This window comes from Pithys albifrons, chromosome 6 (genome assembly GCF_047495875.1).
Source record: "Pithys albifrons albifrons isolate INPA30051 chromosome 6, PitAlb_v1, whole genome shotgun sequence".
NCBI lineage: Eukaryota > Metazoa > Chordata > Aves > Passeriformes > Thamnophilidae > Pithys > Pithys albifrons.
In genome coordinates, this window is record NC_092463.1 from 43,128,846 (window position 1) to 43,200,934 (window position 72,089).

Consider the following 72,089-nt stretch of genomic DNA (forward strand, 5'->3'; position numbering starts at 1 on the left):
ATGTGCCACTGACTTTAGGACTCTTCCACACTGCTGTAATCTGTTCAGGTGCTCTAGGCAAGTCTCTGATATCTGGTTTTCAAACTCCCATTACCTGGGGCTGGTGGCAGCTGTATTCTGCTCTGCATCTTTCCATCAAAGGGTCTTGGACCAAACTTCAGTGTTTATCTCCTTTTTGAGACATTCATAGGAAGCCAGAAGGAATGAAGGAGCTGGAGATAAAGACTAGCACAGAGTGTGAAGTGAGGACTACAGAAGAATAGACTGGATATGCATCTCTGTGTCTCATCACTGCTGAGATGGAAGATCAGCAACAGAATAAAACTTACCATTTCAAACTCATCTGGGCAAGCAGAGAAGATCCAGGTCCTCAGAGTCACACTAGTGGTGTTTTCACTGTCATAGCTCAGGTTTCAGGGTTACATGGAGAGTGAAGCCACAAGAGTCTATCCATCATGAATGGTAATTGCTGTATTGTTTGTCCATGGCTTTCCACTAAGTGCCACTGTGGTGATGAGTTTATCTGAGAGAAGCAGGAGTGAAGGCTGCTTCAGAAGCCTGAGTTCTTACCCCAGACTCTGCTTTCCTGCTGCAGTTGAGTAGAAGGCATTCATTTACCATAAAGTGAGACAATTGTCATCTGGCCATCCCAAGACTCTCTAAGTGCACCAGTGCTACTAATTGTAGTGTGTTATTTAATGGTCCCATGGCTAAGACTACAGTGACTGCCTAAACTTCACACGCCATTTTCCTTTATGTCATTTCACACGTGCTAGAAAAATTCTTTGTCTCCCTTCAACGCTGGATTTATACAGCTGATTGGTGGAGGAAGTCTGCTACTGACCCTGCTCTGTTCCTCTGTTCCTTCCAGAGTCAATTGCAAAATTTTGTATGATTTTAGAGAAACCAAAAATCTCAGCCTGATGTTATCTCATGACAAGAAGAAATTTCCTTCAGTCCTGAAGTGAAGGATGGATACACATGACTTTTTTTTTTTTTTTTTTTTTTTTTTTTTTGGTTTAAGACAAATATAAATGCCAGGTTATGAACATGCAGCCCATTCAAAATAGTTTGCTTCTTCATAGGTTGCTTGGCAAGAAGACATAAGCTCAGCTGTTTAGAATTTTTTTATATGTAATTAGAATACTTTTTTTATTAAGATGAAATTTGAGTCAGATTCCCAACAATAAATCTGATGGCACATGAAGTCCTGAGAATTGCAATGCAAGCAGAAGCAAGATGTGAATTGTAGGTAGGAATGTCCCACTTTTCTGGCCCCTAACAAATCTCACTACTAACCTTTGCTGCCCATAAAAACCACACCAACTCAGGCAGCTTATCTGGACAGTAGGAAAAAAGAAAAATAGCAGTAATGATTCACAATGGATAGTTATCATGTGCTCTCAAGAAAATAAGAATGCACCATATAAGTTAGCAAAAGCTGCTTTCCCAAGCTAGATTCATTTTTACTATTGCCAAGATTTGAGAGCAGTAATAAATTCCATGAGGTTCAGATCATCTCTTTGTTCTGTGCTTACAAAGTCCAGCACAATGAGATCCTGAGCCACATCAGAAAGTCCTTGATTCTATTAAACAATAAATAAAACAATTATAAGCCTTTCCTTCTCCAGTTTCTTTGATATAAGCATAATGAACGTGCTGTTCTGAATTCACTCACAAAGTACCTGCATGAGAGCTACTGGAAGAAAATATATTGGTTTTTTACTGAAATTATTGTTGGAATTTACATTTCTGGATTTCTTTTTTATTACTTTTAAATGAAAATGTATTCCCTCTACCTTTTCTTTCTGCTTCTAAGAAGAATCTGAAACAGATTTCCAGATCTAGGAATGTGTTCTGGCCACATTCAGACTCCATATGACACTTGAGATGCACTTTATTCTTTTCTGTTGCTTTCTTACCCAGGGAAGGAAGCAGAGCCATAGAACTCTCTTAGTTTCTCTCCCTGAACTGTATGATGAAGCATTTTTGTAAATATATCTACATATGTACATGGATGCTTCTGTTTTTTTCTTATTCTAAAGAAAACTCATAACTAGAACATAAAACACAGGTAATGTTTAGATCAAATGTGAAACAATTCCACATAAAATTAGAAGCAAATCACTTTTTCCAGCAGTTCAGCTTAAAAGGAAATTAACTTAATTGAATATGGACAGCTCTATTTTGCAAAAATATTACAGCTAAAGGCAATTTGTTTTCAGAAAATATTTTAGTAGGCTATTTCAATTTCAATGAGATTACTTACTAGAAAATTAAATACACTTTTGGTTAAATTTAATAATGAATTCCATTGTCTGCATTGCTCGGGGAGAACTACAGTATAATTGTGTTTAATACGATTAAACACACTCTTTATTAAAAGTAATAATGCAGTCTATTGTCTACATTACTCAGGCAGAACTACAATACAATGATGTCTTGTATCTAAATCACTCAGAAAACACATGTGCATTATTATACCCTCCTTTAGAACATTGCTTTCCACACTTGTGTGTCTTGTTTTTACACATTCTAGTGGACCCCTGTTGTTACCAGCTGGTAACAGGCTTGCACAAAGTAGATTTAGTGCTTTTATCCCAGTTATTAGTGTACTCAAACCATCAAGCTTTTCAATGCTCCCAAAGCATTCCTCTGAAGTTTTTACCATTTCTCATGCCATTTAGTTAGGGATTTTATTGCTTAAGTATTTTTTAAAGTGCTCCAAGAAACCTGAAAAGCTCCAAAGATCCCCCAGTGAAAACTGCTATATACTCTGGTTAAAAAAGTAATTTTGTTTTAGAATTGCCTGCTAACAGAACCTGGGTGTTATACTGATTAAGCTAAAAATTGTTGCAGAGTGACTGGTTTTTACGACACAAAACCAGAACCATGAGGAAGAATAGGAATGGAAACAAAAAATCATGAAACAAATGTGATTTTGGTAACAGATTCTGTCTGAGCAAATATTCATTATGCCTTATTGAAAAAAACATATTTAATAAGCTTTATTTGTCCTCAAAAGGTCAGGTGAGAAAGGTAAGATGGGAACAGGAATCTACAAAAGTGACCAAAGATGGTAGACAGAGTAAAGAGATGAGACAAAAACAGATAGGGGAAATAAAAGTGAGAAATATTTCTGGAAAATTTATTGATATGTCTGAGAAACTTTCTGTGAGCATTTGTTACATCCCATCCCAGAAAGCGAGGGTAACCCAGGTTCCTGTTAATACATTCTTTGGAGTGGATTAGAGTGAAATGACACCAAATGATCAGTGTTTGTAAATATATATATAGGGTTTATTTTAGAATAATTTGGTTGCAACAGAAAGTAGGTATGTAACCAATTTGGTTATTACTATCTATGGTGTTATAGCAATATAAAAGCATAAAAATATCACTTAAGAAAATACGTAAAGAAAAGAAAGAAAGAGAAAGAAAGTATAAGAGTAGAAAATTATCACCACCTCTGGATACAGCGTGAAGACTTGAGTGTTGCAGTTTCAATGTCCATTGATTGAAGTGATGAGAGTAGTCTTGATCCCTTGAGGGTGCAGGAGGCCCTCAAAATAGAGTTCAATGGATTAATGTACATTCAGGTTTATGTGGGAACACCAAGCACCTCCCCTAAGGAGAGAGTTTTACATTGTCTTTTGCAATGCTGTGGATCAGTTGCAATACTGTGGATCATGCACAGTCCTCTGGTGGAAAGACTAAGAAATGAGACTAGGGGTGCTTTGAGGGTCTTTGGTGGTTTATTACAGCTTCCAAGATGGGACAGCTCCCTCTCAGGTCACTGTGTTTGAGTCAGCTATTCCCCATCAGAAGGGCTGAATAGCCTCAGGCCTGCATTTGAATGTGAATGTCCCGTGCTGTCTTTCTCTTCTTTTGAGTCTGTGGGTTACGGCCTCTCTCTGCCAGACCCAGCCAGAGCCAACCTTCAGCCAGGTTGCTGAGCTGGCCTTCCCTGTGGATTCTTCACAGTATACATTCTTCTACAGCCTTGTTTACCTTTCCTTAGGCCTGAGATAATTTGGACAACAGTACCACCTTTATCTTATCTCAAGTTCCTGTCAGGCAGCTTAACTTACTATCCAAATTTCCAGGAATTCATGCACTGTACTCGGGGCAAGGATGGGTATATGGTGGTCACAGAGGAGCATTTGCTTCTTTAGATAGTTTGCCATAGTGGGCAAAGTCCTCCGGTGATCTTGACAATGTTTGAGCCGTTAACCATTAACATCTCAGTCTCTTATAACATCAGATCAATCTGGTGACCTGCTTGGCATCATTCTTTCGAGAAGCAGAAATAACCCTGTGCAAAAAGGCAGATCTACTAAAATTGTGCCCCTATTTCACTTTCACTGATCATCTAAACTGCATTTTTTTTGTTCTTTCTGTTCATTAACATGAATCTTTTCCACAAATGACTCAAGGAGAGAATTCCTGTTCCCTTTCCCCCTCTCTACTTTATTCTCAGTATTCTTTCACCTCCAGAAGGCACTGAGGATCTCGCTGGTATGGAGTCAACATGATGCTTAAGGATTTCAGTGTATCTTTTGTAGATTTTTAGAATTATATAGATTACATGGATTTTCCTGGATTGCTCACATATTACATATCATTAGGTACTTTCTCACAGATTCTTAAGCTATGCCAAGGACATGCTGTTTTTGAAGTAGTCACCTGCAAGATATTTTGAAGACAAAACAGAAGAGGGTCCAGGGCCCTTGGAGATACTCCAAAGGGGCAATTCTAAGGACTTCTGTGGGTGGGATATTAGAGAAATCAGTACCCCAGGTTGGCTACAGGCAACACATATGCTAATGGCTGGAGAGGTTATAAAAACTGTAACATCCCTGGTCACATGCGTGCATGTGGGTGCATGTGTGTGCATGTTCCATGGTGTGCACCTACAAGCTTCTAATAAATGATACCTTTTTTCTTTCTCCACCAATATTGTCATGCGTGTCTGTTTTGTGGGGAATTTTAGTCAACAAACATACAGCTGCATTGCTATGTGTTAGTTACCAGCACAACTTTGACTAACTATGCAAAATTAAATTTTTTAATATTTTGAGCAAAGTTTTATCAATAAATAGAATTATTGCTAATAATTCTTAGGCCTAGGTGGTGAAAAGAATCTAAATGGAAGGGAAAATTTTTGGTTCCAAGCATTTACTGCCTTAGTTTTGATTCCATGTCACAACTCTTCTCTTTTCTTCATGTCTTTAGAGAATAAGCTTTTTTGGAGGGTGGACGAGGGGCTTGTACATTGGGAATATAGAAACTCATCAGAAGAAAGTACTTGTGGATTTTCGTGGACTTTGGCTAGTTCAGTTTAGAAATTACTTAAACTTTCTGCAAGGATGTATTATAATAATGCCTGGAGATTTCAATCAAAATTAGAAAGATTTTTCCAGGTAGTATAAAAACATATGACAAGCCATAATTCCGACCCTGAGAAGTTTACAATTTAAATAGACAGAAAATACAGTGGGAGACTATTTGCATCTGCAGGCATCCAACCATCAAATCTTGAACACCAGACTGTAAGTGGCTTACCCAAATGTAACTGGGATTTGATAATACTTTTTTGAGATAAAAATCTTATGCCATAACTGTAGTGTGAACAATTATTTGCATGTTTCTGAAACTAAGTTTTGATCTCCAGACATTATTTCTCATGTGTTGTGTCCCAGCTCACTGCTGTATGCACTTTGAGAAGCCAACAATGCTGCTGTTATATTCACTTTGATAATACACCTCACTCCAGTCCTGTGACTTTCACTGCTAGCTAAATACTCCTCATATGCTTAAGTCTTCCAAAGTGTTATCAGTGTTACTGAAAAATTCTTAGTTTCTCATCTTCTAGGACTCCAAGGGATAGAAGGATGATATTAGGATTGTGCAACTAATTCTCAGCATGAATCAATAATGTAAATGTCACTTAACCCTTAATTTCAGTGATCAGTCTCAAGGCAAAACCAGCTACCCAAAGCAATGACATTCAGTGCCTTTTGCACAGCTCAATTTTAGCAGCTCCCTGCACTAAAGTGTTTTACTGGAATTTAAGGACTGAAAAAGGCATAACAGAAAATATTTAAAGCCATACACCATTTCCAATTGGTTAAATCAGTCAAAGCAGAAATTTCATAGCCAATAGGAAAAAAAATTAAAGGAATTCAAAGCCTTTTGCATTAGACCTTAGTGTGTCCTTCTGTGCATCATAAAAGCATAACAATTTTATTACTGATTACTTACAAAGAGACTGAGACCAAAGCATTGAAAAACTCCTTTTTTTGTTTTGCTTTTTTGTTTTTTGTTAATTTGAACCAGTCATTTACCTTTGAAAGGGACAAAAGCAACAGCTGATTTCCTTACAGAATATTTATGTTTTTGGGATGTCTACAGACTTTGTCTGTAGCTGCAAGTCAATCTCTCCAAAATCTGAAATAAATCTCAGAATCTTTGAAAGGACAAAGTTACAAAAATCAGGGTAGTAAATAAAGAAGAGCCCCCCCTGACTTTATCTCTTATAGACAATGTATCCTAAATCATCACAGTGTCTTTGCAGCTACATGGAAGGAATAATTGTGGTGAGGCAAAAGTGGAAAAGGCTTTGCCTCTTTATAATAGGTGTTTATCTATCTCGTTACTACACTATCTGAGCACACAGCAGTTGAAATATATTTGTTCACCCAGTGGTACTAAAAATAGGAACTTGATCAGTCAGGAAGCGCCTTGAATTCATGTGGACACAGTGAAAGTGCAGATCCTTGAAGACTCAGACCAGGGCAGTAACTTTGAATAATCCTTTCTTTCTCATGAATGATCACAATTACCTCAGATCATGCCATTGTCCCTCTTGTGGTGGAGAGGAGCACAATAAAGAAGTAGTACTGTGGTTAATTTTACAATCTGCCCCATTTCCTCAGTAACCTTCCAATAACCAGGCTGAGTCCTGGTAAGGATGATTTATTTGACTTCATCAGATTTTTGACACTCACATCTCAGAAGTTAACTGAAACAAAGGATAATAATTGAACAAAGTTATGTGAGCTTAGCTTCTTAACATCAGCTATCCAGTTGCTCCGAAATTCTATCCAGCCATCTATTCCTATGATCTCCTCTCAAACCCTGATACTGGAGTAGTAAAATAGCTTCTGGTTTAACATAACGCTGTCACACAAATATTTTACTAAAAAATTACCTCTGAAGCTGAAATTCTTCATGTATATGAATCAGCCCAGGACTCTTTACAAGAATATTTTAGGATATGCTTCCTCGTATGCAGACTGAACTGGTAGATGAGAGAGGATGAATGTAGGCAAGTAAGAATACCTGATGAGTGTTTTCATTACTTTATATTTGTTAGATTGTTAAAATCCACTGCAAACACTGGGCAGTGAACTCTAGCAGGGTGTAGCTCTTGGGCTGTAGTCTGCATTAGGGACACTTTGCTGAATGGTCACTGTAAGCAGAGACATTCACAGTTATCATGTGCTTGCTTTGAAACAGCTCTGAACGAGCATGGGAAGAACACATAGAATTACTTGCTATGAGCACATTCCCAAATCAGATTTGCTGGGGAAGCATGTTGCAGTTTTAGAGTGTGTTTTTTAGTGAGAATCTAATGAATCCACATTCCTCTACACAGATTCAGTTACCCGCTCCAGTTGAGTGAGGGCCAAACTCACAATCTCCTGGGACACTTTCCCTTAAAGATAAATATTTCTGCATTGAGAAGAAGAGTGAATTAAGTTAGGTTTTGTTTGGTCGTTGTTGACTTTTTTAACTATTATTTATTTTCTTTTATTTTTTCCCCTCAGTTACTACATTACAAAGTATTTAATTAAGGATTCTTCTATCCCAACTTATAGGTTCATATGGTTCTCCAGGATTTTCTCACATCAAAAGGCACTTATTGAAAAAAAAATCTTTCAATAAACAGGAAATAATATGTGGTCTTAATGAAATAGGTCTAGTGACTGATGGAAAGCAAGCTCTGAATTAGATGCAGAGCCCAGATTCTGTGCTATAAGCTCCTTTCAGCTTGGTTCAGGTGTAAAGGGTAGCAGGAATGAAGCAGAGCACGTGGAAATCTCCTATTTGGAACAGTTAGATATCAGTTCAAAGGCAGAAGATTTGTGCAACATCAGTGTTCATTTCAACATGAAGCCTTGCTTGTTTCACCTCAAGGGGCTTAAAACTTCCAGAAATAAACCAAATACAGAATGTTCCCAAGAGTTAGCTTAGGTTTTGAGACATATCTGAGCTCTTCTAGCTGAGGCCTGATTGTTTCTAGTTCAATTAGTAACCAGAAAGATGAATTTCTGGCAAGTTTATTTTACCAGGTTTTAACTGCTAGCAAAAGAAGAAGCTAAGTTTGGTCTTACAAGTCTTGAAGCAGACCTCACCTTGAGTTTTGGCTAACCTGTCTCATTCCTGATATGTGTATATTGGTGGATTTTTGAAATGCAGTGTTGTGACTGACAGAGAAACAACTGGTGAAGAAAATGAAATAGAAAGCAATAAACTCATAGAAGAAAAATCCATCAAGGACCATTCAAAACAAGGAAGCTATCCCTAATTTTACAAGTTTCTAAGCTGCAAAGCCAAGGATACCGCTTCCCTATCTTTGGTATACATTACCTTGCACTTGCCCTGCTCTTATGTTCTGTCCTAGGCATCCAGCTAGGACACCACTGGAGATACTGGTCTTGCTGGACTGTTGCTCTGACTCTCTATGGACATAGCTATTTCTGCTTGAAAAAAATCTGAAATTTCAGTAGCATTACTGTGGATATCATTGCTATGGAAACCAACTCTACTGCAGTTTACTGACTAAACTTTTAAAATACATTATTGATGATGTATTTGCATCAAAATTCTTGGAAATTTACCAACACCTTTTGTATTTTTTTACACTTCTGTGTAATGATCCAGCAATGAGAATCTGTCAGGCTTGACTAGTGACAGGCATAACATGCAGAAACATTATACAACCTCCATATTAATGAAGCTGTGATATCTGCATAGGGCCATCAGAAGAAACAATTTGGTTTTGTAGTGCAAGACAGAAGAAGTGAAAGCTCAGGGGCTGTTCAGCCTAGAGCCTGTTTCCTCTCCCCAGGAGCCATCTGAAACAGACAGAACATGAGTTCTGCAGAAGTAGCTGTTGTTACAATCACAGCAACTATTATATTGTTGTTAAATGTGTTTTTGTGATGGGAATTTCACTACTTGGAAGAAGTTCACATCTAACAATATCAGCTGCCTCTACAGTCCTTTGGTCCTACTGTTTCTAATGGGATTACAGCAGAGTTTATGCTGTAGGTACCATTAACTAAAAAATTTATTTCAGACACTCCTTCAAAATCTTCTATACCTGCTGACAGCTGTACGAGTGCTCAGGGTGAGTGCCTCTGTGCCTTGTAGGTCCTGAAGGAGATGCTTTAAGGCACTGAACCTTTTCCAGAAAGATTGCTGTGGTGCACCTACATCCTCCTATGCAGAAGAAAAAAACAGGCATCACCTCCTCTCTCCCTCACTGATTAATAGTGAGGATACATTATCAAAGCTAATAGGAGTCAAATGAAGAAAACTAGTCAAGTGAAACCCTGTAAATTGGTTCCTGTGCTTTCTCCATCTCTTCTAATACCTAATGCTGGGGATTTTCATTCGTGTCCAGCCAGAGCCAAAAGGGAAAGGATTAGAAAGTAAATAACTCCCACACCTGCAATAGGGGAGCACTCAGCTGTTTCATTGGCCCATTTATTAGCAGGACAGAAATGTAAATCTACATCACAGAATTTTTTTTTCTCCTGTACAACCTGTCGTTCTTCTTGGAAAAGTAGATGTGTATACTAGCTTTCCACTTATATGTCCAAGTCAATATGTCTCTGCATCTTTATTATGCTCTTCCTTGAGTTATTTGACCTTTATCTAGCTGAAATTATCAGTAGGAGTTTTGTTACCAAAAAGCAGGCAAAACTTGACCCATTCCTCTTAGATGTCCTATTTTAACATTTTGGTTTTAGTTTAAAATTCCTACTAGTGCTCTCTCTACTGTACTACCAGGTGGCAAAAGAATGCTGTTAGCATAGACTAGGTGATGGTATTCTGAAGACCTACTTTTAAGACCTACTGAGAAAATGCTGGGAGGCATCATTGTCTCTAGCTTTCCACTGGACATCGTCAAGGACCAGTTGTGGTGAGAATCCCTACAGGGGAATGCTATGCAGATAGGAGCAGTGTTCTGCTATTACCTGTTTTCCCTTTTTTATCTCATTCTCTGTGTACCTACCACACAAAGGAATTTGAAAAATCTGTAACTGCTATTAAATTTCTGCCACAACAGTGCAGTGGAGACCAAGTGGAAACTATTGGTGTCCTGTAACAGAGCAGATAATGATACTGGTCTTTGCAGATGTACTGCTTCCACAAATAATGATGAAAAATTTGGGAGAACTGCTGTACCTGTGAGCATTTGCAGCGACCTCATATATGTGTGACTCTGAGACTCTTTCCACACATTGGGCTGTTCCTATACTGTGTTATCACAGCACTTTCTCTAAGACATACTGCACACAACTAGGAATGCAGGATTGCTCTGCTGGACAAGAAAAATGTGTTGAGAGCTAAAGTGTACACTCATTTTCTATGCATAGAAAGATGAAATTTCTCTATATGTGCATAGCTTATTGTCCTTGCAGTTGCTCTCTTTCTCTTTTGCTTCTGTAACCCTGGTGATGGTTATCTCCCAACACTGGTAGTCAAGGTAATTTCTTCACCTTGACATAGACTTAAATTCTATAAGCCTGTCTGTATAACAGCCAATGTGACAGAACACGCAGAACCTTAGGCTTTTCTTACTGGATATTTCACTTGAAAACAAAATTGTTTTCTTTATATTCTTTTCTCTTTATGTTTTAGAAGAACTACATTAACAAAAAAAAATGTAAAAAGTCTGGACTGTCTTCACTTTTTTCTCCCCTCTCCTCTCAGTAGTGATTATTTGAAAGTAACACAAAGCCAGTTTTCATGAACAATATTGTCAATGAATTCTCTCTTTTTCCCTAGTTAAAGAATATTGAACTAAATGTGTCAAGTTGTAGGACATTATAGCAAAATATTGTAAGCACAATTGGTTTTCTCTTCTTGTAAGAGAAACATTTTCCTTTTTATGGTTTTAATTTGGATCCCTGGAAAATGTAAAATTAATTTCATTCTTTGTGTTCTTTTTTTAAAGCTTTACTTATTATCCTTCTACATGAAAAAGCTAGTGACCACATTTGAGCCATCAACAGTATGCTTTTCAACTAGCAAATAATTAATGTGAAGCTCTGAATTAATAGACAATATGAACACATTAATTCACTAGATGTATCTAATTCTGAATCTGACAAGCAAATATACCTCTTCTTGAACTCTAAACCTGACTAAGTCTGAATAGCAACAAGCACATGGAACCTGACTCAGATTTATACCTCCTGTTATTATAGCAGGAGTAATATGGTAATAATAATATTATCAGTGCACTCCCTTTCTCAACAGTTCTGAGAATCCTAGATGCACACTTGCATACAAATGCCTAAAAGCAGCAGCCCAATAATAAATTCCTGTATGTTCCACAGCATTCCTAATTATCTTGACTGTGATTTTATCTATATGCTTGCTATTTGTATATTAAGAGCCACTCACAAACTTCTTTATTTTCTACTGAGAAATAAAGGCACATTATTGCCACCTAAACATTTTTCATCTTGGCTGTGGTCCATGATTGCAAGAATAACATACATCAGATTAAAAGCAATGGCCAGTGATTATGATGTTTGATGTCAATATTATACAGAACAACAACTTTCCAAATTTTTGTCAAGATAAGAATTTTTCTGCATAAGATTTTGTGGCAATCACAAATATAATTCAGTTTAACAAACTGACTATTCTTAGAAAACAAAATACTATCTCAGTATGGGGCAGCTGGAATTGCTCCATGTCTGCTTCTGGAGCTAGAGTGGCAATGTTGTCCATTTACTGCTAATGACAACCTGAGTGACCCACTATATACAGAAAATTAAATAGCCTGTATTTCCATGCCAGTATAATCCCATTCTACCCTATTCTATAATTCTGTACTTCTTAGAATATTTCTTTGTCTCCTCCAATAAAAGGCATGAAACAAGGAAGCAATAAACAAAAATTTCTAAAAATAATTTTGAAAGCAACAGCTGGAGAGTTAAAAAGACAACTGATCTCTCACAGGATGCTGCCATTGCCTCTTTGTTTAGGTCAGCACTAGACTGTCCTGACTGTTAAACACTAGTTCATTCATCCTTCACAGAACTAAAATAATTTTTCACACCATACTTACAAATTTTTATAAAAAACTGCTAGTCCTTCATGATCTACTATGAAGCTGCAATGTTGATATAAACAACAAAAAGTAATGCTAATGTGAACAGCATTGTCTTTTCAGAAATTAAGTAATACTGGTCTAGTTACCCATCAGTCATGTAATTTTCATTTCATTGCTGAGGAAAGTGCACTGTGACAAATACTGGTGAGCACACCAAAACCACAAAAGGGAATAAAATGTTCAAGCTGAAGCTAGACTGGAAGAAATCCATCCTTACACACTTGTGCTTATTTTTAAATGTTGCCTCAGGCCTGCAACATGTATAGGAATACACAGATCTCTGTGACTGAAGGCTGCAATGTCACGAGCATTACATGCAGAGTAATATCTTCATTTCTGTGTCAAAGGGGAAGTCAAGCTTTAAAATGTTTAACAAAAATACATCTCTGGACCCAGTAAGAAATATTCCTCTAGCAGTGGTTTCATTTTAGTCAAATGCTCCTTTTATTTCCAAAATTACTTAGGTATGAAAGCCCTTCTTTGTCCTTTTCAGGGTAATGTCTTAATGGCAATTCATCATAGCAGCCATGAAATCTTGATGACAAACCCATAAAACATGAAAAAGATTGTAGGGGAAATAATCCCCTAATTCAAGCATGAGCTAGTCTTCCTTTTAATATAATAAAAAAGCAAGAAACCATTTGCTGACTAATGTGCACAGAGATTTAGTGTGGCTTGGAGTGTACACATCTAAAACAGACTCCAAACCCTCAGCAGTTTCTTTCCCCTGTGAAGCTGGCCCAGTCCTATCTCTCTGCTCCTCCTGTGCCAGCTCACCCACTGGCCTGTGTAGTCCTGTACATGCCATCAAGCTTAGAAGTAGTAACATTTCACAGACTATTCTGAGTTGAAAGGGATCCACAAGGATTATCAAGTCCAACTCCTAAGTGAATGGCCTATCAAACCTGTGACCTTGGTGTTACTGACATGATGCTCCTGAACTTGTTGCAACTGTATAAAATAAAGGGGTTACCTTGCAAGAAAAAACATGCTTCTTGCAATTATTTTCTCATAGTCCTACTACCTGTTGTTCTAGCATATCTGGCTTTTTTATTTTACTTTTTAACAGTAACAGAATCAGTATATTTTAATTTGCCCCTGAAAATATTTTTTTCAGTTGCAATTTCTGTTTCTAGAAATTACAGTTGCAGATGTCCTGATTTCAAGCAGTCACATAACATTCCATTATGGTGACTGTTTTTATAATTTCTTTTTGTAGGGAGAAACAGGGCACAAATGCTTTAAATTAGTTCTTCAGTATAGGAAGTTACACTGTAAGTAAACCAAGGCTAGAGGTCAAATTTCTTATAGAGTTATTTCAACAAGTGATCTGGCAAAATACATGAAGAAAAACCTTACAAATAGTTTTCAGAGTGCCCCTCTACCTCCATCTAAATCAGATTTTCTGAATTTCTGTAAAAAGACATCTCTATGCTCTAACAAAATGTTAGGGCTTAGAAACTTCAGTTATGAAAACCAGACTTTGGTGCAATCTCCAATACGGTTACCTAGGTGATGTTCAATCATTGCACAGTTGAATTAAAATGTATATGTTATTTCTGTGAAATCTAATGAATGTCACCAATATTTAAAAATTAGAGTTATTTTTTTAAGATGAATCCATTCAGTCTGTTAGTGGATATTTCAATAGCCCCAACACACCAAGAAGAAGACAGCAGTCATAAATTTGGAACTGGTATAGAAATCTTCACCTTTTGGTAAAGCCTGATTATGTTGTTGTTTTTTTTTTTTTTTTTAAGAAAATCCTACTACATATCTAGCATAAAATTCATTCACAGGAAGCTCAGTCCCCATGTTTTTCATACTGTCATAATTCCCATTCTTCAGTGGTTGTGTGTCCTAGTTCAGCAGGTGGGACCAGTTATCACTGTGTGGGGGTGATCAAAGCTGTGTATTCTACCCCCTCTATTCATTCCCCAAGGACAATGGACCATTAGCAGCAGCTGTCCAGGGAGTCATTAGCACCTTCACACCCAGCCTGAGGGGGGCGTGGCTGCAAATGGGCCATCAACAGTTCAGGGATACCCCATGACTCCCAGAGTTAATCACCACTTGTGTAAATCCCCGACCAGGGGGAGGGACTGGGTGCTCCTTGAGGGTACATAAGTGGTGGGCAAGACTTTGGGAACCTCTTATCAGATCCAGAGGAGCAGCAGGACCTTGACAGGAGGAGACCACTGGTCTTGACTAGACTACAACTGCCACTCTCGACCAGACTACAGCCATCACCTGCACCAACAGGTTTCTCACTTCTTTTTGCTTTGGACTTGGGGGGAACCACACGGGTCTCAGCACAAGGGTTAACCCCTTTGGGTTTGTGCCCCAGGACACTGGGTTATACTGCTGGGTTTTGTGAGTTGAAAGCAATTTCTCTTTGTGTCAGTGTATTTATGGTAATATCTTTCATTAAATTGTAACTCTGATTTATAATCTCTCTTGTGGTGGGTCCATTTCTCCTGTCGGTTTATCTTTAAACCAGCACATAGTGCTAGTTTATTACACTGGTGAGGTTATGGTTCTGGCTGTCCTGCAACTCCTGCAGCAGACAAACTGGGCTCCCACAGCCCATCTGCTGGGCAGCCAGGATGAGCAACAGTCTTGTCAGCAGGAGAAACAAAAGTTTGCAGACCAAAACTATCCCCAAATGATAGAGCAGAATTATCAGATGTCTTTCTAATGCCTTAGCCACCTTAAGCAGAGAAAAATTTCTTTTTCTACTAAATCAACCACTATCACAACCATCTTGTGTTCACTTTTATGTCCTTGCTGAGTAACACCCTCATGACTAATAGGAGGTTGCTGCAACATATAAATCAGGATATGTGAAGTACTTTTCTGCAGTATCCTTTCATTTCCCTCTTATTTATCAATGTAACTTCTATATATCTATGCACATGAAAACAAGCAAGAACATGACTGATATGTACAACATTTGAGGTAGCCGTGAAAAATCTGAGTTTTCTGAGACTGAAACATTCAAGAGAGATGATTTGGTTTTTGCAGAGTTGTGATGTGACTAGGATAATGCCAGATCTTCAGTCTGTGGCCCAGGGACTTGAGCACCTCAGCATCTAGTCTGGTGGGCTGGTCAGAGTTCTGAGTATGAACAGCCTGACATTCAAGCACCCTCAGCTACTTAATCAGTCTGGGCTCCTAGGGCTTCCATCTGCTGAACAGCCAAATCAACATTGTACTTCCATGAGCTGCAGGCCCCAGTGCTGTGAAGACTGTGGGGGTCATGTGTCTAGACTCTTTGCCAGAGAATTTAAATACCCCTGAGTTTTGCCCTGAATCAACCCTAAATCCAAAGCATTGTCTGCAAAATAGAATTCTGTATCTCTGTGAATCTGATTTTATTAACAAAGAGAAACAGTATATGCAATTTTTAGTTGAACATCACCAACTCCCCCCTAAAATTCCAGACATTGGAAAGCTTCTATTTCATGTTATATAAATATATACATATATAAAATGTTCCTGTAACATAAAAAGAAAATCAATACTTTATAAATGAAAAAAACCCCTTCCATCCTACATTTATAGGCACTCTTGTATTTAGCCTACATACTGTAATGTTCTTGACAAATTTAACTTGGCTGTAGCAATGAGCGATACAGAAGTAAAAATGATTTATCCAGTATGACACATGAAGTCTTGAGAGAGAGCCAGGGTAAGAATCCAGATCTTCAGAATTCCAGTCCTATGACTTATCCATGCATTTGCTGTCACTCTGTATTTCTTTACATAGGCTGTAAGGCTTGGTATTTATGCAAACTGAGTGGAGATATGCTAGATTGCGTTTCCTTTACTGTCAGAAAACCGTGTTGAAAATACTGTGGTCAGTTAGAACCCGAGTAATGGATTGCTCTTTGCTAATCAAGATTGATTAGCTCAGTTGGTTAGAACACAGTGCTAATAATGCCAAGGTTGTGGGTTTGATCCCTGTAAGAGCCATTCACTTATGAGTTGAACTCGATGATCCTCGTGGGTCCCTTTCAACTCAGAATATTTCTTTGAATATGGTAGTTGACAGGGAACCTTTTCATCCACTGCAGTTACAATATTAATTTGCAAAGCAATAGTTTATATTAGGAGTTGCCAAAATCATTAAGAGGATTTTCATTGCCTGACACTAGTAGCAAATGGATGAAAGCGAAGAGTACATAAGAGGATATTTTCAAAGTTCTTTGGTGCCACAGAGTTTCAGCAATATGTGAGATTGCTAAGGATGTATAGAAACAAAAAAGGGAAAATTGTTCAGAAACTGTAAGGAGAGATGTTAGCGTTAAGTTAGAGTATCTACTTCTATCTTTTCTCAAAGACCATAGTGCTTTCCCCAAGGAACCATTATGTCTAGTCTAAGTACTCCAGAATTCTGTTGCTATAAGAAAGAGGATATCAGGATCAGGTTCTTTATAAAATGATAATTTATAAGGGACTCTGCAGCTTGATTCAATAAAGCATATTTTTATTGCTCAATCCGAAAAAAATTCTTGAGTTGCGGTCATAGAAAACTTGCTAAAGCCTTAAAGATGGGAAAGACGGATTTTTAAACCACTAAAATGTCTAAGAGTGATGGAAAGGAAATAGCAATTGTAAAGTTATCTGAGAAATGTCTTGGAAATTTTAAAGTATGAGAAGTTAGAAAAGTAGAAGCAGCTGCAGCACTGGGAAGTATGGGAAGAACAAAGAGTGAGGTGTTTTTTTTAAAGAATAGCTACTGGGTTTACTCTGTGTCTGATCTGGAGATGAGAAAAATGATTACCTCTTAGGGATCTGTGCATCTAATAAAGGAGCTAGGAGGCTGGCTGACAACACTGATGAAATCTTGCTCTACTTTGAGAAAATTTTAAATCACAGAATCACAGAATATGCTGAGTTAGAAGGGACCCATGAGGATCATCAAGTTCAGCCCTTAGCCCTGCACAAAACCATGCCCAAGAGTCACATCATGATTCTTGTATCATGATCATCCAAATAGTTTTTGAACTCTGCCAGGGTTGGTGCTGTGACCAGTCCCCCAGGGAGCCTGTTTCAGTGCCTGACAACCCTCTGAGTAAAGAATCTTTTCCTAATATCCAACCCAAACCTCCCCTGACAGAGGTTCAGGACATTACCTCGGGGGCCCCTCCTCTTCCTATCATGAGGAAGTTGTAGACTGCAATGAGGTTTCTCCTCAGTCTCCTCTTCTCCAGGCAGAACAGACCAAGTGACCTCAGCTGCTTTGCAAACAGCTTCCCCTCAAGGCCCTCCACCATCTTCATTGCCCTCCTTTGGAGGCTTTCTAATAGTTTAATATCTTCCTTATACTGTGGAGCTCAAAACTGCAAACAACTGTAGGGGTGTATGGGTGAGTGTAAGTGCATCCCTTAAGGAAAGCTGTTGGAGTTCTACCTTAAAGAGAACAGAGCTACCTGGAGTATGTGTGGTGGCTTGTGACCAATGAGAGGCTGTGTTGTATGCAAGGTGAATTGGTTAACCAATTATGTGATAGCATGTTGGATGTGAGAGTGCATAAAAGGTGTGGATATTACTACGTGAGAGGGAGATGGACTAGGATGTGAGATGATGTAATAGGAACTTCTAGGAACTAACTACTTCTACTATGAGCTATGAGAACTGTCTGTTAATCTATCTTGAATAAACTCTGAAGATGTGAGCCTTCTGATCAAGCCTTCTGATGTCTGCTGTGCCTGAGCTCTTCTGACCATCAGTCCACAGCCCAGCTTGGTATAAGGGGCTCCCCCTATACACAATATTCAAGGTGAGGCTGCACCAGTGCAAAGTAGAGCAGTACAATCACTTCTCTCCAAACCAAACTGAAATCTCTGTTTCTATTAAACGAGGTTAAATGTTTCTCTGTAAGATCTCTTCTTGTTAAGATCATTAAGTTCGTTGCTGAGCTTCCTCATAGTGTCTGAAAGTGTTGGCAATTATAAATGAGAAGACTAGGAACAGAATCAGAGTTGATAGCAAATTGAAACCATATGGCCTCTCCATAAGATTGGCATGGAGAGTCCTTTTCTGGTACATCATGTTTCTGCGTTTGTTTTTTTTCTTACCACTGTATCATAATAGCACTTACTGGATAGAGTGAACTGTGGGCTGCATGCTCCTAGCTGTTTTTACAAATGGAAAGTCAGAGCTGGTATCCTAGACAGCTCATAATAAGAATGAGAACGAAAATATCCAAAGATTAAAGTTTGGGCTGCTTAATCCTCCCTTTTCTCCTAACATGTGACTTCAGGATGGTTCATGTACGCTGGGAAGATGCTGAGGCCTAGAGTTGTAAATGGCTAGGATTGTGTACTTAGTTTCTGATTAATTGTAAATTTCAGTTCAAATATTGTAATTTCCTTTTGAAATTTATGAAATTCATTTAAGTCTCAATGAGAAAATCACTTTAATAAAATGGATTATGCCATTCATGCACAACTTTAATTTTGTGGCTAATGCAGCCTCCATAGCTGTATACATGTCATCTGATTATCTTCTACACTATCTGTCCCTCTGGGAGATTTCAAAGTGTTCTCAGCTTATACATCAGTAAGCAGGTAATATCAAAAGAAGAGATTCAAGAAAGGGTTCAGCAAAGTTTACAGCACACTGTTAACTACTGCCTATGGAACACTAGGTTAGGTTTAACAGTAGACAGTAATGTTTTTGAGTAAAAGCTACTTCCTAGAGGTCAAAACTAACAGGAGATCCCACCTGTTTTTTCCTATTGAGCAAACTAAGCACTTTGGAGGTTCATCAGTAAGTGGAGTATGACAGATGTATGTCTTTAATTAGTATTATTTTTTTGTGTTGAAAGAGACAGCAGGCACACAAATATACTGGTGTTTCCGTGTTACATGAAAAGAGCAATGATAGCTTTTCTTGAAAGATTCTTTCTCATTGTTCTAAAGGGCTTTTGGTTAATGACAAAGCAAGTACATTTTGTTTAAATTTCCCCATTATACTGAAATCTGATTCTGAAAAATAGAATATTATTCTAATATAAATGTGTCAAATTGTACCATCCTATCAAATCTATATCTTGAGCTTCTGATATATTTAAATATTCCCCTCCTTTCCTTGAACTCATTTGTTGAGTGTTTCAAGTTTCATGGGTGATGTGCTCTGTCTTGGAGTGCCTAGGTGTGCACAGGCACTTGAATGCTTGTAGAAAACTTCAGCACTGCCATGCTGACTGCAGAGAAAAGACTGTTTTGTTACAGAACTGTGAGTTGTGCCTCAGAGACATCCTAATTTCTGTGACTACAGTTTCAATGTTTTGTGCAAAGATGGAAATATGAAATGAAGAGATAAAGGAGAAGTGGAGCAAAGGTGGTGGCAAGACAAAAGATATTTTCTTAGTTCAGTGTGAATATTTGTCTTTGAGTTCTAAGGGTTGCTGGAATACAACAATTTAAACCCATGAATTCTTTGCTGCATTTAAGCTGTCTGACAGGTCCTGGCATTAGTGGAATTCACTGATATCTGTAAATCTATAAAAAAGATTTAACTATAGGTAACAACTACTGTAAAATAAATTTTGTCCTGCCTGAAACAGTAGAGACCTGCTTTGTGATTTGGTGATAGATAGTATGCTTAAGTGGGCAACTAATAATGTTTTCTACAGGTCCCTACTGAATGATTCATCTGTAATGTAATCTGAACAGATCAGATCTGGGAATGCATGGGTACGGAGCTGACAGTGTACAGGAGCTGCACAGACAGCAAAAATACACAAAGGAATTTGTCTCGGTGTTGCACATGAAAAACAAACTTTAATAATACATTTTTCCAAGAGTTCCAAGAGACAATAATGCACCTTTTAATACTAAGGTCTCAGTATGTCCAGGAACTTCAACATGTACATCACTTCTCCACTTGTGGGAACCACCTTGCGTTTTGTAGGACCACCCTGCAAATACCTTTCACCAGTCCTTTCTCTGCATCCTGGGAGATATCTGGAGGGGTTCAGGGGTATTGTGGGGATCTTTAAGGGATGATAGGGAAAGTGCATGGTCTGCAGCACCAAAACAATCATGCTCCTGAAGGTCAGTGCGTATTTACTGACATTTAAAAATGAGCCATTTTATCATGGAGGGATCATTTTGAAACTACAATGAAAAAAGGATGCTTAAGAACCCTGGGGATATTGGAAGAATCCAGAAAGGATCATCTGTATTACTAATGACAGAACTCACTGCAGTCATTCTGATGCAAATTCTCCTCTACATTTTTTGTCCCTTTCTCTGTTCCACAAAAGCAAAGACAACAATAAATCTGGATTATCTGCATTAGATTGTTTCATTGCTTTCTCCAAGAGACTTTCCTCTACAGTATAAATCCAGTATAATGCGTTCAGACTAGCAAAGTTACTTAATAGAACAGACTGTCCTAGTGGCATATTTATTAATACCGTATATAATGAGGATTTAACTATGTGTAACTTTAGAATCTTTCTATTTATGATAAGAAAAAAAGGACTCCCATCCCCAAAAAACACACATAGCCACAAGTGAAGTTTAGAGGGTTGGCCCAGTGCCTTCAAAGATAAATATTATATCCAAGTAGCTTTTAAACATATTCTGGAGTCTTATAAACCAGTTAAATGCATTCTGATTCATGGACTAGAAAAAACACATCTATTACTTGATTCAGATGCAAGAGATTAATAAAAAGAATTATAAAAGTCTGCCTGCTACCTAGCAGTGAGGCAGAAGGATTCCTGCACTGATGCTAGGCAACACTGGAGAAAGAAAGCACTAACTTGGAGCAGAGTCCTTGCAGAAGTGGTGTTACAGCAGAATCCTACCAGTACTTGCAAATCTGTTGCAGCTTTCTAAAGCCTCTATGAGACTTACCTATGACTGCATGAGAATAAGCAGTGACAGATATGAACTCTTCAATGAAGATATAATATTCTGAATGCTAGGAAAACATACAGTCAGATAGTCAGTTACTGTACCTTTGCTTATGAAGCTGTTCTGTAGGAATGCAATTGAAATTCTTTATTGGAAGAATCAGAAGAATCATTTGGCACATGCTGTCAGGGAGAAATAGGACTCACCTACATAGAAACTTATCTCAGAGTTAGAAGATGATAAATGTTAGGGCAGATACCCAAACTTCCAGGTTGGTTTAGCATTTTTAAGACATTTCCACAGAAGTCTAATAAGTGAATAATACATAGCTTTTGATGGGTTGTTTTCTTGCTGCCACTGTGCTGATGAAAGGTGAATTGCATTCTCCAAATTTAAGTGAGAGATACTGAAATATTTGATATATGGGAAACTTTGGATAGGGCTTTCTCCAGGAGTGGGAGAATGATGCAGCTAAAGGAGAAAATGCTCACAAACATCTTTCACAGACATTACAATCAACTCACATACACTATATACTCTTAGTTCTGGTTTCTGTTCTGTTGGGATGGTCCTTTGTTCTGAGGTGAAGAGTATATATTTCTGCACAGAACATACTTACAATTTATACTTGCAATCTTTGCCACAATATCTGTTACTTTGCAGGCTTCCATAGAAACATGTGTCACTAGCTAACATTTAGAGAAACAGTAACATCTAGTTTACACCAATATATAACATTATTCTAGTAGGATAAGCAAGATCAAAGGAAGTTCTCCTTCCCTAGCATTAATGAAGATAATTCACAATTTTCAGACTTTTAGTCTTTCAATATTTAAAATACTCCAGAAGGGGGAAAAAACCCCTCATCTGGGGTGCTTATAGGTCCAGAAAAGTTTTTACAAAAGGTTAATGTATATGATTACACATGTTGGTTACTAGATGTAGTATCCCTTATGGGAGCCATCCTTATTAAGAGGCTCTTCACAGTCTCCATAAACTGAAGCAAGTTAATCCAGTAGTTTTATTAAAAATTTTCCTTAGAGACTTCTCTACCTAATCTAGTAAGCTTATACTCCCTTTCTCTGTTTTACACAGTCATTGCATGGTATCTGACTACTCGGCATTTCACTTAACATAGGTTATAGGTATTTTTGTTTAATGTAAAAGAAAAAAAATCACTAACCCTTTCAAGAATGTTGCATGATATTCTAAATGGGTTGTAGAATACACAAAATTTTAATCAGAAGAGGTTAGAAGCTTTCTGTCATCTGACTCCATCTTGAAAAATTAATTCTAATCTCTTTTGTTTTAAATGTCCTATGCTGATTGGTCACAGCTGGGAAGGGAAATGCTTTATAAAATCAATGAATGACTTCTGGTATATTACCTACCCCTCTGCTAAGGACACACCTGCCTGGATTCTGGAGATCATCTGATGGAGATAACACAATGTCAGTGGGTATCTGTAAGGGGAAAAAAAAACCCCCAAAACCTGTTACAGCTCACTTTTTTATATGCTGTCGTAAAATGTATGTTTTTTCCCTGGAAAATGGGACAATTTTAGCCATGTCCTCTGCATAGCACATACAATCTTGGATGCCACTGGGCTGAGTTTAGGGACTGTAAATGAGATGGAACTCCTTGTCACTGTTCTTTCTGATAAAGATTTCTGCTGTGAAAATACCCCACCGATCCTGTAATGACATTGCAGAGGACGTACACATTTGGTTGCTAAGAAATGACTGTTAATGCTGCATGTTGCTCACAAATTTGTCCTTTGGTGGTCACCCTGTAAACAACATAGATCAGATCCTTTCTGATCAGAGGAAACAGCATGCTCTTCCCAAGTAAAGCCCTTTCCTACAGCCCTTTTCCAATGTGGTCATTCATTCATAATTGACACATTGAAGGCTACATAGCTTAAATAATTTCCAAAAAGACAGAAGTTACTTTTTAAACATTTTGAGCTTGGGCTAATTTTAAACCTACTCAAGCTGAAATATTTACTTTATGTCCTCCTCATAAATTATGTCATATTCAAAAAGTGAAAACCCTCATTTCAGCAGCATCATCTCAAGTGGAAAAATTGCAAATCCTCCAACAGAAAATTAGGGAACATTTGTTCTGTCTATCACAGCTCAAATGTGAAGTATTTTTTCCTGGCACAGACTTATTTAGATTTGCTAGCTGGTGAAACTATTATAGCTATTCTGCCGTGTCCCTGAAGACAGGCATCCTATGGCTACAAATGACTGTATTATTTAATCAGGAAAAGACAAGACTTTGAATAAGGCAAAGCATTTCCAGGAGAATAGTTAGCAAGAACTCTGAGATCTGACTGCATAATTCAATCTCATAATTTTTTGAATGCAAATGGAATGCTGTTGAAATGATATATTTGTGCCTTGGGAGTACACTTAATATGCACTGCAGTGCAATGTCGAACTTTTTTCTGTTGTCAGATAAAAAAAAACAGCTTTGTAGATAAGAGCACAGCAAAATATGCCCTCTGAGCATTTAGCAAACATTAATCCCTTCATTCTGCATTGGAAAGATATGTACATTGCCCTGCATTTGCAAAGTAGGTAGGTGTTAGCTCTTGTTCAGATTTTTGGGGTGCATCTGAAATTCTTTCAAGGGGCCTGATTTTTAGTAAGTATTTGATTTTTTGATCCTGCAAAATAGGGTTTTTTTTAAAGTAACTCTATGGAAACACTCAGTTTTGAAATCTAAAGAACATCAATTCATTAGGCATGTATGAACTTTTATATTGATTACTATCATTTTGCTCATGCAAATGCAAGATACAGTTTTGTAATTTATCCAGAAGTAACTCAGCAATAAAAGACCTGGTAAAACTCTGATGAAGTCTAAGCATCAAATACATACTGTAACTAATACTAGACAGCACTTTGAGTGTATTTAATTTCTTCTTGTCCTCTACGCATCCTTTCATCCATATCTGATTTTTTATTGCAATATTAGCAAGTCCAGTTTTCACCTGTGCAGTCACTGAGACTAAAACCACCTAAAAGTAGATAAACTCTATAATAGTCTAAAAGAAGCAGAAGATTCAGGAAATGTGGTAGGCATAGGGAAGTAACTTAAAAGCATGTCACTAATGTAAATATGGGAACCTTCTCAGAAATAAAGTAAAACTAAGTCTTATATTTTTAAAAACTGTAGAAAATGCTATCTTTTTGCTGTCCTTGAAAGGCAAAGAAGTTCCGTTAAATTGGAACAAGAAAAGAAGCTTCACTTTTACATTAATTTCTGAGATGTGAATAGATGTTTGTGAATAGATGTGTCTCTGTGGGGTTATTAACCTTGTATGCCTATTTAAGTTCACACAAATGACTGGATCTCTGCTACAGGAGATTAAAAGAACCTAAGGCTAATGTTGAATCCCCTTTCATTATGCCTTTCAGTTAACATCTCTTTATTGTTTTCCAGTCCCCTTGACAGTGGCCATCATAGTTTATTCATAGCTCAGCTTCTTGACAAAGACACTAAATGTTGTTCAAGGATATAGAAAGTGGCAATTTCTATGCCTGCACCCAAGCAGATCACACCTCAGTTTGGCACCTGACTTCAGGTGCTGATTCCAGAACAAGTTGTGTTTTGGTCTTTGTAGCTGTCACCAGTGTTTTAGAGGAAAACATGCCATGCAGTTAAGGGAACATTCCCTCCAGGAGCAATGGACTCTCAGTATTAAATTGAACAGTTTACAACCAGAGAGGTAAAATTTTCTGGTCCTCATCCTTTACAGTGTATTTTAATTAACTGTTAATTTTGTCTCTGGCTTTTAAGACCAAGAACTCAAATGTAATATAATGAATGAAATGGATACAAGATGTCTATAGTAATGTATTGCCACTTTTTGAGTTCTATCACACTGTTTTATATATGATCACAGAGAATTATAAATTCAGTTGGACCTGTGAAAAACAGGCTGCAGAGTACACAATATCATAAAGTCTCATTTACTAATTCTTGAAAAAAAATCAGGAGTCAGCTGCTTTGAAGTTTTACTTTGATCTCACTGAGACCTACAACTTGGCCTGTAGCCAAAGAAAGTGAGACTCCATGAATGAAAAACTAAGCACCAGAATTTTAAAGTTGTGTCAAGAACACAGACACAGAGAAGCTGAATTCACTAAGATGTCAGTTTGCATTTTATAATCACTATATATTGCATAGTACAATACAAGACAGATGAATCTACTGTCAAGATTAGCCAATAATTATAAACAGCCTCTTGAGGTCATATTGTTCACTGCATATCTCCAAAAGGAAAGACATGCACATAGGTAGACTATTCAGGAAGTAACTCAGGCAAGCTTCAACTTCAAACTGCAATTGTATGCAAAACAAGGACATTTTCCTCCCTCTCTTCAATTACACCCTTCAGTGATGTTTAAAAAATTATCCTCAATTCACTATTACAATTATCACTCTGATTTTCTTCACGAGGTCTCAGCTTTTTCACTCCTCATCTGAAGTCATCCTGTGGCCCAAAGGATGGGGGGATGCACCACCACACTTCCCCTCCCTCTTTGAAACTGCATTGAAACTATTATTTTGCCAAAACACTTCAAATAAAAATCAATAGTTTCTCATGCACATATGCTTTCAGTCTCATGATCTTGGTGGTACAAAATCCTCATCTCTTACTAGAAGGAAAATATTCTGATTTATGCCATTATATGGACACTACATGAAAAGAAGTTTATGTACTTTTACAAAGTTACTAATTCTTTATCTTAAATTGAAATCCCTATGGTAACATTCCTTGTTGTCCCTTTATGGGTTGGAAGATCTTCATGCAGAGCTTCTATTTGCCCTTCCTTCCCATTGTGATGATTATCTCTGGGAAAGAGACTTGATTATTAACAGGTCTGCTGAATGCTTTATTCTTTTAAGAACAGAGTTACTCTCTTTTCCAGGTGCACTCTCATTTTAAAGGTACTTAATTTAACACTTTACCTCTTTGCAAAGAGATTCCAGAATATTCTGTGTTGGAAGGGACATACAAGGATCATTGAGTCCAACTCTTAAGTGAATAGTCTAAGCAGAGATTTGAAACACAACCTTGGTGTTATTAGCAACATGCTCTAACCAACTGAGCTAATGGATTCGCTCCTGTGGATTGCTAGCAAATATAGGAGGTGTCAGTGACAGACAAACTGATAACAAACATAAAATGCCCTGGATGCCACTTTGTTTCTTTAGTTGAACACCCAAGGCTAATTCACAATAGCACACCTGTTCCTTTGCTTTCCACGTGTAAAATGGAACTGTAACTCTCTTCATACAGCTGATATAAATATTAATGGGTTTGCTAAGAACTAAGTCACAACTTTATAAATACAGTAGATCGGCCTTTGATTCTATATTCAGGGGAAGTACTGGATAGTATTTAGTAAAAAAAGCATGGAAGTCTGTGCAATAAATGGTGAAGATGAAAAGCACTATTGAACAGTTACCATTCGGTAAGAACAATCCAACTGATGCACTGAGGAGGGAACCCATAGGAAACATTTGATCTTGTAATTAAAGACTATCATAAAGGCATATGCAAAGGGGACCTGAATAAAGATTGCACTGGAATCCTTAATTCTGGCATTTCCAAACTTCAGAGTTTTAGATTTTGCAAACCTGTTTTTTTTTAATGCCATTTTCGGGAGATACATAATATATACTATACTTCCAATCCTCTATACTAGACTATGCTGCACACACAGCTTCTGAGTGGAGAAATTTTATTGTCAAGGGCATCAGTGAATGGTAAAATATCTTTGAAATCACAGAGAAGAGTGACATACCCTAAGCAGACATACTGAACATTGTCAGAATAACAATAAGATACCAGAGGGCCATGGCCCATTCTGTAAGTATAGCTGTTAAAAGGAAAGCTTCCTTCTGGTGAAAAACCCCATTACTTAACAAATTTTAGGAGTAGGCACTGGAAAATGTAAGAACAAGAATGACCTTGTTTTGGCAGAGAAGGAGAAAAGGCCTCATAGGATCTGTAAGGTCTATTTCTAGCTCACATCTTAGAACTGTTTGAATCCTCTTCTGCCCTAAGGTAGCTCACTGTTGTATACATTGCTGTTCTCTCTAGTATGTGGTTGAACTTTACCTTAAGTAAATGTGGAAAGACTTATAACTAAGGGCTCTGATTCCTAGCCAGGGAAAACTTTGCTTAGGAGTACTGACAAGGTTCCTCTCAGAGGTTCTCTGAAGGTGATAGTTATTTGGTATTGCAGCTCTCGCGTCACAGCCTGAAGGTAACCTGTAGCTGGTTCAGCTTTACCCAAAAGTTCAGGTCACCTGCAGAGCTGTCCTAAAAGGCTTCTGGTATGTAAAACCTGGAAGTGAATTCGCAATGTGATTAGTCAAGTCTGTATTATTACTGAAACATGACACAAAGCATAATTTAGGATTGTGTCCTATTGGTTTTACTGCTATGCTTTTCCATGTCTGGAAGTCAGGCCTCATCTCAAAATCTCAGAGTCAGGCTGATGAAGCTATATGCAGATAAAGCCATACAACTCCATATATTTAGGACTTACCTAATAAAGATGCAGCCCAATCCACATCGTGTCCACTTCTCCAGGGGCATTCACCTGCAGTAAAGTCATAGAATTGCACATCACCATCCAAACATGCTAGAGAGAGCCCTGACTTGCAGTAAGCCTATGTTGTTTCACAGCTGAAATCACACTATTTATATAAAGAAAGGCAAATTAGCTTCAGTGTAGTACTGTACTGATTACTAATAGTACATCAGAGCTAGTACCTTGGCTTGGGATTGTGTTGCATGATGTGGGCAAACACCAGTATATTTAGCAGGAGGTTGTCTTCAGAGTGACTCCTTGCTTCATGCAAGCACTTCAAAAAATAGTTTCCTGCAGGCAGATGCATCTCCCATCACAAAAAGTCACTTAGCCAGATGAAAATATGCATTTAAGTAGTTTTGATTAATTAAAAAAAAATTGTTCATAGTGCATAAGTCTCTCAGCTGTTACTATTAAATTGCTGTTCAGGTTCTACAAACCTATATATTATGATCTGCAAAATTTAAGTACTCATCACATTCTTCCCATGCTGGACATTTAGAACACTATGATAAATATCTACAAGGTACAACAGGCAGAGCACATTGCAAAGCTGATCATTATGTAAATGAATAAATTTTTAGTTTGGCAAATCGACAGAACTATGGCTGTTCAACTCTCCATCTGAATGATACTACCTATTGCTTCAGACTTCTACATTTAGAAATGAAAAGAAGTACCCTAAACATTACAAATTCACAGGTATTTTAAAAACTTCCCCATTTCTGTTTCGAACAGAGCATACTTTGTGACTTTGTCAGTTTACTTTCCTTAAAGACAACTAAAATGGCAAGAAATCTTGTCTTATCTTTCTAGTAAACACAGTTTCAGACATAGAGAGAGTTTTATAGTGTAAATAACAGCCAGGTTAAATTGCCACCATAAAAACTTTCTACTCATGATCAGTGATTTCTACTTTTCTTAGATTTTATTTGCATTCTGACATTGCAAAAGCAGAATGTATTTTTTTTTTGTTCTTGTTGGTCATGAATATATAAAGAACCCAGCCCAGTAACTAAATCAAGATAGAAGAGATCAGTATTCTCTTTTCCCTGGAATGTATCAACCATCATTAGGAATGCAGACAGTAAAAAGGCAATTTGGGACTCTGAGAGGAGGTTGCAAAAATAATTTACAGTTGTGTTCACTGTTGGCATAATGCTAAATCACATTAAGACTCTTCATTTTTTGAGGCTGCATTCAGTATGGTATTAAAAACAAGTCTTTCCATTGGTATTTTTATTGTTGTTTGCAAATAAGATATTTTCTTCTAGATGTCTAATGTGCCAATAGAGACATCTCTGCACAGATACCAATTAGTTACTTACATTGTAACGATAGATATTATAAAGCAGATACAGTGTGGAATGAAAACATAACTTATTAAGGCATTTGTCAGGCAAAGTTGCTTCTTCTTTCTTTTCATTTATATGCTGGAGCTGTTCTATCAATGCTTATTTAGTAAATATACTGTCAATTTTAATTACTGAAAATCTAGGACAAGCACACTGAAGTCTTACATATTTTACACATTTTTTTCTTTCTGAAACATATTTCAACTGAGTGCTATCTCAAAATGCTTTATAAGCTATGAGTTAATCAGGAGAGCCCAGTGCAGCAGCTAATACTATTGCTCCTTTCTATGAACAGCCTGTACTTAGATAAATAATTTTTCCAGCATCTCAGACTGAATCAGTGGATGAACCAGAAAACCCTCTCAGATTTTCATAATCACTTGATTTACTGTGTATCAAGTAAAGATACCTTCTCTTCCCTTCAACTATGATCTGATGCAGAAGTACTTGTTGGGATGTAACTTCAAAATGTGATTACCTTTGATTTATGTTGTGATTCTCCTCTATTTAAACAAATACTTTCTCTTTTTTGCTGGATTCCCTAGTTTCTCCTTCCATAAGCCAGATACTGCTGCCAATGATATTTTTGTCAGTGCTGCTGCACTGCTATGCAAACACTCTCCTATCCCCTGAAAAGCAAAGGTCTGTCTGAACCCTTGTCTTGTGCTGCTTTTATATTGTGAAATATGTATGATAACCTTCTTTTCTATACTAATTATTTTCAAGGTATCTCTGTAACTTTGGGCTCTAGACAAGAATAAATCCAATTAGAACAGGCATGAGCCATTTCACCAAGATGTCGAGCTTATCTTTTCATAATTCAGAGTAGTTTGGGTCAGTAAATAATTCTCCCCTCTGAAAATGTTAAAATAATTTCTTGCTTAGTAAATTTTAATATTCTTCTTCCTTGTGCCTTTGAAAGGCTAATACCCTTAAAAAGAGAAAAAAGCTTTAGCAAAAGAGAAGTGTTTCAATCCAAATTCCAAAGCATCTCTAATTCACTGAATTTTCAGATGCTTCTCTGAAGTACCCCTCAGATGCTGTCCAGAGCACAGGCTGCCCTCACAGTTCTGACACTCCCATTTCTTTTCTCCAGTGTAAAAGCCTGAAGATTAATTCCACATTACCCATGCACTGTTGTTACATGCTTTTGTCCTTCCAAATAAGGCTTTTATGCTGTGGTAACGATGGTAAGAACTTATTTCCTCTGAACCACAAATCAAAAAAAGAGGCTAAGATGGCTTGTGGCACTCTGTCAAATACTGTAAATTGTCCTCACAGCACCATATTTCAAAACTGATGGCAGTGTAAACTTAAGGGTGGGTATGGTTGGAAGGTAACACCTACGGTGAGATTGTGGGGTATGAAATCTGCTCTCTGTCAAGGAGGTCAGAACAAATTGGCTCCCTTCAGGAGATAGAATATTTTTTCTGTCAGGTCTTCCTAACCAGGCTAGATTCCAAATCCCATGTGTGTTGCTTCCGTCTCATGTATTACTGACTGATGAAATGTGAGAATGGAAGAAACATGAAAGAAGAAACATTTGTTCTTCTGTGTTTGTATTGTCTTTACAAGGAAAGTATAAGGAAGTTTTTGTCTCTGTTAAATCTTGTTGATGACTCTGACATCAAACCTGTGTCATTCTTTATGTGAACTGTTCCCACAGCTCTGGCAAAAAAAATGCAGTAGTTCTACAAGACAGAGAGAATATAACTATTAAGAAACTCCTAAATTTAAAAATTATATAAAAATATTTTCTATTTAATCATGAAGCTATGAAAACCTATATAATGATTTAATTTATTGTATACATATTAAATACTATTACAAAATGTAGTATGCTTGCTGTCATAGTGTTAATGCATATCAAACCACTAAGCTGGTAGAAGTAAATTGTCAAATTTGAAACATTCACTTTATTGACTTAGTAAGTCAATCAGACTGGTGGTAACCTTTTCCTGTACTATAGAAAATAAGTCATTATTCAATTCAATTACTGATTCCATTTAAGGGGAGAAATTTGGACAGACCTGATAAAAAGATAAAAATTGTGTTTCCTCTTCCAGCCCATTACTAAAATAAAAATGAGAAGATGAACTATTTAGAAAGATAAAGGATCTGGTGATTAGAAACAATATCTCCAATTCATTAATAATAGGTGCTGGTTTTTTCCTTTACTAAGAGACCTTTCTCAGTGGTTTGGAAACACTTGCATGAGGTCAGGCCTAGAGGAACTTTGCTTAGATTTAGCACAAAATGAAAAATAACCCCAAGACTTTAATGACATCTCACTTTCCCTTTAAATGCAGCTTGCCATAATTTATGACGACCATTACATAATAAATAAAAATATAGAATAATTTTCTAAAAAAAGAGAAAGAAGTGATGATTAAGAACTTTAATGACTATACATCAAGCTTTCTAAATTATTTAAACTAGTGCCTGTATTGTTACCATGTCCTCTGTGTCAGTAAAATGCCATAAACAAGAAATGCCCTATAGAAAATAGGCAATTATATATACCATAGGAAAACCTGAAATCCACCAATAACAATAGAATTTAAAAAGTTTAAAGTAAGTTATCCACTCACTGATGTGAATAATTATGAAAATCCTATAGTTTCAATCTCTTTGAATTAAATCAGTGTGCTAAGGACTACAACAAAACTGAGAAAAAACTCTTGTTTTACTGATCACCTCAAGGACTCACAATAGTTTATAGCATGTTAGCTTTGTAAGAAGCTTAGCAAGTAAATTTTGGGGAAGCCCTGAGTACTCAAGAGATTATTGGACTGAGGTGATCAACTGATTATAAGAACACAAGGGACAGTAGCACTTCTTTTTACTTCTCTGGCTGTGTACATCCCAAAAGCTAGTTTATGTGAATTCTCCACTGTGTCTTTTCCTCTTTCTCTTCCCACAAAATGCAGAGCTAGTAGCAAATATGCAAAAATTCTTTGACAGCAAACATGACTAAGTTAAACATGTGCAGCAGAGATAGAATATTGTGCATAGGAAGAAATTAAATTTGTCAGTGTGTCCCATTGCCCATCAGTCCCACAATATAATTATTTTCTAAGGTAAGTGCAGAGAATGTTTCAATGAATTAAAGAGAAAGACCAGAATCTGAACCATGTTTCATGAGTGCAGCTTATTCAACAACATCAGGCAATACGGATTAAATTTTGAATATATTCATCTTTACTGAAGATAAGGCTTGTGAAAGATATCCCAGGTGACAGGTCTGAAGATTAATTTCTATCATTTCATTTGGTCTCAAGTCTATCTGTTATAGAGAGGGCATAGGTATTTTCATTTAGCTCGGCAGTACAACTCCAGTGTGTCCTGTAGCACTCTGAATACAGTCAGCATTATTTATATAACCAACCCATGCCTTTATTTAATGATTTGGCAGTCATACTAAACTATTGAACCTTTTAGTGAATAGTGTTAGCTGAATGTCAATACATACATATGATTGCCTTTTGTCTGCACAGAGAAATGGTAATTAGGGTTTCCATTGAGTCTTTCTCAGAGGCAAAGTGGAATTAAAGCCTATTTATAAATATTTTAATATAATAAAACAGCCTTAGAGCATTCAGTTTGAGCAGCACTGTAAATATGCCCTTCATTATGTAAAGGTTAGCTATTTAATAACTAGATGCAAATATCTTTTCAAGAGTACTTGCTTTTGATTCTGCTGTTTGTTTTTTTAGGCAAAATGTTTCTCCCACTGGGGAAAGTGTGCAGACAACCCTACTATCACTTTCATTGTTTATTTGTATGTATAAGACTTATTTATGGTCTTCAGCTGAATCAAAAACTTATACTCCTGGCAGCTTTTTTCATTAAAGCTTCTATTAAAACTTGACTTAGTGTCATGGGAATATTCCCTACTTACAAGTCAAAGTCTAGTGGTAGAACCAGAAATTCAGACACTTTTCAGCCTCAATGAATTATTGCAATTCCACTGCCTGCAGATGAAGCTCTGTCCCATAAATCCAAATTCTAACTCACTCATCCATTTGGTCTGTTTCTAGATAAAGCTGATCATCTAACTCCAAGGCTGATTTGCCACAGCCATAACTGACTTTATTTCGAACTCACATTTTTTGCCTAACAGGTCTGAAAATACCTGCCTTATCCTTGTGTTGCTTTTTTAACTCAGGAATTTCACTAAAGTTAGAATGGCACAGAGACAATAAACAAGAAATCAGAGTTTGAATTAATTTTATCAGATGTAGCTGAGATACCTAGTAAAGCTGTCATGTCAAGCAAGGGAGACAGACCTCAACAAGATAGTATTCCTGCTCACCTTCAAAACCCCAACAGGGTTAAAGCCTTTGTTCTGCAAAGAAATCAAGACCATTCTGACAATTTTACTGCTAGTAATTTATACACCATCTTTTTTTTCTTCTTTTTTTGGGGGAGGGACAGGGGAGGGGGAGGGGAATTGTCTTCCAACTCAAAAGACAGCAATATTATCGGTTTTACGTTTTCTCTCTTTTTTTTAGCATAATTTCATCTTTCATCATCAGCTTGTGGTATCTTAGACTTTTGAAAAATTAAATTCCTGTTTTAGCCTTTATCAATACAATTCCTTTAACTCATCTTCCTGAATTTATACAACACTGACATAAATTTGTATTTTTCTTCTTCTGATGTTTGTTGGATTGGCTGAAATCATACAGGACAATTTATAGATCAATAAGTAATTTGTTTAGAATGCCAGAGATCATTTGTGATCAAATTTTTGTGAGGTGGGTAAAAGGAAAACCAGCACAAAGCTTTGAAAAATAAGCACAGACAATTCAGTTTGCAAAAGTTTTTGAGCAAGAAACACCTCAAGGAATCAGAGAGGAGAAATGAAAATGACAGACCAAAGTGAAGGCAATAGTGAAATGTTCTCGTTATCCAAATTGGATTTCCCAGTGTGTCCATCACTGAAGACAATTACAGCAATAGACTGGCAGCTCAAAAATATTTGGAATGGTTGAACTGCAAGAACACCACAAGGTACCACTTCAACAGTAACTAATGTAGCAGCAAAGCAGTTTTGCTCCTGAATTTCTAGTTAGTGACCATATAGTACCATGCCATTCTAGGTTACAGGGGAAAATCCTAGTTCCTCTGTGGAAAGTGCATAGCTGTTTACCAAGGGAAAGTGAGACTTCATTTGGGAGATATTGCAAATCTAGTATTTGGTAGAGTATCCTTTAGGATAGCTATAGTTTTATCTATCAGTACTGTTAGGATGAGCTTTGTTTTCTTAGCTACTTCTACTTCAAGTAGGCAGCTCTCTAGAAAGTAAGACAAGTTCAACAGCTTTATTAAAAACTTGGAGGTCCCTAAAGGTTTGGAAAATGGACTTTCGCTGACATGTCTTCAGCAGAGAGCACCAAATGTCAAGCACTACTTCACTTGTATCAACAGTTTTGTGCATGTGAGCAAGACTTGGGGTTATATAAACATCTGCAAAAGAACCGAAGTCAACTCTGCTAAATATTGAGATGAACTCTCAAAAAGCAAACACATGAATCCTTGTTTGAGGTAGCTTTCTGTATTCATGACCAAATGTTCATCTTTATTATGAAGGTAATTTTACCAGGGTGTCTAGAATTGGCCAGCCTTTCAAGGAGAAATGAAAAATACTCTTGTGTGGAATAATTTTAAGATTCCACTTATGGCTTACAGACATTTGCCTTCTGTCAGATTTGACCTTGAAAGAAACTCTCCGATGGGTGCGGATGGCCAGGCCCAGAGAGTGCTGCTTCATCCAGCTTGTGGCTGGTCACTAGTGGTGTACCCTGGGTAACAGCAATGGGACCAGTCCTGTTCAAGATCTTTAGTGATGATCTGGATACGGGGATTGAGTGCACCATTAGGAAATTTGCAGATGATAACTAGTTGTGGGGGATTGTAAATTTCCTGGAAAGCAGGAAGGCTCTGAAGAGAGACCTGGACAGGCTGGAGAGGTGGGCTGAATCAAATGGCATGGGATTCAACAAGGCCAAATGACAGGTCTTGCACTTTGACCACAACAACCCCATGCAGCGCTACAGTCTGGGGACTGAGTGGCTGGAGAGCAGCCAGGCAGAAAGGGACCTGAGGGTTCTGACTGACAGAAGCTGAACATGAGCCAGCAGTGTACTCAGGTGGCCAAGAAGGCCAATGTCATCCTAACCTGTATCAGGAATATTGTGACCAGCAGGACCAGGGACGTAATTCTCCCCCAGTACTCAGCGTTGGTGAGGCCACACCTCGAGTATTGTGTTCAGTTCTGTGCCCCTCAGTTTAGGAAGGATATTGAGATGCTGGATTGTGTCCAAAGAAGAGGAACAAGGGTGATGAAGGGACTTGAGCACAAGTCCTAGGAGGAGAGGCTGAGGGAGCTGGGGTTGTTCAGCCTGGGGAAGAGGAGGCTCAGGGGTGACCTGGAAGGGGGCAGTAGCCAGGTGGGACTTGATCTCTTCTCTCAGGCAACCAACAACAGGACAAGAGGGTGGGCTTAAGCTGCATCAGGAGAGGTTTAGGTTAGACTTTAAGAAGAAGTTCTTTACAGAGAGAGTGATCAGACATGGAATGGACTGCCCAGGGAGGTGGTGGAGTCAGGGTCCCGTGACATATTTAAGAAGAGATTGAATGTGGCACTTAGTGCCATGGGCTAGAAGGTTGGACTGGATGATCTCAGAGGTCTTTTCCAACCTAGCTGATTCTGTGATCTGCTTTTTATTAAATCTGAAGGAGGGACACTAATTACTGAACGGACAAGTTGTCTTCTAAGTCTGTTTTGGCCTATTTTGCTTACTTCATAAGAATTGACAACACTGTGAATTTCCAGTAAGCACACTTGGAAGAGATTGCCATTTATCCAAAAGCCAAGCGGGAGAATATTTAAACAGTTCTCATGCACAATTTTAACAGTTCCTAGAAAATCAATGCAATTGTTAAGAGCAAAAATTGTGACCTCAGTTGAAGAACCTGGGATGTTTCAAAGCTATTTCTTTAGTTCCAGTCAGGATAAGGCTTTGGTGTACATCTCTAGGGTGTCCTCACTTGCTGGTACAGAAAAATCAAAGGTGAGCAATTCAGATCTATATAGACCCTGTGAGACTGAAGGCAGATATCAGCTGAGAAGCAACAAGGCCACAGCTGCTGTTGTCTGGTAAAGGAGAAATCACTCCCTAGATGTACTTAGCAACTTCCCAGAACTTTCTCATGAGAACTCCTCAGGTTTCCCACAGGACACTGGAGATGTTCCTGAAAACAGTCAGGATGATTTCATCAAATCACTGGACTTGTGAGATATTGATTATAACCAATTGGTATTTGTAGATTGATGGTATGAGATTCAATTTAGCCGATGAAACATAGCCTTAACCCTATATAAACCAAGTGCAGTGTGTAATAAATGGCATTATTAGATGTGGGTCACTGAAGAGAACTAATGTGTAGCTGTAGCAAAGGCTACTTAGTGATGGGACACCACACCTGAACACCAGGCTAAGTGCAGTGTAAAACTGAAAAACTAAAGCTTGTCTCTACATACTCCACCATCACAATGTACGTAATTGTTAATGCACCATCACAACTAATAAAGCCTGTTCTAAATAATGTTTAATTGTGGTTTTTTGTCTACATAACATGATTTCTGGAACCTTAGCTGAGTACTGAACAGATATTTTTAAGGTAACCTATGATCTCAGACTTTATGACAAAGTAATGGTCCATGTATAGAGCTTTTCAATTTGAAAACCGATGTTTTATTGTGGTCTTTTAATTAATCCAGGGCTTAAATTTCTTTACTTATATTATTATAACTTCTTTCCCTTCACAAGATAAATTTGTAATTTGAAGTTGGAATCTTCATACCATTTAATAAGACCTGTAGGAGACAAAACAATATTGAGAATAATATTCTGTATTGGTAGCATTAAAATACTGTTAGTAATAGTATTTTAAAAACACCCTAGATATTGTACAGACCTGGATCTCTGTATTGTAACTGCTTTCATGCAATAATAAAGACATGAGAAACTTACAAAATATACCAAACAAGCAGGATAGATGAGTGTATTGGATTTGAGGAGGTATGATTAAAACCAAATAGAATCATAGAATATGCTGAGCTGGAAAACTCCCACAAGGATTGTTGAATCCAACCCTTAGCACTGCAGCCATTTCCAAGAGTCATACCATGTGCCTAAGAGTATCATCCAAACACCTGAGCTCTGTCATGCTTTGTGCTGTGACCTGGGGAGCCTATTCCAGTGCCCAGCCACCTTCTGGGTTAAGAACTTCTTTCTAATATCCAACAAAAACCTCCCCTGACACAATTTCAAACCATTCCCTTGGGTTCTCTATACAGTCCTTTGATAACCAACTGAAGCTATAGCACCAGTTTTTCCATGAGTTCCAGAAGACCTGTCAACATAGGAGCTGCAATTTCCTGAGTTGAAGCATAAGACACCAAATTTTCCCATAAGAAGTATTTTACACATTGCAGTAGTATTGTATAGGGAAATAGACTGTGTTATACGGGAACTGTTTACTGTTTCTGAACCTTAGAAAATATCTGGTCTCCCTTTTCACTCAAGGGGAATTTTAATTCCAAAAAGGAAAGTTAAAAGTATATGAGAGTCTTTATTAGTGGCTGACTCAAAAAGTAGAAAAGGTGCAGGTGAAACAGAGTTATTTAGACTAGGGAAGAAGTCCTTAATATGAGTTGTCTAGAGACACACATTTCCTGAAGTAGAAAATAAACAATAATAAAAAAAATTATCCAGGGCCAATCTATCTTGCCTGATTTTGGGGGATAAATAGGGAGAAAAGAGTGCAACCACACTGCAAAACCAGAGAATTTTGGTCACCTCTGAAGAAGATCCCACCTGACTACCTCCTGCTTTTCCTACTTTTCCTAGGTTTACATCAGAGAGCTTATAAAGCTTGTTGTCTGTATCAGCTTGTGAAACCAGAAATGTCCTCCAAGGTATGTATGACCTGTAAATATTGGTCTGTGTTTGTGTCAAAGGAGAAGGGAGAGAGGAAGAGATATATTTATTTTATTTTTATGAAAAAAGATATAACAGCTTATGACAAGGTTTATTATCCCCTGGTAGAAAAAGGAAAAAATGAAATGCCTTGATGCTGTAACAAAAGCTAAATCACTTCAGCTGACGGCCTCCTTTTAGACACACCAAACAGGGACAGTGATTTGTCCATCAGATTTTGAAAGTGCTAGCAAATATAAAGAAATAGAGATGAAAGTGACTGTAGATATTTGACTGATTTCTGTAGACATAATCCACTCCTTCTGATAATTTTCATGTCATTTAGGAGAGCGAAGCTAGGAGCAAAATTTAGCTCCACGGTGCTGAGAAACATAGTGATACTGTTTATGATAATACAATTTGAAAAGTGTCCCTTCATCCATGGAGGTTTTTCCATCAAAGGACAACATCAGTTGTTTTCCTGAGCCAATGTTTAATTTTGATTTATGCATTGTCTATCATTTGTTAATTAGGCAACCTATATTAATACAGTTTCAAATATTGCTCATCTTACTGTATACCACAAGTTCTCAATGCAATTCAAAATCTGGTTCCATATAGTACTGAAGCAATTTACCTGCTTCTGGAAGAAGGTGGAAGTCAGCTAGTAGGCAGAATCACTTGGGCTGATGATTGGCAAGCAGGTTCTCAGCAAGCCTATCTTGTTCTGAAATGCAGTCACTGGAATATATTCAATGTCCATTCTTCACAGATTGGGTGCTAGCTAGCCTAAGAATTCATAAGGCTATATGGTATAGTGTGCTGCTTTAGGCTGGGGTAGAGTTATTTTTTTCACAGTGGCTAGTATGGGGCTGCGTTTTGGATCTGTCCGAACACAAGGTTAATAATACAGAGATGTTTTGGTTATTGCTGAACACTGCTTAGAGAGAGCCAAGGCCTTTTCTGCTTTTGATGCTGCCACACTGACAATGGGGCTTAGGGGATGAAGGAGAAAGGGAGGAGATAGTCTGAGTGATGGCATTTGTCTTCCCAAGTACTGGAATGGGGATCTTGAAGCCAGCAGATGTGGACATAGCATTTCTGAGCAATAAAACATGGAGATTAAGCAAGAGCAATAAAGGACAACTTATCTTTGCAATTAGCTGTCAGGTGCCACAGATTACAGACTGTTAGTGTTTGCATGTGTCTGTGTCACATCTGCAAGGATGTCAAAAGCCTTGAGTCATCCCTCCATGCTTGTGGGAGGTTACCAACCACCCTGTTCCAGCCTTGAATACCTGTATATTGTAACATGAGAATTCAGAAAATGGCTTCGCTTGGTTTGACTGCTGATTGGCTTTGTAGTTTGATACCTGTGGAGCCTGTATACATCATGACACTCAAACAACTGTTCTGTGTGATGGGGCTCTGCTTTCCTGGGGATGGCTGAACACCTACCTGCCCATGGGAAGCAGTAAATGAATTGCTTTATTTGCTTTGCTTAAGTGGATGCCTCTGCTTTCCCTATTAAACTTTCTTTATCTCAACCCACGAGTTCTCTGGCTTTTACTCTTCTGAGACTCTCCTCAATTCTACTGGTGGGGGAATGAGAGTTGTGCAGTGTCTGGTTGCCAGCTGGGGTTGTACCATGACACGTAGACATCTAATCTGTTCCAAAAATAGTGAATATTACATTTTTGTTTTCCCCTAAGATGAAAGTGTATGCTTATTTGAAGAAGTAGACAAATTTCTATCTTGCATTTACAAGTCTAGTCATTTGAGCTTTTATTAGAGCAGATAGCACAGTTTGTTTGCCTATTCACCTTTTATCTTTTTTTTTCCTATTTCATCAAGGTGAGTTAAAACAGTTGCTCAAAACTGCCAAGATAATTTGACTCTTTGAATTCTTCTCTTGCAAGTGTAGATATGTATGGAGATGAATAAACAGATAAGACAATAGAAGAATGTTTTCCTAGACCTTGAAAAGAGGTGTGGATGAGTGTAAGGGCTTGGCCATGGCAAAGAACAAAGAACTTTAGACAAGTTTAATGATACATTAGCTTGCTTAGTTCTAGGAATAACAACTGGGACTAGTTTCTTTGCACAGGATAGCAAACACCCATATTAGAAGTCCATGCTCTCTTCAAAGAGCCAGCCTATTTGTCTTTTGGTATCATCTGTATGATGGGGACAGTAAGTAGTATGTTATAGAACCAATGTTTGAAACTTCTGTGTAGGAGCCTGAATCCTTATGTTAGTCACATTTGAACATGGGCATTTGATCACAAATATTACAATTGCTTTTTTAATTTTGTGTTTGTTTCTGGTTTCATTAAAGGGATTTTTTATTCGAATTATTAGAAATTGAGTGTTAACAAGCCATAGTAGCAGGACAAAGAACCCATTTTATAGAAACAAGACACATCTTTCAGTAATATTAATTACCAGCATCAGGTTCATTGAAATCAATGGGAATTTAGTCATTGACTTCAATACTTCTAAGAGGCCACCAAGGATGTTTTAGATGGAGAAATATTACCTCTTGAAAGGAAATCTGGGGAGATTTTCAGACAAGGGTTATCTTTTGGTTGTAGAAGTCTTGATGCTTTCCATAGTGATGTCTAGTGAGGAGGAAAAGAAGAAACTGCTCAAGCTGGGTGACCTAAAGGATAAGAGCATATAATGAGAATTAGGAGTCCTATGAAAACTCATACTAAAATTCACAGACATAATTTTTTAACATTAAAAAAGTATTAATCAGTTTTCAGAAAAACTTAAAAATCTAAAATGTGCTCTGTATTACTATTTAGTTTGTAATTCCAGTTTCAGATACCCATCTCCTGAATTTAGAACAAATATGTTTTCAGCTGTTTTTAAATGTCTCTACCTTCACAGAGCCATCATGACTGACAGCTATGTAACTCTCAATAGTAAGAAATGAGAGTGATATCTGTATCATCAGTTGGGAAGGCAAAACACTCCTGATTATACCACATTCTACCAATTCAGAGCAGCATGTATTTAAGTTTTGCTGCACAGGAGATTTAATGAAAAAAAAAGATCCTAGCATAAGCTTTCCTTCCTGGAAATTGGTGTTGTGAACCTGCTTTATCAAGAGCCCAAATTGTGACTGATTAGCATTGCTAAGGTGAGCTCTTAAATTAAATGACAATGGGTTTCTGCAAGGGCCCTCAGATGCAGACCTCTACATTTTCCTTCTTCAGCCAAACTTAACACAACGACTATAAATGACTTGGAATGTTAGGCATATAGTTGAACTTATATAGTTATAGATTTAACTACATGCCTGATATAATTAGGCTAAGAAATGCCTTGGGAGTGTCTCCCAAAACAACAAGTGTGATGCTGTCAGATGGTTGTGAGACTCTTCCCTGTGGTTGCATCATGTCCTGGGGCTTCATGTTCTTAATCTTTATTGACTGATCCATTTCAGCTTTTCACTGCTGCAAATTTTGGACTTAGTGCCTTTAGCTTTGCTGCTTATACATAACCATGGAAGGTGGCAATCTCATTAGAACACAGTGTGAATTCTTGTGACACCTGTACTATTTGTGACTATTATTTCCCACGAGTGAGGTGCACAGAAGAATGTCCCTGAAGCAATTGTATTTTTCAAGACCCCAAATAGTACTGAGAGACTTTTGTTTGTCTTCACTGTCTCTTTATGCTTCTGTAAGTTTCCAAAAACTCTGGCATGTATTTCTATCATTGAGGGAAGTCTTGTTTTCAGTTTTCTGTTCAATAAAAGTCAGCAAGTCACAGATGATGCTTTCAGTTACAGAAACAATTTGTTGTTTTTGTCTTCCACGCACTGTATTTTCTTACTTGGAAATGTATTCACTTCCATTCTTAGATCACTTTCCTCCTAGGAATGTGATACTGGGAACTCACTGCCCATAATTTAAAATTAGCCCACATATGTGTTTCATTTTGATGAAATGTATAGAGAATGCCTAAAGAAAACCTTTCAAATATTTGGTTACCTTCTAGATAATTGGCAATATTTAACATGAGATAAAAAACTCTGGTGCAGATGAGTCCCAGAGTTTATAAAATCTGGAGTAAAAAATCATGTAGGGAGCTCAGGGGTTTAGGATTTCAGGGGTTTAGGATTTGCAAGACCCATTCTCAGCCCATACTTTGGCAGCAAATTTTTCTTCCACCATCCGCAATGTGCTGAGAACTTCTCTCTTGACAGCTGTGGCAGAACAACATCTTGCAAACTGCATTTGACACTTCAGAGGTTCAGGATTAAGTGCTCCTCCTTGTATCTCTAGAAGTGGTTAAAAGACTGTCAAAAGGTGTCTTCACCTTCCCCCAGAACATGATCCAGGCAGAGGAGCACACAATAGTCTGTATAGGTCCAGAACTATCAGATACTGTATGGAAAGTGAGTGGAAGAAGGATATTTCTGAGATACTGAAGTACATCAATGGAATAAACCTACTCAAAACCCTTGGGCACTGCTCCTATTACAATTATATGTTGATAATGGAGAAAATCCATATGTAAAGTAAAAATAATTATAACACCAGATACAAGAACCTGACAAGCTCCATTAACATCAGATAGCAGAAAAACATTGGTATTGAGAGATGACAGAATGTTTGACTTATATAATCACTTTGTTCACCTTTTCCCCTACATTCAAAGGGGAGGGTCTGGATATGAAAATTACATATAAAGGCATGAAATTCCTTACCCAACTTTATAAGGTAAGTACATAGTTGTATTTAGAGAAAGAATGTAGACAAATAAACAACAGATGCATAGAGAGATTCTATAGATGGCTAGATAGAAACAAAGGTAAAATTATTATGGAAATGTTTGGACATCTTAAAACAACAAACAGTTCAGTAAGATTTATTTAGTCAGAGTAGACTAAAATTCACTGGTATAATAAAAGAACCATTTGTCTTAGCAAGTATCTTGTTATTGGTGATCAATAGCGTAGCTGAGATGACTGATGGCTTTGTTTTCCTGTGGTGCCTCAGCCAGCCTAAATTATTTATTTGACATTCTGCCTCTTGGCAAATGCTAGAAAACAGTGATAAGAAATTTGCATTCCTCAGATACATACCTCTGAATGAATATAAGATATTCCTCAAGCTTTTGTTGAATGACATATGGCTGTAGTTTGAGGGACAGTTTTGCTGACCGGACATGCTTTTGTCTCCTGGTATGAATAGCAATGTAGATATCAGAACAAAAACCAAGAAGCTAACTTTTTTTCCCCTTTTTTTTTTTTGGTCATAGATTGCAGAGGAGAACAGGATGACATTTCAGAAATGTCCAGAATTTGGATGCCACTGAGTACTCAGGAATCTGCCTCAGTTTGTGTCCTAGTTCAGCTGGAGGGACCAGCTAACCCTGTGTGGTGGTGATCAAACCTGTGTATTCCACCCCCTCTATTCATTCCCCAAGGACAATGGGCCATTAGCAGCAGCTGCCCAGGGAGCCATTATCACTTCACACCCAGCCTGAGGGGGGCGGAGCTGCTAATGGGCCATCAACAGCTCAACAACCCCTGGCTCCCAGAGTCAATCACCCATTGTGTGAGTCCCCGCCCAGGGGGAGGGACTGAGTGCTCCCTGAGGGTACATAAGTGGTGGGTAAGAAGACCTCAGCCCTTCTCGTCGGATCCAGAGCAGCAGCAGGACCTCGACAGCAGGAGATCACCGCTCTCGCCCAGACCACAGCCCTCGCCTGCACCAACAGGTTTTTCTTTTCCTTTTGCTCTGGACTTGGGGGAGCCACAGGGGTCTCAGCACAAGGGCAAACAAACCCCCTTGGGTTTGTGCCCCAGGACACTGGGTTATACTGCTGGGGTATTGTGAGTTGAAAGCAATTTCCCTTGTGTGTCAGTGTTGTTATAATAATATTATTATTAAATTTTAGCTCTGACTTATAATCTCTCTCGTGGTGAGTTCATTTTCCCTTGCTGGTTCACCTTCAAACCAGCACATCTTTTGGCGCCCAACGTGGGGCACGAGAGAGAAGTCAGAACTACAATTTCATTTTGTGTATTTGGGTACAGAAACTCCCTGACTACCATGTTGCTTGATGTATTCATGTGGATCGTGTATCTGGGCCTGTTCATATTTCGACACATGGGGAACCATGTGCCTGTTTTGATGCTCTCTTTAGTACCAGGGAGAAGAATCAAAATTGCTTTATTAATATACTATGTTTATGTTGTCATAACATCAGAAGCAATGAATTTCATTGTGAATGTATATTCAGTCTGGTCTGCCTGTCCTGGTTTGGGTTGTTACCTCTGGGGTCTCATTAAAAATAGCACCCAGACTGTGGGGAAAACAGGCGGAGATGGTTACTTCCACCTTTTCACCTCTGCTACAACAATCATTGAAAATATTGAGCTTCCTTTTGATGTTAGGGACAGCATAATCCTGCTGTTAGTGTTGCTTTGTCTCCTCTGTACTGTATACACCATGTTTAGGGTCAGAACTGGGCTCTCTAAGGAGACTTGCTGGAGGCCTGCCCTGGGAGCGGATGATGTTGAGTGGCACGGGAAGTGGGAAGATATGGGCCAGTATTTGGAGACCTTCTCTCCTCAAATGATCTGGAAATTCACCCCGGAACAACTGCAGGACCCTGCCAAAATGCTAAGCTATGTCAAAGGAAGATGCTCTGGTAGTCCCAGAGATATGCAGCTCACAGCAACCTGCTGGGCCCTGGCCACTGCCTACCGCACACTGCTTGGTGTGGTACAGCATCACCAGGAGGAGGAGAAAAGGAGCAAATCCACAGGCACCATGTCCACCCAGACCATGACTGAGCCAGAGAGGAAGAGAGATACATCAACTAGCGCCATGTCCACCCAGACCATGACTGAGCCAGAGAGGAAGAGAGATACATCAACTAGCGCCATGTCCACCCAGACCATGACTGAGCCAGAGAGGAAGAGAGATACATCAACCAGCGCCATGTCCACCCAGACCATGACTGAGCCAGAGAGGAAGAGAGATACATCAACCAGCACCATGTCCACCCAGACCATGGAGGAGCCAGAAGGACAACAGAAACCGATAGCAGTTGCCCCTGTCCAGAAAAGAAAATCAAAGACCAAATCAGTTCGTATAGTGCATGACGAGGAAGAGTCAGGACCTTCATCTCAAGCAGAAGAAATGGAGCCAGAAATAATCACCCGGTCCCTATCCCTGGGAGAGCTGCGTGAGCTCCGGAGAGAGTTCACACGACAGGCAAATGAGTCCATCTTGACCTGGCTACTTCGAATCTGGGATGCTGCAGCCAATGATACAATTCTAGATGGGAGTGAGGCAAGGCAGCTGGGATCCCTGTCTCGAGATGTTGTCATTGATCAGGGCATTGGAAAGAGACAGGAAACTCTCAGCCTCTGGCGGCGACTGTTGTCAAGCGTGAGGGAGAGATATCTTTGTAAGGAGGACCTCCACGTACAGCAAGGACAGTGGAACACGATGGAACAAGGTATCCGGTGCTTAAGGGAATTAGCCGTACTGGAGATAATCTTTTCAGAGGATGAGAGATTCCCTAAAAGTCCAGATGGTGTCCAGTGCACATCCCAGATGTGGTTAAAATTTGCACGACTTGGGCCAGAAATGTATTCTCGCTACCTTGCAACATTGCAGTGGAGAGAGGGAGAAGACAAGGTGGGTGCACTGGTCAGCAAACTCAGGATTTATGAAGACACTGTCACTGCTCCATTACGAGCCCATGTCTCAGCTGTGGAAACAAAACTGGCTGAACTGGAAGAGAAGATTAAGGAAGGACTCTTCCATATCTCTCCAGAACAAACAAGAGTCTCTGCCATCAGAAGCAGGCGTCTCCCAGCTAAGGAGAAAGGGTACACTCCACGCGGCAATCTGTGGTTTTACCTCCATGAGCATGGAGAAGATATGAGGAAGTGGGATGGGAAACCCACCTCTTCCTTAGCAGCTCGGGTACGTGAATTGCAAAGAGGCACAACTAACACAGGGAATTCTTCAAGGTTGAAGGCTGCTCCGGTCTCTCGTGGGCAAGGCTCCAGACAGTATAGGAATGATGATGTTATGCCCGATCCTCTTGAAGGAACCTCCCGGTCATATTCACAGGGAGAGCGCAGTGAATACCATGACCAGAACTAGGGGGGCCCTGCCTCTAGCCAGGTAGAGGAGAGGGACAATCGGGTTTATTGGACTGTGTGGATTCGGTGGCCTGGCTCATCAGACCCACAGAAATACAAAGCTTTAGTGGACACTGGCGCACAATGCACGTTGATGCCATCAGGATACGTCGGGGCAGAATCCATCTCTATTTCTGGGGTAACAGGGGGATCCCAACAGCTGACTGTACTGGAAGCTGAAGTCAGCTTGACTGGCAAGGAATGGCATAGACACCCCATTGTGACTGGTCCAGAAGCCCCATGTATCCTTGGCATAGACTACCTAAGGAATGGATATTTCAAAGACCCAAAGGGACTGCGTTGGGCCTTTGGCATAGCTGCTGTGGAGACAGAGGAAATCAGACAGCTGAGCACCTTGCCTGGCCTCTCAGAGGACCCTTCTGCTGTAGGACTGCTGAAAGTTGAAGAACAATTGGTACCGCTGGCCACAGCCACAGTGCACCGTCGGCAATACCGCACTGACCGAGACTCTGTGACCCCCATACACAAGATGATTCGTGAGCTGGAGAGCCAAGGGGTGGTCAGCAAGACTCACTCACCCTTTAATAGCCCCATATGGCCAGTACGAAAGTCCAGTGGAGAGTGGAGGCTGACGGTGGATTACCGTGGTCTCAATGAGGTCACACCCCCCCTGAGTGCCGCTGTGCCGGACATGCTGGAGCTTCAGTATGAGCTGGAGTCCAAGGCAGCCAAGTGGTATGCCACCATCGACATTGCCAATGCCTTTTTCTCCATTCCGTTGGCAGCAGAGTGCAGGCCGCAGTTTGCTTTCACCTGGAAGGGGGTGCAGTACAGCTGGAATCGACTGCCCCAGGGGTGGAAACACAGTCCCACCATTTGCCATGGACTGATCCAGACTGCATTGGAAAAGGGTGAGGCTCCAGAACATCTACAGTACATCGATGACATCATTGTATGGGGGAACACAGCAGGGGAGGTTTATGAGAAAGGAAAGAAGATAATCCAGATTCTCCTGAGAGCTGGTTTTGCCATTAAACGAAGTAAGGTCAAGGGACCTGCTCAGGAAATTCAGTTCCTAGGAGTGAAGTGGCAAGACGGGCGTCGTCAGATTCCAACAGAGGTGATCAACAAAATAGCAGCTATGTCCCCACCGACCAGCAAGAAGGAAACTCAGGCTTTCCTAGGCGCCGTGGGCTTTTGGAGGATGCATATCCCTGAGTACAGTCAGATTGTAAGCCCTCTCTACCTTGTGACACGGAAGAAAAATGATTTCCAGTGGGGCCCTGAACAACAACAAGCCTTTGAGCAGATTAAACAGGAGATTACCCATGCAGTAGCCCTTGGGCCAGTCAGGACAGGACAGGATGTGAAGAATGTGCTCTATACTGCAGCCGGGGAGAATGGCCCATCCTGGAGCCTCTGGCAGAAAGTACCTGGGGAGACTCGAGGACGACCGCTGGGATTCTGGAGCCGGGGATACAAAGGATCTGAGGCCAGTTACACCCCAACTGAGAAAGAGATCCTGGCAGCGTATGAAGGAGTTCGAGCTGCCTCAGAAGTGATTGGCACTGAGGCACAGCTCATCCTGGCACCCCGACTACCAGTGTTGGGCTGGATGTTCAAAGGAAAAGCTCCTTCTACCCATCACGCCACTGATGCCACATGGAGTAAGTGGATCGCTCTGATCACGCAGCGAACCCGGATAGGGAATCCTAATCGCCCTGGGATTTTGGAAATCATCACCAACTGGCCGGAAGGTGAGAGTTTCGGATTGTCCTCTGAAGAAGAAGAGGAGCAGGTGACACGAGCTGAGGAGGCCCCACCATATAACCAGCTACCAGAAGAGGAGAAGCGATATGCTCTCTTCACAGATGGCTCCTGCCGCATTGTAGGGACAAGCCGGAAATGGAAAGCAGCTGTATGGAGTCCTACACGTCGAGTTGCAGAAGCGACTGAAGGACAAGGTGGATCAAGTCAGGTCGCAGAGCTGAAAGCTGTTCAGCTGGCTTTGGATATCGCTGAACGAGAGAAGTGGCCAAGACTCTACCTTTACACTGACTCGTGGATGGTGGCCAATGCTCTGTGGGGATGGCTGGAGCGCTGGAGAAAGGCCGGCTGGCAGCGCAAAGGGAAACCCATCTGGGCGGCTGAGATGTGGCAGGACATCGCTGCCCGGGTAGAGAAGCTGAGTGTGAAGGTCCGTCACGTAGATGCTCATGTACCCAAGAGCCGGGCTAATGAGGAGCATCGTAACAACGAGCAGGTGGATCGAGCTGCCAGGATTGAAGTCTCTCAGGTAGATCTGGATTGGCAGCATAAAGGTGAATTGTTTCTAGCCCGATGGGCCCATGATGCTTCTGGTCATCAAGGCAGAGATGCAACATACAGATGGGCTCGTGACCGAGGGGTGGATCTAACTATGGACAGTGTCTCACAGGTTATCCATGACTGTGACACATGTGCTGCCATCAAGCAGGCCAAGCGGGTGAAGCCTCTATGGTATGGTGGACGGTGGTCGAAATACAGGTACGGGGAAGCCTGGCAAGTTGACTACATCACACTTCCCCAAACACGCCAAGGCAAGCGCTACGTGCTGACCATGGTAGAGGCAACCACTGGATGGCTGGAGACATACCCCGTATCTCACGCCACTGCCCGGAATACCATCCTGGGCCTTGAGAAACAAGTCCTGTGGAGACATGGCACACCAGAAAGAATAGAGTCTGACAACGGCACCCACTTCAAGAACAGCCTCATAGACACCTGGGCCAGAGAGCACGGCATTGAGTGGGTGTATCATATCCCCTACCATGCTCCAGCTGCCGGGAAAGTTGAGCGATGTAATGGACTGCTGAAGACAACCTTGAAGGCGTTGGGTGGGGGAACTTTCAAACACTGGGAGCTGCATTTGGCAAAGGCCACCTGGTTGGTCAACACTCGGGGCTCCATCAATCGAGCTGGCCCTGCCCAATCAGAACTCTTGAATACTGTAGATGGAGATAAAGTCCCTGTGGTCCATATGAGAGGTATGTTAGGAAAGACTGTTTGGGTTAGTCCCACCTCAAACAAAGGCAAACCCATCCGAGGGATTGTCTTTGCTCAAGGACCTGGTTGCACTTGGTGGGTAATGCAAAAAGATGGAGAAACACGTTGTGTACCACAAGGGGACCTAATTTTGAGCGAGAAGAGTTTGTAATGTTTCATTGTATACATGTGTATATATATGTATAGGTAAAAAGGGGGTTAATTTGGGAATGACTAGATGGAGTGGAATAAGGGGTGGATAATGTCCTAGTTCAGCTGGAGGGACCAGCTAACCCTGTGTGGTGGTGATCAAACCTGTGTATTCCACCCCCTCTATTCATTCCCCAAGGACAATGGGCCATTAGCAGCAGCTGCCCAGGGAGCCATTATCACTTCACACCCAGCCTGAGGGGGGCGGAGCTGCTAATGGGCCATCAACAGCTCAACAACCCCTGGCTCCCAGAGTCAATCACCCATTGTGTGAGTCCCCGCCCAGGGGGAGGGACTGAGTGCTCCCTGAGGGTACATAAGTGGTGGGTAAGAAGACCTCAGCCCTTCTCGTCGGATCCAGAGCAGCAGCAGGACCTCGACAGCAGGAGATCACCGCTCTCGCCCAGACCACAGCCCTCGCCTGCACCAACAGGTTTTTCTTTTCCTTTTGCTCTGGACTTGGGGGAGCCACAGGGGTCTCAGCACAAGGGCAAACAAACCCCCTTGGGTTTGTGCCCCAGGACACTGGGTTATACTGCTGGGGTATTGTGAGTTGAAAGCAATTTCCCTTGTGTGTCAGTGTTGTTATAATAATATTATTATTAAATTTTAGCTCTGACTTATAATCTCTCTCGTGGTGAGTTCATTTTCCCTTGCTGGTTCACCTTCAAACCAGCACAGTTTGTCTGGATCTTAAAGTTGTTAGAGAAAATTTTCATTAGTCCTGAGACAGGAAAAAGTGTTAAAAAATAAAAGACCTTGAAAACTTAATAGCAGTACAGAGAAAAAGGCTCCTAAGCTCACTAAGCTCATTATACTGCCCTGACAATGGCTGATTGGGGAAGTCGAGGGAAAGAATAAATATGAGGGTATAACCAGTATAGAACAGTATTTCCCCTTCAATATCTTGCCATTTTATTGTCATTGTTTCTCCATGCTCAAGAGTTCTTTGATTAAATACATGCAATCCCTTCAATAACTCCAGTCATCCTTGCTCTTTTCTGTGCTGCTTTAACTGTGCTACAGCCCATTCAAGATATGGTAATCAAAACTGCACTTGCGGTATGAGTGGAAAAGGATTTACACACTGTGTTAAAATATAAACTTTTCCTCTCTATTCTTTCTTAACACATCATAATATAATTTTTAATATTTAATTCTATTTCATAGTTTATTTTAAACTTGTTGGGCTGGAATTTTCAGACATCTTTCTATAATAATTCCAGTGTCTTTTTCTTGAGTGTTAAGAGAAATAATATAATTTAGAGATGTTCATTGTACATTGGTTTCTCCTTATACATACTTTGATTTGTTTATACATTTAATATATTTTTTTTGTTTTATAACCCAGTTGTTAGTATCACAAGACCCTTCTACAAAACTTCATTGTCTTGTAATCTGCTGAGTAGTTTTGTATTTTCTGCAGACTTTTCTCCTCATTATTTACCTTCTTTAATAGGTCATTGAGGAATAATTTCAGCAGCACACATCTCAGTACAGATTCCTGTGTGGGACAAGAAAGGAACTCCAAACTCGTGTAAAAGGCAGAATGGAAATACATTGGTAGAAACAAAGATTAACCATGACAAGGCTGGGGAAACATGCCTATTTTTGATAACTCTTTGTTAGCTCTCCTTGCCTTTGCCTTAACATCTCAGAAATGTCAATGTTCTGATGTCTAACTATCTTACTAAAATGAATGTGACGTTCAATTCCACTATGTGCTCATGTGTGGTATTCTCACAGAGGCACTGCAAAGCACAAAGTCTCTTCCACTCATGGAGAATTTCCAAAAAGTATTTCAACCTCATACTGGCAGGATGTTAAGTTGTTAACAACTCACAGAGATTATGTATCTTCATATTTCTTTCAGTGCAGAGCTGCGCATCTAAAAAGCTCACATCCCCTCCAAAAAGTGACAGTTCTGCAACTGAACTTCCATAACAGAAAACTCTCACTTGGCTAATCTGGTAACAGCATTTTGAGAATTTTTTTTCTGGCACTTATTATTAGAAATTATGCCAAATCTTTATATGAACATGACTGTTAATGCTGTTTCACTATGTTGGCAGTGAAATCCAAGAAAGGCATTTTTCTAATTGAAGGCCAAATTCTCGATACCTGCCTGGTCAGAAGCTGGTCAATACAACTGGACAGAGTTGATGGAATTACAAAATTTCCTCTTGAAAACCATAGAATCATAGGATAGTTTGGGTTGGAAGAGACTTTAAAGACCATCTAGTTCCAACCCTCATGCCATGAACAGGGACACCTTTCACTAGACCAGGTCGCTCAGAAATTCATCCAGCTTGGCTTTAAAGACTTCCATGGATGGGGCATCTTCAGCTTCTCTGGGAAAGCTGTTCCCATGCCTCACCAATGTCATAGTAAAGGACTTTTTCTTAATATCTAATCTAAACTTACTCCCTTCCAGTTTGAAGCAATTCCCCTTTGTCCTGTCACTACATGCCCTGGCAAAGACTCTCTCTCTCTCTTTCTTGTAGGCCCCCTTCAGGTACTGGAAGGCCACCCCTAAGCCTAATTAGGTCACCCCTAAGCCCTCTCTTTTTTCAGGCTGAACCAACCCAATTCTCTTAGCCTTTAGGAGAAGGCTTCATCTCTCTAAAACCTTGGTGGCCCTCCTCTGGACTTGCTCCAAAAGGGTCAATGCCCTTCCTGGGCTGAGGACCCCAGAGTTGGATGCAGCACTCCATGTGAGGTCTCATGAGAGTGGAATAGAGGGGCAGAATTACTTCCAACATGGTGCCAAAAGTAGACAGCAACCAATTTCCAGCTCTGTTAAATTAAAAATTGCTATTCTTGGCGCTGCTATGGTACTCTGCATGGTGGTTTTTTTTGTTGTTGTTTTTTTTTTTCTTCAGTGGTGGAATGCCAGTTCTAGCCCAATACACTGGTACTGTGCAATTTTTTCAGTAGTAGAAACCAACTTCAGTGGGTGTGTCCACATCTAGCTCATGACCAGTTTTGCAATACATGCAAGATGAATCTCTTGGTGCTGAAAAAACCGTATAGTGCTTTGCTGTGAATCCTATACAGCAATTAACAGCACTTTGAAACTTTTGTTTATTGTGCCTATTCAGAGAAAACTAGCATGCTTTAAAAAGTAAGGCAGAATGGATGACTGCTAATGCTATGAAAATTATTAGTTCTCATTTGGTTAACACCAATTTCTAATGCACAGCTCTAAAACTTTTCACAGGACCTCTAAAATGCAATCAATTTTCCTTGTCTATTTCCTAATAATTCAAACTGGATGCAGAACCTGACACGCAATCAGGCTAATACAGGTCGATATCCATTTTCTTTTAGTTAAATAGGAATTTTAGCACAGTGAGATCAACCATGGAATCACAAACAGCTAGTGTATATCTATCTATCTATCTATCTATCTATCTATCTATCTACCTATCTATCTACCTATCATCTATCTATCTATCTATCTATCTATCTATCTATCTATCTATCTACCTACCTATCTATCTATCTATCTATCTATCTGCTGAACATGCACAGTAAGGACATGACTCAGATACCTTTAGTCATACTGAATGAAATTCACCAATATAACTCATTAGGTAAAACAAAGAATATCACCATTCATTAACCCAAAACCAGTCTGAGAACCATTTAACCTCAAACACATAATTTACATTTACATTTCATTTACAAAGATAAATTTGGTGTCTGATTTCACTTGGGAAAATGAGTATGAGAAGGCATTCTTCTCTATCTTGAAGAATTAAAACTGAACTTGTGATATCAAAAACAAGCCTTACATAAAATACCCGCAAAAATGCCTATAAAAATTACCCACTTGTCTGCAAAAGGATCTTCTGCTCTGTTTTTAGCACCACACAATAATGGAAGTTGATGTCTGGAATCTGCAGAACAATTCTGCACCCAGCTGAAATTGCCACAAATGCTTAGGATATCATAAGGGAAGGAACTGTCAGAAGCTTGCCTAAAGACCACAGCTAGCTATTTGTGAGTAGAAATGTGACATGTCCAGGGCTCAATTTTACATGTCACCCAAAAAATGTCACATTCCCCTCAGATGACAGAACAAATCATTCATGCATAAACTTAATTACTTATATGACATTTATCACAAACTGCTAGCTGCATTGGCTGGTTATGATAGACTGAAGGCTCAGCTTTTAGTGTTGCTCTGATGCAGTCATTAAAACAAATTAGGGACAGATAAAATTAATAATTGCTTCATCTTTGTGCAAGTAAAGTAGTTTTTGCTTTGGTAACTGTTTTCAAGGCTGAGTGACCAAGATTTTGCTGATGCACTACCTGAAAATGACTGACTTAATTTTGCTAGATCATGGTTTACAGGACACAGGTAAAAGGATTAAATTCAATTTGTTTCTAGGTATCAATATTTTAATTTGCTTGTATTTGGAAAGAGGATGAGTGCTGGTGAGTGAAAAGGAGGAAAAGATGCATAGCAGAACAAAATTACTGAGATGAATGATAGTCTACATATAAAACTCATACAAACAGTTGCACAAACAAGGAATCCAGAAAAATGAAACTGGGCAAGGATTCCCATAAGATCAGGATGTGCTTTATTTTCATGCATTCACTTGATTCCCTTCCTATTTCACTGAAAATCAATACAGCACTATTGCCAAAATAAGATGACTTTCACCAACTGTTTCTTTCAAGTCATCCATGAGATGGTTTTCCTCTATGATCTTATTTAATACTTCATTTTTGTGTTATGTTGCCAGATTATTTTTCTGAATTTTGAAATACAAATTAGTAAAGGTGAAAGAGAAAGATATGTAGTGGTAAAATGACATGAAAACTCACCTTATTCTACATAGGGGAAAATTGTACGTGCAAAGAGAAGAACAAAGACCTACCCTTTATTAACAGAAGATCTTTGGTGAAACTGCACACGTTTCTGTGGCTTGGTGACTTGTGCTGGCTACACCATCATACCAATGAACTGGTTTCAGTGAACAGCAGTATTACAAAACCACTCTATGCATCTGGCTTGTTTGCAGACTTAGTTCATGAGTTAAGGACTTAAGCAGGTGGGTGAAGGAGCTATGACAAAGTTGAATATAAAGAAATAATTAACTGTGAACACACAGACAGTTATAGGTTCTGGGGATACTAAGTGAACACCTATGAAAATCCCATGAGACTGCTCAAGCCATAGCCGTCTAGAAGAGAGTGATGTGTAACCTAAGAGCTATGAACCCTAGTATAATTTAACACCTGTGAAAGATAAAGTCTGTCTTTGCTCATCATCCATGCTCATTCTATCCTTCCAAAACAACATGAGCCATTTCTTCACCTAACAGGAATGAAGGCAAGGCTTTAACTTATATCTCTACTAGTAACTTAATGATTTTCATGTAACTTACCTTTCCAGAGTAGCTGGCATGGTTGCCTAAACATGCACAGAACAATCCCAGGTTCAGACCAGGGCTGATTTGTCAGAACAGAGTAAGCCTATAGTAGTTCCAGTATCTGTCAGATTCTTTCTATTTTCTTCATTAGAAATATTGTCATGTTGTGAATTTACAATACTTGAAAGATTTAGGTTTCTTTCAAGTGGTTTTCCATGAATGCATTTATTTAAATATAAAAACACTTATTTAAATAGGCATTTACCTACCACTGGCTGCATCATGATACAAGAACTATGCTGGAAACATAAAATATTAGTGTTTAAACACCAGTTCTCACTCCTGAGATCTGAGTTTTAAGGAGAGAGACAGGCATGGAGCTTTCCTGATCCTCCCAATATATAAGAAACTGACTGCATCTCTCCCATTTCCAGCAGACTCATGATAATATCCCTAATGCATTCAAATAAACTGAAAACATGATTGATTCATTTCTTGTGCACAAGAACTACTTCAGCAAAACAGAATGAAAGAAGAAGGAACAGAGCCGTAGAACAATGGAATCATACCTGGTCTACCATTTTATGGGAAAGGGAGCATAGCACCACTGAAAAGGAAGACTGTAAACTCCTTGCCTCTATCACACTCACAGCACACAGACACGATTAATGGTCAGGATCATCTACCCTTAGTTGCTATGATTTCCAAGTCACACATGTGAGGGACACGTTACTTACCATGGGTAAGAATGCTAATACTTGACCCTTAACCAAATACATGGAACGCATATAGTCATAGAGTATTGTTCTACTAATCTAGATTCTACATTTTTCTACATCCTCTTTAATTATGTTTATTTATTGTTTGAAAACAAACACGGTGTCTTAGAGAAATTTTCTTTCCTTCTTTTCTGTTTTTATCTTTCTTGCAATCATTGCTGTTATATTTCAAACCCCTTTTCTCCCAGTCTCTGTATCAAAACTGAGCTTTTGTACTATATTCAGCAGAGATCACACAGAGAATGAGACTGATTGTCACCCATGATTTGGGTCATGTGAAGGATAACATTTATTGAAAGAATTCTGTGAATATTACCCATGGAAACAGTGAGGGGGGAAAGTTCAAAAGAGTTTGATTAATTTGCATCCCTAAAGGTGAGTTGTTAGCACTGTTGAGAATTAGAGAGTTAATGTGACTGTGAAAGCTGCATGGAATGATTTGGTGTGTCATATTGAATTATGGCAACCTGTATTCATGTTAAACAATGTATGTCTGAGGGGAGGATGTGGAAAATCAAGAAGAATTTCTAGAGGTGTCACCAAAATATCCCTGAAGCTCCTAATTCAGTGTTAAATATTTCAAGCAGCTATGCAGCTGAAAAAGAACAATTTGGAGACAAAACACAGTAAACTTCTGTAAATTGTTAGAGGAGAGATAGTGAAGACACCTTCACCATGATTTCAGTGGTTCAAAGACTGTTAAAACAACACTATTGCAACATTTTCCATTGTGTAAAATATGGAAGATCAATGCATTGGCTTCAATGGCTGAGACAGATCTCCACAGCCAGACACAGACTACTGTGAAGAATTTCTTGCATTGAAAATACTGAAAATTATATAGAGAGCATGAGTTCTTTCCCTCCCAGAGATTATTGTGTAGTCAACAGGCTCCTTTAAACAGACAATTTTCTGAGGATAGACACAAATAAGACCTCATCTTAGTTGAACAATGTACTTAAAAAAATACACAAAATCCAGTATGATAAAAGAGCAGCAAATTATTCTTGCCACAATGACATAAATCTGATAGATTTCTAAGTATCTAATAACTGTCCTGTCTATCTTGATAAATGTCTAACCAGAACTTCTCCTTCCTGCCCTCTGAGAACAGCCCAGTTTTTGTGTTACAACCTTATTCGAAACAACCTATTATCCATTTGCTTAAGCACCTTATCTGCTGGCAAGGTAGAAGTAGAAGAGTTCATTGATACCTCTAGTCTTGCATTTAAATTGTGAATGGATAACATGAGAACCCAGTATTTTGTGAGAGTTCAGTAGACAATCTGGACTGGGCTGCAGTATGCTAAAGGACATGTGTTCAAATGCATCAGGAGAAAAAGTAGTCATTCTGTCCATCAGAGGCACAAATTATTGTGCTCTCTCACTTTCAAATCAGAAATGCAAAGCTGGGGGAAGGAATTCGCTTTGATTTTAACAAGCCCAGGCAACATATACACATATGTGACAGAATCCATTGGGAGGCGTGAGCTTCCTCAGATTTTACTTTGGTGTGAGAGATTAACTCAAGAGGAAACAGTTTGGTGATAAGGTTGTTAAAAAAGGTGCTCACATTCTCTTAATTTTCTTTCAACTATTCAAGCAGTTGCTTACTGGCAGCTGTCTTGCAGCCTTTGCTATGATATAGTCTGCTCCAAAAGGACATAGATATAGACTACTATCCTTATGCTGCTCAGCATAAGCTCAGCAGCTTAAATTCACTGTGTCTGCAATAATCTTCAGTAGTGAAAACTTAAGTATTCCTCATAATATCTAATCTAACCTAATGCAAGAGAGAACCATTACTTCCTAAATACCGGATCCTTTTTGAATACTACACAACTCAACTAATATTCAGTGTCTGTGACTTCCCCTTGTGCTCCGAGTGAAAACAAATTTCTTGTTACCTCTTTTAAAATTGCCTTCTGAATTTTTACTAGGTTTAATTTTTTAAAATTGTTTTAAATGGAGCTGTGACAAAAAATAACTAAAAGCACTGGAATTTCTCTTAATCTTTGCCTCTCCACTACAATTTTGTTTGGCATCTTATGCGTGAAATGTGCACTTTGCATAAGATGTATACTTGCAGTTTCTATTATTTTACTTTTGCCCTTTATGTTATTTTAGTGTTCACCATATCTTTGGCCTATTTACATAGATGGAAAAATCCACAGTGTCTATATTTTTAATTGTTTTCTTAAAGATGCAGATATGAATAACCTGTCTAGGTTTGGACTAAGGATCAAGATATTCTGAGTTCAGTGATATATGTCTGGAAATTGGTTATTCAGACACAGTTCAAATACTGGGTTGTTTGCACCTGTACAGCTCCATTTGCTTTGAAGGGGTAGTAATGAGGAGATTGGAGCTCTTAAAATGCTCTGAGGTCCCACTGCCATGCACACTATGCAGCCCTGGAGGTGGAGAATATGAGCAAAGGATATGAGCAAAGTAAATTTATCAGAACTATAGTTCTTCCTTATCTTCTACTTTTTATAGAATATCTGTGACAATTACACTGTTTACAAAATCAGAGGATTGTTAAAATCTGGTTGAGGGAAAGCTTTAGGAGAGTCACTTGTCTTTGACAAGGTGTACTCCTGCCCTGAACTAGAAGAACTAGACATTCTACTGCTCCAGTGTTGTTGGGTCCACGAGATAAGCCCGTACATTTCATTCTCTACCAGAGAACTCAGCTGCTGTCATTTCACTCTGAGACACTGAGAGGCTACATTTGTGTGATATTATGCTGAGGTTTTAAAGGAGGAGGTGCTAGATGAAGTGGCTAAAAGGGATCTCAGAAAGAGGATTCATTTGGGTAGTTATACTGTGACAAGCACTGTGGGTCAAACCAAATGCCCGCAAAGGTGAAAAACAAATGGGTTAGTCTGGTGCCCTTTCTCTGTACATCCATAACCATCACAGCAAATGTCAGCACCTCTACATTTAAGGTGAAGTATCCTGGATACAGTTTCTTCCAGTTCCTGAAATGACATCCAGTGTCTCTTCTAGCAGTTTTTAACAAAAGCTCTTGGGACTCAGAACATCTTTTTTCCTTTTCAGATGATTTCCTTATAAAGCAGGGAACATTCATCCTGCATCTTTCAAATCAATACCAAGGCAGCAGGGTGATCTGCATACAAATCGACTTGTAAATTTACACCCTGTCTGACTCTGCCAACAGGATTAAAAATCATTCATGAAACAACAGCTCCCTGTAATCACATCCAGCCAGATTTCAATAATAACTCAGGCATATAAAAGCCTCTTGGTTTCATATGTATTAAAAATAGTTTCTTCTCATTTTCTACCTCTTCCTTGGGTAGCAACTTCCCATTTTCTTGAAAGCTTTCTGCCCTGTAAGTGTTTTATCATCCATGCTCCAAAAACCTCATCTACTTACTGACTGGAAAGATTTTTCCTATTAACCAAAAGAAAAGGTGACTGTTTATACCCCAATCTGATAGCAGACAGGATTTGGAAGAAAAACAGTTGTCATCACTTCACCACACATTGCAGCCACTATTGCCAAATTGTCACTCAATTTTGATGTACAATGAGCCTGGTAGTTTTAATTCTTTCTATGGACAGTTGTCTATTTCAGAAAAGCCATCAGTATCCTATTTAACATCTTATGAACAATATTCAGTTTTTAGTAAGCAAAGCAGTTAGACTTCTTCCCTGGGCAGCTTTGATTTCTGTTTCAGATTATAATGTGACTGTGTAATTAACTGTAGTGCCTGCATTTTTTCTGCTTGACAGATCTACCTTGATACAGTGTCATTTTCAGTTATTGTGAAAATAGCCAGAGCAGAGAAAAAGGGCTTTTCTTGTAAATTGAAACAATACATAAATGCAAAAAAACCCCATACTTCATCCTACAGTTCCTTTTGTCCAGGAGAGCTGAGACAGAACTTGGAGCTGTGAACAATTTTTGTCTCTCAATGACAGGGCTGTAAAAGACTGATACCAGTGGGAGTTCTTAATCACCTCGTGGGGACGATCTGTCACCATTTGTCAAGGGCAATTCCTGCATTCACAGCTTTAGAAAAAGTAGTTACAGACTGCAGGTATAATAGGTTGCATGAGTTTGGAGGGCAAAGCAAGGTTTTTGGCAAACATACTTAATAATCACTGCAGACTGAATTCAATCTGAAGTGCCTAAAACTTATTTGTATTTTTCTAGTCACTTAACCATTTCAAAGCTCAGAGCACAGATGTGGAACTCAGCCCAAACTGCCCCCAAAATGATATGATGAAAAAAAGCTGCAATGGCTCTGTATTACTTTTTATCACATCACTTTCTTTAACACAAACATAGTTATTAATTAAGCATTCCGGAAATGCTAATACTTTTTCTTTTACTCTCCTCATATTAGGAGGGCAACAAATTGACAAACCCAGGAGAAAATATGCAAGAAAAGAGAAATAGACCGAGTTGCTGAGAATAAGACTCTAGCTCCAACTAGTCACCTTCAATGCAGCAGAGGGAGATCAGCACAGTCATTTGGCTTCCCTAGTGCAGATAGTAAAACTGACCTCAGTACTCATCATATATAATGTGCAAAAGGCACAATGCCTGTGCTTCTTGAGTGTTTTATGAAGAATATGTCTTATAAACATCCAAAATCAAAGCAGTGGAAACAGCAAAATGGGTATGAAAGCACCTACCAAGTGGTTGCTTTTCCATTACATATATTGCTGCCTGCTGGCAGGGAGGAAGAGTTTCTCAGTCCTGCCATTACTTCCATTATCATTACTTAATGCCATTATTTGTTTTTGCTGCTTCAACAGTTGGGCTGCTGCAGGCATCAAAAGAAGAGATAGTGGGCTGTGTAAGTTAGGGCTGAGTCATAGGGAGTGAGTTGCTCTTAGAGCTGCTGGAGTGATGGATTCTAGAAAAGTACAGAAATTACTGGTGCTGTTGTAAAGTATTACTCCATGCAACATCACAACCTCTAAACATCATCTGATCCTACTTCTGGCATCAGGAACCAGTTCTGAGGCTGGCAAAAGATATGGCAAAATAAATTACTGAGATGTGACTATTTGCTGCTCTCAATGTTTTGCTGTCCTCAACCACAGCCTCCTTTGGTTATGTCTATGGCCTTGGGCTCATCAGTCCCCATATGATAGATCCCTGGAGAGTCAGCACTAGCCAGAAAAAGCATTTGATTGGCTTGGTAGTCAGTAAATTGTAGTAATTTTAAAATATTGAAGGATGTTTTAATGCTAAAATTGATCCGACTTGAGACACTATGTCAGAAATAAGACCTTAGTCATATTGGGATCTGGGGTGCAGAACTCGTAGAAGAGTTCCCATGCAATCTGGCAGCATGAAAGAGATAAATCAGGTCATACTAATTCACGTGCTCACTTCCTGTATTTGAAGGAATAATAAAATGATTTCTAGGTTAATAAGTCCTGCAACCCCTTAAATTCTCTAATTCACCTCTTAAACTGTACCTATGCTGTCAGAATCAAAATAGAAATCAGGTAGGTCTGCTTAGTTCATGGCCCTAGAACGTGCCTGTTCATAAAACACCCTCGGCACAGGCAACCAAAAAAATCCTGTTAATGAGGCCATTGTACCTCATTTTGATCTTCTGACTCTAGCTATTCATTTAAATGAGCTCCTTACACACTGAACTCACATAAAATGAAGACTGTAAAGTCCCTTCAAGGGAATTGAATTTAGGTTTTTTGCACTTAAACAATTGCTTTTCATGTTTGTAACATGCTTTTTTACATACTTGCACAAACCAGACTTACTCTCATGACCAAGGTATATTTGCTTAATATAATTTTTCTCATGGAAAAGGGCTGTGATTATGAGCATTTTATGGCAAACTCAAACCTGATGATGATAATGCTATCACACATGCACTAGGAACCTGCCTATCCATCTTGAAATGGAGGACAAAACATAAGCGAAGACTTCCTGTTCCTATACTGATAATTGTCTGAAGATACTGAAGCAGAGAGATAATACAGAAATGCACAGTGCTTTGCAGATCTATGGATTTACATGGCCATATCTCACTGGGCTTTAACTCAGATCAGCTTTTACAGGTAGACCTGGAGACAGAGCTATTAGGATGGTGAAGATGAGAAGTTGTGAAATGTTGCAAGCTCTTCCCTGAAAACTATCACTGCTAATAAATCCTAACATACTTGGTAAGTTCCAAGGGCATTGAAACTTGACTGCTAGAGTGGCACCTGGCATTTTGCCCATGCCTAATAGCAGTTTCCCAAATTATTCCTGGAATTTGCTTATTCTCAATAAGCAGTTTGGGTGCATCACCCTCTTTCAGAAGCTAACAGAATAAACCAACATGGGCATGGGACATTCTTTGCCAACTGGCATCAGTATCTGGGAATGTTCCTGCACACATATTTACTACCACAAGATGTAGCTAGAATGCCTGATGCATTGGATGTGTTAATGAGGGACTGCAGCCCTCTTGGTCCCTTGGCAGTTCTGCACCTGTTTAAAACAAGCACTGTGTGCCATAAAAGAGAAATTGTAAAGAAAATAAGGCATGGAAACTAAATTATTTCTAAACTATTTGGCTTGTGCTGCTTAATAAACTCAGTTTTGGAATATCTACTTTGGTGCTCATTTTCTGGCCAGAGAGATGTAAACATAAAATCCAGCCTCTTCAGGAACACATGTCATAAGACATTAAGGAGGCAACTGGACAAATGCCAAGAAATATCTATAGAACTTTGACAGATATGCCAAATAGCAAACATCATGCTCACTAGTTATATTCCCTTGAGACATCATGTAATTGGGCTGTGAAATTGGGTGCCAGTGCTAAAGGCTGTACCCACCTCCTTCAGCTACAGCCAGGCAGAGACAGGAGGGAAATGTGGCCTATGTTCACTCCATACTGGACTACTACTGAGCTCTAAATTATCAGCTATTGACAGGGTGAGCCAAGTCTGATAGCCACAGCAACTGGTGCTTGATACTGGAAGCTCTATCTCAGTTCGGAGTGATACAGAAATGGTGGTTATCACAGGAGGAAATATTAATGTTAGACACACAGCTTTTCCCTTCCTCCTCTGAGGAAGAGAGGAGAGCTGCTGGATGAAAAAGAGAATGCTGGATCAAGCATGTTGGGGGTGAGATTTGGTCTGCAGGAAGCCAGCCTTACTGTGCCTGTTTAGAACATTCTGAGGGCTACTCCAAAATTCACTCCCCAAAATGTTGTTATGTGTCATTTAGGCCTAATTCCCATCAGCATTGTGGCACAAAGATCCCAGATCCCCACCACTTTGGCTTTATCAGAGTATGGTCAAGACCATCTTGATGATAATGAAAATGAGGCACCACTTTGATCATACCATAATTTCATCTCCTCCCCTATTACAGTAGAAACTCTGAGATATGAATCTGGGAATGAAATGCATTACTAAGAAAGCAAGTAGATGAAGTGAGTGGAATATAATGTCTCTATGTTATTTAAGAGTTGCAGTTATGATGACACCTGTAGTGTACAACAATGAACTATAGAAGAATGCTTTACAAATATGATTTAGACTTGGTAATATGAGGTCTGGGATGAGTCTATGATGTATTTTCAGGAGACTAGAAAACACGGATGTCATAGACTTAAGCATTAGAATCTACATGGTTCTATTAATTCCCAAGAGAACAAAAAGATGTATAAAAGGCTGTGACTATGTTGCTTTTCTCTAAGCGGTATGTAAAACCATGGTTCTCCTATAAAATGTCAAAAGCAATACTATCTCTGGTGTAAAAGGTATCTTAATGCCATGTATGAAACCAGGATAAATTTAGATTTTTGAATAAAACAGCAACTGATTTTTATTATCAGGAAAATTTGTAAAGCATTTTTCTGATGGAGTGTTGGAAGCACTAATTTGCAGGAGGAGTACACATTACTAATTTATATGAAGATTATGCATAGGTCTCTGTGCCTTCTTTCTTTCTTTCTTTCTTTCTTTCTTTCTTTCTTTCTTTCTTTCTTTCTTTCTTTCTTTCTTTCTTTCTTTCTTTCTTTCTTTCTTTCTTTCTTTCTTTCTTTCTTTCTTTCTTTCTTTCTTTCTTTCTTTCTTTCTTTCTTTCTTTCTTTCTTTCTTTCTTTCTTTCTTTCTTTCTTTCTTTCTTTCTTTCTTTCTTTCTTTCTTTCTTTCTTTCTCTTTCCTAATGCAAAACTTATTGTTGAAAAAATGCTTTCAAAAGAGTAAGGTAATATCCTAGGTGAGGAAATCCCTCAAACAACACCTGGTCAGCTGTACTCTAGCCTTGACAAATGGGCTTTTTAACCTCCTTTTACTTTTTTCATAGCACTGAAAATCCGAGACCTGATATTGTACCATGTCTGTTTTACAGAATGCTAGAGATATTTGTGTCTTGGTTTCCTGACAGATCAGACTGGCAGAGCAGAAAGAGCAGAAGAAAGACCTGATAAGGCAAGTACAAGCATGCCACAGCTGAAGTATCAGGTTTTGACCCCCTGGATATGGGTAAGACAGAACACCTACCAGACTTCCTGACTTTTTGAAATTTAGTCCTTTTAGTGCTGTGTGCATTTAGGCAACATCAATTTGCCTATGACTCCATCAGTGAATCCTATGCTGTCTACAGGATCGTAAGAGAGAAATTCAGAGCATATTGGCACTTCTGAAATAAGCCACCAGTTTTAAACACTACCCACTGCAGGGTTTAAACTGGGGCAGTCTGGCCTGATGACTGCAAATGACAGACAGGACAGACTATTTAAGTACCATGACAATATCCATAATACTATCCTGGACACATACTATGCTATCATAAGTGCAACATCACTCAATCCCATGCAAGACAGCAATCAGAGTGAGCAGAATAAGGGTACCTGAATTATGTTTTTCCCTGATGCTACTTTACAGAATGGCAAATGGAGTAGTCATTTAATTTCATAAATGTCAGCCTCCCCTCATGTGACTGTGCTACATTTTCCCTTGCAAAGCACTACAGGTCTTTAATTAAAAAGGACTACATAATTGTCAATTTCCCCACATAACGTCAGGCTCATGTCCTAGCTAACCTGAGATTAGTAAGATTGTTGTTCATCTGCACAATGAATGAATCACAGGTGAGTTTATACTAATGCTTGGTTATACCTAGAAGACCAAAATAATAAATGTGTTTAGTTATCATACTATCTCAATCAGAGTGGAATGCAAGTTGAAATACTGGGCACTTGTGTTTACGAGAAACAGACATTGCCACATGCATTCCTGAGCACAGTTATGTTTCTGTTACAGGAATATCAAGTCTGGGAAGAAGCAAGTCATAACATCTGCGCTTATAAAACCTGGACTAAAAGCTCTAATTTATTCCAGCATTTACTTCTTTGACTTAGGCCATAATACAACTGTACTGGCTAGGTTAAGAAGGTTGTATCTCTAAGATCTCTCTATAGAGAGGAAAGAAATATCAAGTCCTATATAGGGTGATAAAGTGAGTTAGGCTACTTTTACCTTTTCACTGGCTGTAGAAGGAATCTCTGGCTGCAAAGGTTTTTACCAGGCTTTAATTCCATGATGATTTAGATTGAGATAAGCTGAAAACTCTGGTTAATCATTTCTACTTCCTTCTCTGTACCAGCTATGATGGTCATCTGAGCCTGTGGTGAACCTGTTCAATGAGTGGTAGTTGCAGAAAACTACCCTTACAGGGAAAAATAAAGAAAAAGAGCAACATAAAGAGTCATTTTCTGCAAATTTAATGAGCCTTGTATGGACTCTTTCTGTGATAGGAACAGAGCGCTTGGGCTGGCCCAAGAGGTGGAGCAAGAGTGTTTATCTGAAAAAAGGAACACAGAGCTGGGACCAAGGACAGGATCATAGCAATACTAACTTACATCTGCTTTTTGTTAGAAACATCTGGATTTAGCTAGAAAACAGAGATTATACACTGGACTTGAAAAAAAAGACTGAAGTGATTCAGGAGCTGTAGAAGGAGCTACAAAATTTCAGGCCTGGTTTTGGGTTTGGCTGAGGTCTCTTTATGTGTTTATAGGCAAAGACAGACTTTATTATGTATCATTACTGCTGTGCAAAGCAAGTGCACAGTGAGTTCAAAACATTGTCATATCAGGATAGGAGCTGTGTCTAATTAATTCCCTTGGTACTGTAGGATAAGTTTCCAATGCATGCTCAACAATATTCTGTTCAATTGTGATATTTAAATAATCTATCTTTTGGGTGTCTGATTTCTGTAAGACAAGTATTCCACATCTCCAAACCACTGCTGATGGAAATCCTTTGAATGATTCTTGATTTTCCTTGATTGATTCTTCATTTCACTATTTACTACTGTATCAAATGTGGCAGGCATATTGATGGAAGATAATGAACTTTTTGCAAGCTTTCATTTTATCTAGAGGGAATGATAGCATAGAAATCTAACTAATTAATAAATCAAAGCAAACTATATATCTAGGTTGGCCAGCATAGTGTTCCTTGGTAACCAGTTCTCAAGAGCAAATAAGATCTGCAGTAGGAAAGGTATGTAAGCTCCTCCTACTAGAGCTGCACAATCTTAGTAATGTGAGCTGTGCCTGAAGTCCAGACTGTCCAGAGCTTCCATGCCGGCTCACAGCCGGAGGAAGTCAGATGGCTGGCAGGCTGGAGATGAGGCAAAGCTTGAACTCCAACCTGGAGGCATGAACTCCAAACCATTCAAGCTAGCTGAATCACCTGGTACAGTGAACTGAAGCCACAATCAGTCAGATATAAAAAAGAAGTTCTACACATGACTTCTGTATGAGAGGAAGGGGCTAAAATTATGTTATCTGCAAACTGTCCTCAAGGGTAAGGACTGACAGACAATTGTAAGCTGCAGGTGTGTCAATAAAGTATGTCCATGAATAGTTCGTCAGCTCCAACTCCCTCAGCAGATAATGAAACTTTCTCTATTTGCAAAAAAAAGTAGAAGCACAACCATTATCTCACTAAATTATGTTTTTACTGGATTGCTTTCAATTCAATCCATTTTCAACAAGTCGATTCCATTATGCAAGATAATAGTCCTAAGTGCATATGTTATGGAATGTTTGAGAATAAAGAGAACAAGCAGTTTCAAACTGCACCTCATCAAAGCTTTGAGTAATTTCTAGTAATGGCTTACACTGCTATAGTGCCTTTCATCATGAGGGGCATTGAAGTCATTTGAGAAAACAGGGAGAGAAAATGACATCACTTTTCACTAAAATGCAGCCATTTCTGAGGACAAACACTCAAGCTGTTGAGTGGCAAAGAGAAGAATGATGGCAAATGCCATGAAGAATGCTTTCTGCCAGAAAAAAGGAGAAATGAATGGAAACTAAATGCAGCATCCCACCATGAACACCATTTAGAATACCATTACTAGCATCTATATATCTATGGGAAAAGTTCCATTAGTATTTAATAACCGGAGAATATTAGGGGTTTTTCTTGATTTTACTTTCAAATTGAAGAATGACATAACTGGCAGCATAATGTCTCATGTCAACTACTAGAGACTTTTTATTATTATCTTGGAATGAAAATTATTATAATTATTTATTACTGCAAACCTACATTATGCAAACCCCTTAAATTTCACTGGAAGTTTGCATCTAACTACTGACCCATGTTATGACATCTGAAAAAACCACAAACTGAGGCAACGTAATAATAATGTCACTTGGCACTTTACATCTTTAAAGAACTATGGAAATGTTAATTAATTTCCACAACAGCCTAGGGAGTAAATATTTTCATACTGATTTTACAGATTAAGGGGATGAAACATAATGTGTGGACATGACTTCTCTGAAGCAATCTATCAAATAAGTGCCAGATGTGGGGCTAGAATTCAATGATTCATCAGGCCTTTAAACAATGGTGCCTGGGGCAGCGACTTACTCATTTATTAAAAGTAGCTTAAACCATTTACAGATTCTCTTTAATATGTTATTGTACTGTGTATTGATTATTTACAGTAGAAGGTGCTGCTGATAATTTGTTTTGTTCCATTTTTACAATAAATTCTTTATTTTTCACTCTCAACTTCAATATTATTTTCACCCAATGCACCAAAAACAGGTGCATTCCAATCTAAAATCAGGTGGGTTAAAGATGCCCAGAGGAGATCAGGATGGCATCTTAAAGAGAATGCATGTGTCAGAATGGGGGTGTAAAATTTGTCTTTCTTTCCACTGTTTGGTTTGTTCTTTTGTTAATGATATTTCCTTTCTGTAAGAGCAGATCTTATTCTTTCAGCCTGCTGTTTTGCTTTATTTATATTTTTGCTTTGTAACAATACAGAAAAAACTTCAGATCCATCTTTTTTTTTAATATCCTAAGTTTCCTGTACCCAAGAACTTTTAAATCTTTTGGAAAGCTTTGTAGTACGCAAAAACAAAGGCTCAGAAATTCAGACAGTGGTAACTTGTTCAAAAGACCAACTGAATGGCCAAAATGCAAAGTGCCTGATCAAATAACAAACCTTATTAACTGAAACAGTAGATCTGAAGATTCATGTTAAATACAAGAACTAGAAAACCAATGAGACACTCATGCTACCTTGCTGTACAGAATATTTAGTCTGATGAAAGATGTTAGCCTGGGACAGTCAAAGAGAAAATCCCAGACCTGAGAAGACCTCTTCTGCTTGATCTTCCTTCCTAAGCATTTGAGGTCTGATCTAGCAGAACTAACAGGGGATGTTTTCCTCATGCTGCCCTACAGCATCACACTACACATCTAGGAAGACACACTTTCTAATACAAAAAGCAAACTATCCACTTCCAAAATAAACACTGTTCTTTCCAGTGAGTGTCCCAGTTTTGTCAGTCTCAAGTCCCTGAATACACTTGAGAACCAAGAGAGCAGAATTCTGACAGAAACCAGCCTGCTTTATTTTTATTTTCTCTTATTTAGAAAAGAAGCTCTTCAGCATCATCCTGCTGAGCATTCACCTGTGTGTGTCTAAAAAGTGCATTTCATTGCCAGATCAGAAAAATTTATTTTAATCACTATTTGAAGACTAAGTCAATTGAATTGAAAGCTATATATTTTCCTATGTAAGAGAAATAAAGAATTTCTGTAAAATTCTGACAGGAATATGTGGTTAGGAGTCTCACTAAACATTTTCTAGAACTCTGTATACATTTTAATTCTGCTATAGTTACAAACAAAGAGTAGTGTGTTCTTTGCATTAACTTGTAAATATCAGTGCCAGTTCCTTTGGTTTGTTGGCATGGTACTTGAGAAGGTGACCAGGACTCTAACATGCAACCAGGCTCCAAAGGGTGCTTCAGTGCAAAAAGGAGATAGAAGTGAGGACAAACCAAAAGGAAGGCAACAAGAAGAGTGTGTGCTACTGTTTGGGTTAATGCTTTTAAAAGCTGGGGTGTTCTTGAGCCCAAATGTAGTCAAGCTACAGGGCAGAAATCATTTTCTAAATCCAACATAACATAGAAAAGAAATATTGGTAAGTGATTTAATTTATTTCAGCAACTGATCTCTTTGGGTACTAAGTGACTTGCTCGCCCTTTTTCCCCATGAACATGGAGTAACTCTTGTCTTATAGGACTAGATGATTGGAATCTGGGACCAATCCAGAAATCCCATGCTCTTCAGGATAGTGTTACTACATCTACACCTAAATGCTACCTAACAAATTGAGAAAGAACATCCAAGAACTCCTTTTGGAAGCTGTGTTGCTGGACCTCCAAAACGCTAAGCTGCAGCTAAGCCTGTGACAGCTTGCCTTCATTTTATTAAGATAATGAGCTCTACTGAATCTTTAATTAACATCCAGATAAAAGTTTCTTTTTTTATAAGAACAAACCCCAAATCTAAATTCTTCTATCCTCAAACACTGCTGATGTTTATTGTAACAACCACCCACTGTGTGCTGAGCACCTGAAATACTATATGGATAACCTGGATGATTTCATAGCTACAGCAGTTCCAGAAGAATGGATATAGTGACAACATATATCTGCTAAAGAAGCTTTCCGTTCCTTTAGCAGTCATTAAGATAGTGCAGGGAGCTTTGTGCTGGCCTGTTTCTGCCTCCACCTAGTAGGGTTTCTGCTTTTCAGCAGTCTTTATGTAAAGGACTTGTCTTCTCCCCACTACTACTCCCCCATGTAGGAATATTGTCTCTTGTGTGCCTGTTCTTGGTACCCAGGTATATAATCAGAAAGCTTATATAAGGCTCATAGCTTACACTATAATTCCCTGTAGTTAAAAAAAACCACCACAATTTGATCCATCCACTTGAAGTAATGTAAGGAATTAGGCAGTGTCATATTTATGCTCAGAGGAACATTTAAAATGCAATATTGCCTATGTTCTGGGCCTTGTAAAGCCTTCTTCAAGTACTCTTGTATGCGAAGGGACAACAATACTGATTTCATGAGCTGTTGAGAGTTTGTGAAAATGCTGAGCATCATGGAACTAGGTAAATCTAGAGCTGGCACAGCCTGCCTTTGCTTGAACTACAGATCTTGTTAAAAATGACTATGTAGAAATTATTCCAGCTGCTCAGCCAATCTGTAGCACCTGATTCAATCCCATCCTGCTCACTGAGATTTTTGCAGGAAATTCACCTCCTAAATAGGCCTGTTCTTGTCTCCCTCTTAAAACATAGCCGTCCATTTTTCCTCTACCCTCACTGGAATCAACTACCAAGGCAGCAGAATCAAAGTTTGGATTTTCTTTTCTCCTATGACAAGTAAAGTGTCTCAAAATCTGTATTATAAGCCTTCCAGGAGAAGGAATCTAAGGTTTTAATCAGCTATGGCTTCTCCATTAACTGACACACAGCTGATAATACTCTGACATCCTCTAGAAATGCTCTCTTCAGAAGGTCCTCCCCTTGCAGCGTCTGTTAAATACAATACTCTGTTTCTCACCCTCCACTATGATGTGGTTATGCACCCTTTACTGTTATAAAAAGACATATTTTTCACTTTTGTGGTGGCTACTCTTTATATCAATAACATGAACTCTGGGAATCCACAGGATGAGAGATTGTATAATGTATATCAGTCTCAGTACAGAGAACTGTCTCAGAAAGCAATGGTCTTTGGATGCTTGAGGAACTGGAAACAGGTGTTTTTTTCATTGTTGTTTGTTTTGGTTTGTGTTTTTATAAGGGTTTGTTTCAAAGAAAGTCATCTCAGAGCATTAGTCACTGCTGTCAGCTTCTGTCATTGTTCCCCTGTGACAGGATCTGAAGGCCTGTGTGCAGTGTCATACCTATGTCTGTTCCAAACATGCATCAGTGGTTACCTGAAAGGCTGTGGATGAGAAACTGCCATCACCCCTTGAGTAATTGTAACAAGGAAGGAGGACACTGTGTACACTGATTTGACAAAGGATTAACCTGTTTCCTCTACTGTAAAGTTGTAATGGGCTCATTCATTACTCACAGAGCTTCATGACATGTCACGTGTTAGGGACTGATGCCTCTGGTTCATTCCAGGAGGTGAATGGTAGGAAAGAGGGAATGGGAGCCAGACAGGAGTGCTGGAGAAGGAGGGCTAAGTTAGATAATGGTAATTAATACTGATATAAACTGGGATAACAATGAACAGACTTGAAGCAGTGTTTTAAGGCTTTCAGAGTGCTATAAAAACATTCATTAACCTTCATAACTACCATTCTGAGATACTTAAATGTCCACCAGTACATTATGATTTGCCCAAGAAATTTACATGTTTGAGACAGCAAGAAAAAAAAAAAAGAAATCTCTGGTTGTGATGCATAAGTATATTGGAAATATAAGGCTGTACAAATGTCATTCAAACCCATCTTATACATCTTTACCATGCTGTAAATGGCTGTTGTTTTGGGATCTAGCAGTCCGTACAGAATAGATACCAGAAATGGTGGTGACCTGATGCTGGCTTAGACATTCAGCGCCTGAATGCATTGTCTCTCCTGTAGCACAGGCATACAGCACAAGTAATACACCACTCTTCGCTCTCAGCCTCCCCGTATGAGGAGGTTGGCCCATTTCCCTCCACTTAAAATTTAATCAGAAATTTTACTGCTCATCAACAGCTTAACGGGTGCAGTTTAAGCTCTAAAACTTTGCATATTTCAGCTTAATTACCACTAACAGACAGATGCCACTTTCAAACACCCTCCTTCCTAGCCCTTACTCCCTGCAGCTGCTCAAACCTGAAACATAAATTCATTGGTTAAATAACTGATAAGAAGCAAAACGATTAGGGATTAATGGAAAGACAGAAATCTCCTTATTTCTTTTTGAAG

General features: G+C 38.9%; 1 long non-coding RNA gene across 1 annotated transcript; it reads left to right on the top strand.

The window, feature by feature from the left end:
- The first annotated feature begins 26,109 nt into the window (after window positions 1-26,109).
- Window positions 26,110-44,133, top strand: LOC139673685 (uncharacterized). The gene is made up of 3 exons (XR_011698179.1): window positions 26,110-26,196; window positions 38,197-38,264; window positions 43,543-44,133. It is a non-coding gene; the product is annotated as an uncharacterized lncRNA (long non-coding RNA).
- The last annotated feature ends 27,956 nt before the right edge of the window (window positions 44,134-72,089 follow it).